Consider the following 72,089-nt stretch of genomic DNA (forward strand, 5'->3'; position numbering starts at 1 on the left):
CTGAAGGTAGGCCATATGCTTTCCTAACCTATGGCTGTAGGCCCAGAAATTGGAAAACAGAATATTATAGTTTGTGTTTATTGTCATTTTCTGCATTTTACAAGATAGTTTAAGAAAGAGATGAATTTAAGCAAAACTTGACTGATTTTAAGGGCATAAAAAAGGGGAATAAAGTCCAGAAATCTCTGACCTCATAAGGTTTGGAAAAGCTTAAGGCTCTGGACCTCAATTGGATGAGATAAGGTTGATAAAATCCATTAAGATTTCAGCTACACAGTTGAGCTCAATGTTTTAGTGAAGGTAAAAGAACTTTGTCATTATTGACTCATGGAATTCACTAGAATAAACAAATCAGGAACCTACTAACTTTGAAAGAACTGTATTGGCAAGGGAACTTTGAGCCAGAGTCTAATCAGAGGGCTCTATCATTTGGGGTAAGGGTCTTCACAATGCCCTCTTGGCAGGACTTCATTATTACTATGGACCAAGAATATCATGTGTTTCCCATTCTTCCCTTTTTCTCCTTGGGAATTTTTATGGTGATTATCCTGTCCTGCTCTAACACAGTATATTGAACGTCAGAGGTGTGGAAGGAAGACAACTTGCCTTTTAGTTCATCCATCTCCAGACTAAAAGTTGGCACATATGGATCTAATGGAAAGGATGGTGTCACGCTCACAGCTCCTAGATTTTAAGCTGGATGCTGTGACCGGTTGCTGTGACTGGACAGCCTAGGGTGGGGGTGGATGTTTTCTAGCAAGGAGGAAGAATGCATGATGATGTTCACATAGAATTTGTGTTATGACTTTTATACCTTCAAGTTACCACTAGAAGAGAGCTGTTCCACTAGGAACTACATTGTGCAAGCCCATTTATATCTCGATGGATTGTTTGATAAATTTTAACTGATGGAATATGTATGAAAGTAAAACTTGTCACCATTAGATTGTGCTTTTAAAATGTAGCTGAGGCTTTTCCAATCTATTTCCCTTTCTGCTGAATTGGAATAGAGGACTCAGAGCTCTAGAGAATAAATGGACCACAAAATGGAAACAACCTGTGTTCCTAAGTTACCATATTGAGAAAACTCACCCTCCAACTAGGAACACCTATATTGGGTAACATGAAATAAGTTTCTATATGTTAAGGCACTGAATTGGAGGGCTTATTAGTTATTACAGCCAGTATTGCCATAATTAATTCAATATATTGTGGATAATATGAGCATTACCTACTATGTGCTAGTTTACTAAGTGTGTCAGATATGCTAATTAATTCTCAAACAAGTCTTCAATTTAGGAATTATTATTTTAATTTTTAACTGAAGCTGTAGCTCACAAGGTTTAGTTATTTGCCCAAGGTCATCTAATTAGTAGATGGTAGAAAGAGGATTGAAACCCATGTTTGTTAGATTTCACTCTTGCTTTTAGCTACAGTAACAGTACATTGCCATTTTTCTGAAAGAAACAATTGACACATTGCTATGATTGAAGAATTATTTATTTATTTATTTATTTATTTTTGATTGAAGAATAATTTAAAGAGAGGTTAGTTATTGTGTTTTCTGGGCAAATTTGAATGGAAAATACCTGATAAGGCTTATATATTTCCATATGATTTGTTAATACAAAATGAGGATTACATAAGAATCTATTCACTATTTTTTTTTTTTGGTCTAGAATATTTAGTGATGTTAAGGTATTCCTTTATAATAATGAATTCCCCTGTTTTATTTTTATATGAATATTATATTATGAGTTTTTAACTGTCTCCTACTGAGATTGATCTCAGCAATAAATGGGCAGCTTGACTTTTAGAAATAAATCCTTACTGAAGAGTAGAAGTCCATGCTTCAAGATTTTTTTCTATCATACTTCCATAATAGGTGCCTGTTTCCATTTCAAACCTGAACACATTGCCTGAATTTTCTTTTAAGTCTTAAAAAACTGGATGTTTTATTGCATTCAGCCTCATAAATTTGACCTGAGCAACTGATTATCATCCTTTAAGTTTTGAGAGTAGAAACCAATATCTGAGCCTTTCAAGCTCACTCATGTGGGGTTAAGGCCTGAGCAACAGCATGCCTCTCCATCTCAGCATTGCAGACCTGTGTAAGTCAGTTGTACAGGCAGATTCTAACCAGAATCTTCTTTCCCAGTCATCCTTGGCTTTACCCGGTGACATGGTCTGCAGATAGGCTCACCAACACAAATAAATGACTCTCAAATCTAGACTTCTTGATTTCTGTTTGTGACAGCCCGTAGCCTTACTCTGATCATTCCATAGCTCCCAAAATATATTGATAAGAAAGTAATATCTCTTGGGGCACCTAGCTTCCTCAGTCAGTTAAGTGTCTGCCATCAGCTCAGGTAATGATCATGGGTCCCGGGATCGAGCCCCTTGTCAGGCTCGCTGCTCAGTAGGGGAGTTTGCTTCTTCTTCTCCCTCTGACCCACCTCCAGCTCACACTGTCTCTCTCGCTCACTCTCGCTCTCAAATTAATACATAAAAGCTTATATTTCTTAAAAAAAGTAAAATCCCTTCCTGTTGTCTCTGTGAGCACTCTCCTTGATGCTTAGGTTAGCCATGTTAACTGAAAGGATAGAAGTAGCATTCTTATTTTAAATGGTTGTACTGACCTGTCTTTCAACAATAAAGAGGTTTAGTTAGCTGTAAAATTCTGGTACCTTTGTATATGGAATATAATTTTGTTTCCTGATAATTATACTACTCCTACTTCTTGTACCTAACAACTAAAAGAGCTCTTTTTTTGCCTCTTTGTAATGTATAGAGCTTCATCCCTAGTGTCCATATCTGAAGCTCCAGGTGTGTTTAGAAGACAATATTTAGAATGTCTATCCTACACAAGGGTTCACTCAGTCCTTAATAATTCATTCTGTTAGTTGGTCTGGAAAGTAAAAAGAGTAAGAGCATTCCTATTATTGCAGAGCTCATTCTAATAGGGAGAAGATTGTATAACGTAGCCTTGAAGGAAAACAACAACAGCAACAACAACAATAAAACAGCACCTAAATGACATGTAAGAACCACTGGTTGATTTATTGAACTGTGATACATATACAGAGTGGGAAATGATTATATTCTGTCAATTAAATTGGAAGATCTCTTAGAGTAACTGGAACTTGTAGGATGAGAAGGAGTTCAATCAGTAGAGAATTAGAGAAGCAAGGTATTTCAGCAGAGGGACCTCTTAAAAACAGCTTGACTATAAACCTGAAGATGTTAAAATTCATAAGCTATTTGGGTAGAGGTAGGCCAGAGCATAGGGTAGGTGTAGTGGTTGAGGAATGTCAGGAAGTAAGACTAGAAAAGTAGATTAAAGCCATTTCATAAATTGTACGTAATGGATGGAAGCATGATGAAATGGAGAGCACAGAGTCCTGGATAGAAGAGCTTTTCTTTTTACATACTCCACTAACCTGTTGTTCAACATTTTATAAATAGTATGTTAATAACAGTAATAACTACACCAATATTTATTATATTTATTTGGCAGTTATTTTGATCAAATACTATATTTCATAAGCATACTCATGATGGCATTTAAGGCCAGGCCAGAGTAATAATCTCATCCCATGGTCTTAACATAATTACATATAAAAAATTATTTTCTCAAAAAAGGGATTTGGACTTGGCATCTTTGTGTGGCTGTTACTCAATCTACTCCAGTAAGTTCGATTAATTTTATAGATGAGGAAACGGAGATTCAGAGAGATTAATTTGCATTTATTTATTAAGAAATTATATAGTCACAGTTCAGACTACACTGACACTAAATTTCTTTATTCTATAATATATTATTTCCCTTCATAAGTAGCATGCGTTAAACTTCTGCTATCAATCTGGCATGTACTTTCATTTCAACCCTTACAACATACTGTAAGATATATATTCTTTAAAAGATTTATTTATTTGCTTGAGAGGGGATGGGCAGAGAGAGAGAGAGAGAGAGAGAGAGAAAGTCTTCAGCAGCCCTGAGTGTGGAGCCCCTCATGGGCCTTGATCTCATGACCCTGAGATCACAATCCTGAGCCAAAACCAAGAGTCAGAAGCTTAACTGACTGCCACCCAAACACCCCTCCTGAAGGATATTTTTAATTCATCTTTATTTTAAAAGGCTCAGAATGACTAATTAAATTGGAAATGTCCAATTTTCCTAGAGTCATAGTCCTGCAGAGCTGAGATTTGCACATAGATCTATCTGTTATGCCTCTTAATGTTTCTCAATATTTTGACTTAACTTTAAAATGAGAACCTGGAATAAGCTATATAAAGTCCTCTCTAGCTTTAAAAAAAACCCTCTGTTTCTTCTGTTGGTTTTAAATATTCCCCTTTATGTACAATATTTTTAATGAAATATATCTATAAAAGTTTTTATATGTATTGGATGGAAGTGATTTCTTTCTTTTTTGCCTTTTTCCCCCCTAGAGGTAAAGTATTCTTATATCCCAGAGTAATGTGTAAATAAAATCACTGAATCTTGAGGCCTCTTCTGTTATAAAATATTTATCATAAAAACCTAGATATACTTTTTGGCAGTCATTTATTTTTCATTGGATGATTACATTTTTACATTTTGCTACAGATGTTTGGGTGATGGATATTTTTTTTTCCCATTCATCCCTTTTATACTTACATTCTTAGCTCAGTAACTATTGAATCTATAGTAGATCACAAACATTTAGGATACAGACAATAAGATGCTCTTGTGCACTTTAAAAATCTCATAGTCTAGTTGAACAGTCAGACAAATAAGTAAATCATTACATAATCTGGTAAAGGCAGTGATAGAGAGGTGTACACCATACTACAGAGCTCAGAGGGAGGATTTACCTCAGCCAGAGGAAGGATCACCACAAACATTTTGTTTACTGACTGAAAGTGACTTCATATTATTTTCTTAAATTCCTTTGTTGTGAGTGCTCCATAAATACTTATAAATTAGATAATCTTAATTTTTTCATGTTAAATAATACTAAACACCAAGCCAGATATGATTTGATCTATAGATTCTGATGAAGTATGAAAGAGTACACTAGTGATCCATAGTAACAACTCGATTTTATGATGTTTCTTGCTAGGAAATTCTTGTATGTAACCCAAATCTCTCGTGTCAATTTCCAAGTCAATTTCCTTTCCTTCAGGCTTTTGCAGATGGAGTTTGCCAGGATGAAAAAAACTCCCTATATTTTCTTCCTTTCTGATCTTTATTCCTTGAGATTTCAGTGTGACTCAGTGTTTTCAAAAATACCCTTTTTATTTATGGAGGATAGTTTAGTAGGCCATTTCATACTTGCCTCTCCACTAAATCTTGAAGTCATTGTAACTTCAAATTAAGTCTGATACTTTCTAAGATTGAGCAATATAATTTAGCATATAAATAAAATATCTGAAATGTATCATTGGTAAACTGCACCTGGTTTTACAGATACTTTGCTTAACTGATTTAGAATGACCCACTGATTTTCAAAAAACAGAAGAAAGATCTATCAAAGGATTTATATAAAAAATCCTTCTATTGGAATTATGACATTATTGTTCAAAACCTAACTTTCACTATATCAGACTACTGTATATTGTCTCATATGGCAAATAACAGATTTACTCAGCTAAAATATAAAATGACACGGGATAAAGTAATTCTTCACAATGACTTGCATATACTGTTTAAAAACTTAGTTTCTGAAATAAAAGAAACAGTCAACTATATATTATGTTCTCCTGAAATTCTTTGGAAATGATCACCCTTCCAGAATTCCATTGACTTTTCCCTAAGACTTTTATTTAAAATTGATGAGATGTTCTAAAGGTGGCTGTAGATTTTAACCTCAACGATACACCTAAGACTATGTATGCCTTTTCTTCCTTCTTGTTTTCATACTTAAAATCATTTATTAAGCCTTGATGTTGTTTTATGCATTTGGAGGCTCCAGGGATAAAACAAACCATTCCAATAGACATAGGAGCTTACAAACTCAGATTAATAATATTAAAAATAAGTTACATATTGACATAGTTGCTGTAGACACATTACATGACTAGATTTGCTTTGTTAGGAGAAACAGTTGAGGGTCTCTGTGTTACAGGTGCCATCCAAAAATAGAATGTCCTTAGTTTTTCTTTTAAGGCTAAGAAAAAGGGGTGCCTGGGTGGCTCAGTGGGTTAAGTGTCAGCCTTCAGCTCAGGTCATGATCCCAGGGTCACTGGATCAAGCCTCACGTCAGGATCCCTGCGCAGCGGGGGTTCTTCTTCTCCCTCTCTCTGCCCTTGATTTGTGCTTGCTTTCTCTCTCAAATAAATGGATAAAATATTAAAAAAAATAAAGCTAAGGAAAAGACACTGCTTAAATATATGTTATTCTAAGCTGAATAATGTTAAGGGTAATAAAGCTATCATTTGTTAAATTCCCACTGTGTTTTTAATCTACACCTGTGTATCTCACACATGCTATATCGATCTTAAAACAATGATGCCTTATTAAAAAAATGGTAGTTTTTTAATCCTTTGCTTTTTCCTACCAGGTAGAAAGATCCTTTCGACTTTCCCGAGACTTGCCTACTTTGATGCAAGGTTCTCCATTCTTGTATGGTATTTGTGAGATGAAAATTATTTCCGTGAAAATTTCAGCCACTGAACATGGCTTATATTTATATTATGGTGTATTTTTTGTGAGAGTCTATGTTAATGTTTTTACCTTTTAAAAATTATTATTATTGTTTTAAAGTAGCCATGCAATGGGGCCATTAGCAGAGTGGTCTCACAAGGGTTTTCCCTGTTTTTCTCAGCTTTTTTAAAAAAAATATTTTATTTATTTAGTCGAGAGATAGAGAGAGAGAGAGAGAGAGAGAGGCAGAGACACAGGCAGAGGGAGAAGCAGGCTCCATGCAGGGAGCCTGACGTGGGACTCAATCCCGGGACTCCAGGATCATGCCCTGGGCTGAAGGCAGGCACCAAACTGCTGAGCCACCCAGGCATCCCCTTTTCTCAGCTTTTATAGGAAGTTCCACCTCACAGGATCAACACCCCACATATATTCTGAGAATTGTATATCACTGATTTTTAAAATTGCCATTTCCTCTAGGACATGTACTATCTTTGTTCTCAAAAATTTTCCTGATGCTCTAATAAGTATGGTTTTAAAAAATGAGGGTGATCTGGGTTGAGCTTGGTTTAACACCATGGATACCAATGATAAAATGTGTGGGAGAGGTCCTGTCTTTGTCGTTGATATATATTACAGCACTGGAGTTACTCTGTTTATGGCAAACTTGTATTTTGTTTGGTGCAGGTTGAGAGAAAAGCAGGAGAAAAATGTTTCCAAAACGAATGGTTTTTGGCAGGCACATGATCTGAATATTGTTACTTGGAAGGGAAAACTTACTCTATTATGCTGCTTTTTTTAAGAGTCTCCTTCCTAGTCATCTTTTGTACGTGTGGAAGTAGTCTCGTCTGAGACATCGAGTGGAAACTTTGGGTCATAAAAAACAAAAAGGTCCTTCCTTCACTTATTAGATTTGTTTATGAAGTAAAATTATTTGGTGGGCTGCTAGTTTTCATTACATATAACATATAACAGCTAAATTGAGACATGACCTTAAAAAGCACTTGGGTGATTGCCAGATGTGAGGAATCCTTTGGGATTAAGAGTGGATGATACTTAATTCATAATAAACTTTTGTTAACTAAGAGGGGCACTTAATTCCTTGGGATGTGTTCCTAAGCCTGTTTAGTAACTACTCTGACCTGTTAAAAAACAAACCTCAACATATTCAGAGGTTAGGCTTGGAAAACAACTCTCAAATTTAGCACTCTTATCGTAATATGATCTAATCTTTTCTAGATTTGTCTGAAGCAATAATTTCTGTTTCTTCCCGTTAATACTTCCAAAAATTATTGAAGTTCCTTAAGATAGAACATATTGAGGCATAAATGTAGCTTTCTTGTCAATTCTGCCCTTGTTCAAAAGTGAATGAGATTTGAATGATAGTGGGGATAGAATTCATCCAGAAAGCAAGTCCCTACTGAGTTTCTCAGCAAATGTGATTATCACTGATTTATATTATTGTGTGCCTTATGTATCTTTATTCCTAAAGACAATCTGTGCTCTTTTTAAAGTGGCTAATTTGATTTCATGTCATTTCTCTTGGTAATTTTTCTTTTTCTTGGAACCAAAATAAAAGAAGAACATACTAAAAGATTGTGTTTTGTCAAATCCAATATTATTTTGTTTCTGCAACATCCATTGGGGATCAATCTCCTGGGAACATAGCTCCTTTTTGGTAAAACATCTGTATAAAAAAATGTGTGGTGGTAGTCAGGAAAGCTATATATGAGTTTAGGTGTAGGGGAAACTCAGAGGTCAGCCTTAGGAGAAGAAACTTAGGAGAAGAAACAGAGTTGGCAACGTTCTAGCAGATAGTACAGTAAGTAGCCGGTGTGGTGACAGTAGCACAGACTCAGCTGAGAAGGTAAGAGTGAAACAGAAGCAGCTGAGGCCTAGTAGGGTTGGAACACAAAATGGTAGGAGAATATGACGATACTATAGCAATGCTTGTAGCTGAAAAGCTTCAGATTACTACTCAGAGAAAAACAATGCTTCTGCTGTAAACCTACTACGCTTTTGATATTTCCTTTAAAGAAATCTCTCAATGACTTGGGTCACCACTGAAGTCTACTGCAGGAAGCCAATCACAGAAATAATCTTAGGGAAAACAGTAATAGTTTCCACTTGCCCTCAAGAAAATTCCATTTATTGTGCAGGGGTAAATCTTCCTCTTCAGGGAGATTTGAGGAATGCTTGATCCATTAAAAAAACCCCTTCTTTCTGTCCTTAATAGGCCAATTCCCTTTAAGACTAGATGAGACCATAGGGGCTGAGATGAACAAGATAAGCCTTGGGCTTCTTTGGAAGAATTATGCAGAAAGATCTGATACATAGCTTTCTTCTCTGGGAAATATCCCTGGTGATTCAGACCAAGCCCTGTGCTTTTGAGGGAGTATCTGAAGACTGCCTTTCCTTGCTCCCTTCTACTTCTATTTGTCCCTCAGAGTTGTGTTGTTTCATTTTCAACATTTGCACATTTGATCATTTTTTTTTAGCTTAGCTCACCACCTTTGGCTAGCTGAGACTTGATTACCAAATCAATGTTCACTCAGTGTAGGTAGATTGCAACATCCTTCACTTTGTGAAAATGAGAAAACAGTCTGTTGATTGCTTACTGTACCAATGATTATATTTAAACATTTCAAATTGGTTTTAAAGAAAAACAGTCCTTCTCCAAACATTATATGGTCTCATTCATTTGGGGAATATAAAAAATAGTGAAATAGAATAAAGGGGAAAGGAGAAAAAAATGAGTGGGAAATATCAGAAAGGGAGACAGAACATGAAAGATTCCTAACTCTGGGAAACGAACTAGGGGTGGTGGAAGGGGAGGTGGGCGGGGGGTGGGGGTGACTGGGTGACAGGCACTGAGGTGGGCACTTGACGGGATGAGCACTGGGTGTTATTCTATATGTTGACAAATTGAACACCAATAAAAAACAAATTTATAGAAAAAAGAAAAACAGCCAAGGCAAATAAATTTTGAATCTAAATATGGTTTTAATATTGAATTTTAATCATATTACAGCCAATTTAGTGGTATAGATATGTTTTGAGTATCAAAATAATCATTAGACTCAGAATCTCAGAGCTAGTCATAGGGTTTCAAGATCGCCCATTGCATTTTTAGAAAGCTTTATTTTTAGAAGACCCTTATTTCTTTTGAGCCTAAATCTATCTTTTTCAAACCTCAGACATGTACTCTGGAATATGTGGCATTTATTCATCGCATGATTATTGTTCAATATTTGAAGTTTTCATGTTCCCCAGCATTATTTTTTCTATTTTTTCTATTTCTTTTAAACCATCTTGTTTACTTCAGCCATTTATCACATGACATGTTTTTCAGAAACCTTATCTGTAGTCACTCCTAGAAACATCCTAGTCTGTTATTTTCTCTAAATATATGTCAACAGAACTGAATGCCACACTTCAGTCAGTGTAATATCACATCCCTTGTTCTGAATATTCCATTTCTATTAATACATCCTAATGTTACAATCATTTTTGTTGGTTTGGTTTGGTTTTGGTTTTGGCTTTCAAGAGTAATATTACTATTTGGCTCATGTTGAACTTATACTGAATTTTGCCTTTTAAACAACATATTTGCTCAGTTGGATTTTCTTCATCTTAAAGAGATGTTATTGTGGTTTTTAAAATAGAAGTTCAGAACTGTCTTCTTAATAATTTATTTACTCTTCATTCATTCATTCATTCATTCATATCATAGGATATAAAAAATTACACCAGAAAGGCAGTGCATTCTTTACTTCATGAATAATTTATATTAAGGTAAGTTTTATTTTGTTAGGCTCACCTCATCAATCTAGCCCAGTACTAGAATTCAGGATGGTTTTGTTCCCAGGAAATATTTGGCAATATTTAGAGACATTTTTGGTTGTCAAAATTGGAATGGGGAGGCAGAGAAAGTTGCTATTAGCATCTACTCTGTAGAGGCCAGGAATCTTGCTAAAGATCTACAATGGGGCAGCCCGGGTGGCTCAGTGGTTTAGCGCTGCCTTCAGCTCAGGGCATGATCCTGGAGACCCAGGATCGAGTCCCACGTTGGGCTCCCTGCATGGGGCCTGCTTCTCCCTCTGCCTGTGTCTCTGCCTCTCTCTCTCTCTTCTCTCTGTGTATTCTCATGAATAAATAAATAAAATCTAAAAAAAAAAAAAGAAGAAGAAAAAGATACACAATGGTCAGGATAGCTGCTCCCCTACCCTCGAAGAATGAACTGGCCACAAATGTCAGTAGTGCCAAGTAATATACTCCTGAAGTATATCCCAGAAGATGTAATTTCTAATGTTTTATCAGTAAATATAATGAAACTGTCTTCTATGTCTTTTCTTAAGTAGTTATTAAAAATGCTCACCAGAAAACCCCACGCATAAAAATGCAGTGACACAACACTAGAAAATTCTTTCTCCTTATTGAGTTCTCTCCATTAACCAATAGTCATAGGGCACAGCCTGCAAATAATCCCCAATTTATTTAATGGTATTATAATCACCCTGGCCATATTTCTTCTTCTTGTCAATGATATCTTCAATGACTTAGTCAAACACTTTCCTAAAATCAAGCTATATAGGGCTTATCATCCTAAACAATAGCAAGAAACATGTGGTTTGCTATTGTCACTAGGAACCTATATACTTACAAAAGAAAGTTGAATACAAACTACATTTTATTCTTGCTATTTTTTAAGATGGTAATCTCCATATAGCTTGAGCAAACCTCATATGTTCCTGGCTCTGTGCTTGGCTTAAGACAGAGGTCATTAATACAGGTTTGCTTTCTCATCATCTGTTGTACAATCTTACATTTTAACAGCTGATGAAATAGAATAATTGCAAGTGCTGTAATACACATATAGGTTAACAATGGAAGTCTAGAGTTAGAAACTAAATTTCCTAGGGAATATCAAGCTAAGTTTCCTAGAGAAGGTAGTTGAGTAGGTCATTAAGTAAGAAGTAGATTTCATTAAGTGGAAAAGTTTTGGCATTTCAAGCATAGCAAATGCCAAAGAGAAAACTAGAAAGGCATGAAATTACAAAGTGTTTGGGGGAAGTAGACAGTCCAATATGGCTAGAGCACATGGATTGTGGAGATGGTGGGAAATGCTATTGTACTTGTGACATACACATGAATGGCCTTGATACCAAACCAGGAAGTTTGGGCTTCGTCCTTCAGCATGCGTTTTCATGTTATGATCAGTAAAAGGAGAAAGCCATTAGAATTTAATCAACATATCATTCGATTTCTCAAAGCAATACTTTTGAATAGTCTATAGATAGTGTTATTGGCTGAATGTTAGTGGCCTCCACTTCCCCCTTCCCCCAAATTCACACGTTGACACCTAATCACCAATGTGATTGTATTAGAAGTTCATTCAGTCATAATAGTGGGGGCCTCATGAATTGGACATAGTGTCATTATAAAAGAGACCCTGGAGAACTCTCTTACTCATTCCACACACTGAGGACTCAGTAAAAAGACAGCTACCTGTGAATGTGAAAGTGGGTCCTTACCCAACATACATCTTCCAGAATCTTGACCTTGGACTTCTCAGCCTCCAGAACTGAGAAATAAATGTTTAAGCCACTCAACTACGATATTTTTGTTATAACAGCCTAAATGAACCAAAGCATGTAGATAAAACAAGATTCAGTGAGATTTAGAGATTTTTTTTAAGTTCATATAAGGTTTACAGATTTTAAAACTAGGTTTATCTAATGAAATGCCTGCCAGTTTGGTCAGATTTTATTATAGGAAGATAAATTTTGTAGGGATGATTAGATAAGCTGTGAAAATGTTTAGGAGTGAGTGGGAAAAGACCATATTCTTATTTTTAATACAAAAACATTCAACACTGAAAGAATGCTTGAATGTAGATGCTCATTTCTTAAATATTTGAATAGCTTAGTTGGAGAGAATTGATCCAGAATATGCTTATTGGAAATAGTTTGGATTCTATTTTGGAGAAAATACCAGATAGAGTTTAGAATAGCAGTAACAAAATTCATTGCTCTCCCTTTTTCCAACACCAGTACAACCCTCAGTTGGTAAAAATTCAAATATAACACTTTTAAAAAATATTATAAAGACTCCGACACCCAGAGGATTCACCTGATGGAAAGAAATTTGGCAAAGGAGTATTTCTTTAATTTTGACATAAACTCCTATATTGAAATGTTGGCATTTCTGTAAAGTAACTGAATTATTTAGTCAGGGTTCTCTAGAGAAACGCAATCAATTATCTTGTATATAGATATATATGAGGAGATTTATTATAAGATTTGGCTCATGTGATTATGGAGATCTAGAAATCCCATAGATCTAGAAATACCATCCACAAGCTGGAGAACCAGGAAAGCTAGTGGTAGAATTCAGTTCAGGTCTGAAGGCCTGAAAATCAGGGAACTGCTGATGTGAATCCTGGAGTTTGTATGCTTGAGAACCTGGAGCTCTGAAGTTTGAGGCAAGAAATGATAGACATAATAGATAAGGAAGAGAGAGAGAGAACTTGTCCTTTCTCTACCTGTTTGATCCATTCAGGCCCTCAGTGGGTTGGATGATGGCCACCCCCATACTGGTAAATTTTATTCAGTCTATTGAATCAAATTTTAATCTCTTCCAGAAACACCCTCACAAACACACCTAGAAATAATGTTTTACTAGCTGTCTGACATCACTTACCCCAGTCAAATTGACATATAAAATTTACGATCTTGGCAACATTCTGTCTTAAATGGTGCAATAACTCTTGAGTTTAGGAAAGAAGATTCTAAATAAACAGTGAAAATCAGAAAAAAGGTCCCTGGAGAAAGATTATGTTTTGTGGAATTTGCTTTGATACCTGTATAGGTAATACATTGGAAGACATGATCAGATAAATACTGCCTAGAACTGCTTCATGTGTATTTATTTATAAATGCATTTGAATGGTAATTTGATGTGTAATGGACTAACATAAGCTTGAATTTATTCCCATCACTACTACTTAAGGCATTCCTTCTTTATACATGTCCACTGGTGTGGTAGCCAGCCTTCAAGTGGCCCACAGTGATTCTGAATACTTTCTGATATTCACACCCTTGTGTTGTCTCGCACCCCATGAATTATGGCTGACCTGTGTAACCAAAAGGATATTAAAGAAATAGAAGATGAGATGAATGATTTTTGAGGCTACTCAGCCAAGACATTAGGGCTCTGTTTTCTCCTTTTGGGTCACTTGCTTTGAGTAAAGCCACTGGCATGTCACATGGACCCTCAAGAAGCCCTGTGGAGAGGTATATATGGCGAGGTATATTTGGTGGAAGTGAGGCCTTCCACCAAAGACCAGCACTAACTTGCTTGAGTGAACCACCTTGGAATAGACCCCTAGCCTCAGTCAGAGATTCAGAGGACTGCAGCCACTACAGATTTGTGGTCTCAGAATAAGAAACACTGGCCAGAAACACCCAAGTAAGTCATTCCCAGATTTCTGACACACAGAAACTGAACTAATAAAAGTTTCTTATTTTTAAGCTGCTAAGTTTTAGGGTAATTTGTTATGAAGCAATAATTAACAAATACAACTGGTCTAACTCTTCGGGTTAGAATCTGGCACAGAAATATTCACTTTCCATCGAAAAGTTTTAGTCATATTAAATTAACGTTGATCCCGGCCTCCAAGTTTACATTTTACATAGAAAATGTCTCAGGTCAGCCAACAGTCTCCTAACTGCTTCAATCTGTTTCTCAATAACAATAATAATGCCACTTGCTAAGGTGTTATTATTGCTTAAAATTTCATTATATTTTATGTGATGATAGATTTAAAGCAAAAATATTACTCTTATGTTTAGAAAAATGTGGTCACCGTTTTCATGTTATTCTAACCATTATATCATGAATATTTCAATATAAGCCTTAAACAGACACTGAATGCCTTCTTCACTCTAATGGGTCCTTCATGACTTATAAATTATTTTACCTTTCTTTTTCTTGGGATAGACCCAGGCCATGGTATGTACTATATATTAGAAAAATGGGGATGATTTTCTTTGCACTACATCCAGTGGAACATATGTAATGCTTTTGAATGGATCATTACTTTAGAATTGTTCTAAAAACAAAACATATCCCCCCCTCCAAAAGAACCATATATATATCACTAGAGCCTCAATTTTTAGTTTTTGAAATAATCAGCACTTGAGTCCATATATTATTTCTACTGAGGTATATGTTAATTCCAAAAAAATGCCAAGAAGGTAACTGAAACAATCACGAGTAAATAATATGGGTAGCATGCTAACAGTTATTTGAAAGAACATTTTATTTTTTTTAATGATTTTATTTATTCATGAGAGACACACAGAGAAGGTAGAGACACAGGCAGAGGGAGAAACAGGCTCCCCCACAGGCAGCCCGAAGCAGGACTTGATCCCCAGAACCGAGGATCATGCCCTGAGCCAGAAGGCAGACCCTCAACTGCTGAACCACCCAGGCATCCCTGAAAGAACATTTTAATAATCCATAATTAAGACATTAGTTTGATTGGGAGAAAAGATTTGGTGTGGTTTGAAATGAAAATTTCAATCTCTCTGCAATTTTTGATTGCCATTTTGGCTGAGCAGGATGTGGGAAGGGATGGTTTGGGTAAGTCAGGTATTTCATACAGCAATCATGAATATTGGTGCCAAAGCACCCACACTGTGCAATATGGGAAAGAGCTGAAAAGCTGCAAATGTTTATATCTCTTGCTCCAGGAACTGTGCCCCTGGGTTGACTCCTGGGGCATTCTACTCACAGTGTTGCAGTGGTTTTATTCCAGTCTGCATTGGAAGTGGATCCATGGTGCAGCACCAGCTCCCATTCTTGACTTATTACTGCTAATGTAAGACTAAAAAAAAAATAGAATAAGAAATGACAGAACAGCAGTCTAAGTAATGAGATGAAGATTAAGGACTGTTCAACTGTGCTAGACCATTAAATTATGATGCTTGCTCCAATCAGACAACAAAAATAAATAAAAGGCATTCAAATTGGCAAGGAAGAAGTCAAACTCTCCCTCTTCAAAGATGACATGATACTGTACATAGAAAACCCAAAAGACTCTACCTCAAGATCGCTAGAACTCATACAGCAATTCGGCAGTGTGGCAGGATACAAAATCACTGCCCAGAAATCAGTGGCATTTCTATACACTAACAATGAGGCTGAAGAAAGAGAAATTAAGGAGTCAAGCCCATTTACAATTGCACCCCAAACCATAAAATACCTAGGAATAAACCTAATCAAAGAGGTAAAGGATCTATACCCTAAAAACTACAGAAAGCTTCTGAAAGAAATTGAGGAGGACACAAAGATATGAAAAACATTCCTTTCTCATGGATTGGAAGAATTAATGTTATGAAAATGTCAATGCTACCCAGGGCCATTGACACATTCAATGCAATCCCTATCAAAACTCTAACTCTTCACAGAGTTAGAACAAATCATTTTAAGATTTGTGTAGAATAAGAAAAGACCCCGAATAGCCGGGGGAATATTGAAAAAGAAAACCAGAGCTGGGGGCATCAGAATGCCGGATTTCAGGTTGTGATCATCAAGATCATCAAGGCACAAAAACAGACACATAGATCAATGGAACAGAATAGAGAACCCAGAAATGGGCCCTCAGTTCTGTGGTCAACCAATATTCAACAAAGCAGGAAAGGCTATACACTGGAAAAAGGACAGCCTCTTCAATAAATGGTGCTGGGAAAATTGGACAGCCACGTGCAGAAGAATGAAACTGGACCATTCTCCTACACTAGACACAAAGATAAACTCAAAATGGATGAAGGATCTAAATGTGAGACAAGAATCCATCAAAATCCTAGAGGAGAACACAGGCAACACCCTTTTTGAACTTGGCCACAGCAACTTCTTGCAAGATACATCCATGAAGGCAAGGGAAACAGAAGCAAAAATGAACTATTGGGACTTCATCAAGATAAAAAGCTTCTGCACAGCAAAAGAAACAGTCAACAAAACTAAAAGACAACCTACAGAATGGGAGAAGATATTTGCAAATGACGTATCAGATAAAGGGCTAGTTTCCAAGATCTATAAAGAACTTATTAAACTCAACACCAAAGAAGCAAACAACCCAATCATGAAATGGGCAAAAGACATGAAGAGAAATCTCACAGAGGAAGACATAGACACGTCCAACATGCACATGAGAAAATGTTCCGCATCACTTGCCATCAGGGAAATACAAATCAAAACCACAATGAGATCCCACCTCACACCAGTGAGAATGGGGAACATTAAGAAGACAGGAAACAACAAATGTTGGAGAGGATGTGGAGAAAGGGGAACCCTCCTGTACTGTTGGTGGGAATGTGAACTGGTGCAGCCACTCTGGAAAGCTGTGGAGGTTCCTCAAAGAGTTAAAAATTATGACCTTACGACCCAGCAATTGCACTGCTGGGGATTTACTCAAAGATGCAGATGCAGTGAAACGGCAGGACACCTGCACCCCAATGTCTATAGCAGCAATGTCCACAGTAGCCGAAATGTGGGAGGAGCCTCGGTGTCCATTGAAAGATGAATGGATAAAGAAGATGTGGTGAGAGGTTGATATGCTCTGTTATTCTTAGGCAATTTATGAAATCTAAGAATGATCTGCACATCTGTTTTTCTGGGAAGTGAGGTGTTTGTAGCCCTGTCAATAGCAGCCCCATAGTAAACCATGATTAATAGCAGTAAAAAATCTACTTTCCCCATTTGCTCCACTGCATACATCCCACTGTCTTTTTCTTTCAATTCAGTAATGACGGGATCCCTGGGTGGTGCAGCGGTTTAGCGCCTGCCTTTGGCCCGGGGCGCGATCTTGGAGACTCGGGATCGAATCCCACGTCGGGCTTCCGGTGCATGGAGCCTGCTTCTCCCTCTGCCTGTGTCTCTGCCTCTCTCTCTCACTGTGTGCCTATCATAAATAAATAAAAATAAAAAAATAAAGTTGTCAATTCAGTCATGACTTGTCATATTGTTGGTTGACGTGTTCCTAAAATAACATTGACTCTTGTACAGATGTAAAAACAGATTTCTCCCTTAACATTCTTACTTCTTCACCGTGGGCCTGAGTTGGGGTGGAGGTGAGGGGAGAAAAGCAAGGCCTGTCTATTTTCTCCTGTATCATGAGCAGGAGATGAGAGGAATACTCATCATTCCCATGAGCAACTTAGTGCTAAGTGAGGTGGAGATTATTTTGTCACTCAACGAATATGTATTGAGTCTCCATAATATGTCAGGTGCTGAAGATATAGTGTAAAAAAGATACATACAGACCTTACATTTTTTTTTTTTTAGTTTCAAGGTAATGGAAGAGTCATATTACAATAATAAGTGTTATCTATATGGAAAATTTTAGGATGCTATGAAGGTAGATGTCAAGGGACAAAACAGGCCAGGAGATTTCAGTTTATCAATATTATTAAGTCAACAGCTATCTCTTTTTTTTGCTATCTTTTATTTTTGGTTTTACATATGCATGGAAATCATAATGAAATAGTGAGGTGTTGAACAGGACTATGCCAATTGACATGGTTTATATAGAACTGTAATGACAAAAAATATCGTCATCTGTTTAGAAATGTTTACCCAAAACAAGAGGTAGTGCAACATGCTAACAGTAACAGTTTTAGTAGTGATTCTCCATCTTGGCTGCACATTAGAGTTACCTGGGGAACTTTTAAAAATCCTGATGCATTGGCCGCCCCCAAAAGAAATTAAATCAGAATCTCTGAGGGTAAGACCAGACACCACTGCTCTTTAAAAGTCCCCAGGTCATTTCAGTGTGTAGTCAATGTAAGAACCACTGAGTTTTAGGCTTCCTACGCATTCCAAAATTCCCCACAAGGACCCATGGTTGCCAATTTTACCACTTTTGGAGAAGGAAATCGCCAGATGCAAGAAGCTCCTTTTGCCATCCTAAAGTTTTAACTTGATTTAAAAAATAAGATACAATTACACAGTAAAATGCATAGATCTTGCATTTTTCAGTTCAATGGGTTTTGACAAAATATATGTTAATGTAGCCAACAAACCAATCATAATATAGAGTATTGCCATCTCCTTAAATATTCCATCTCCTTAAAATAAACTAGGAATATTATTTGCCTTCTCATTATTTGCCTCTCCCAACTAGAAACAAAAATTATTCCAATTTCTATTAGAGTAGTACACAAAACTACTTTATTAGAATAATAATCTAATGCACAGATTAGTTTTGGCCATTCTTGGACTTCATAAAAAGAGAATACAGTAGGTCCTCCTTTGTTCTGGCTTCTTTCTCTTAGCATAATGTTTTTGAGATTCATCCATTATCAGCAGGGTTTTTTTTTTTCCCTCTTTATTGCTGAGTAGTATTCCATTGTACAGATATACCACAATTTTTCTATTCTCCTATTGATCAACATTTGATTTTTCTCCAATTTTTGTTAATATAAATACATCTCAGTGAACATTCTAGTACCTGTGTGTTGACATTACGTTTTTAAATTTTATTTTCACTTTTCATAGCTAAGAGTGAAATTGTTAGGTTATGGAGTAGTTGTACATTTAACTTTAAAAAATACCATCTTTTCTTTTTTTTTAAGATTTTATTTATGTATTCATGAGAGACACAGAAAGAGGCAGAGACATGGGCAGAGGGAAAAGCAGGCTCCTTCTGGGGAGCCCAATGCAGAACTCGATCCCAGGAGTCCGGGATCACACCCTGAGCTGAAGGCAGACACTCAACTGCTAAGCCACCCAAGCGTCCCAAAAATACCAATTTTCCACAGTGGTCATACCATTTTAATGTTCCTCACAGAAATTAATGAGAGATTCAGCTACTCTATAGCTTCTCCAATATTTGGTGCTGCAAATTTATTTTAACTATGATTTTATTTGCAGTTCCCTAGAGACTAACAATGTTGACATCTTAATTTGTGTTTCTTGGCCATTTGTATATCCTTTTTCTTAAGTGTCTAAAACTTTTCTCCATCTTGGTATTTGGTTGCTTGTTTTTTTTATTATTATTAATTTGTATGAGTTCTTTCTATACTCTTGATATGAATCATTTTTCAGAATGCATATCATGAATTTTTTTCTGTACTTATACTTACTTTTCCACCTTCTTCCTGGTGTTTTTTGCACTTCATAATGTTGATAAACTTTAGTTTGCAGTTTTTCATTTTGGTTATGGATATTTGTGTCTGTCTGGGAAATCTTTGCTTATCTCCAGGATATAAAGATATTTTCATGTTTTTTTTTTAGAAGTTTAAATTTTTTAGCTTTTAGAGTTAAGTCTGTAAACAATGTAGAATTTTACGGTGTTAGGTATGAACCAAATTTCCATTTTTTCTTTGTCTAGTTTTCAAGATTCTGTAGTCCAGTGCCACTCACTCAAAAGATTCTTCTTTCTCTATTGAATTACATAGGAAGCTTTGTTAAAAAAAAATTCCTATCACTGTATATCTATGCTGGTCCACTCACCCATTTATTTATTTATTATCTATCTTTATGTCACATTGTATTGATTACTAGAACTTTATAATTAGTCTTGAAATCAGGTAGCACAAGTACTTCAATGTTTTTAAAGATTGTTTTAACTACCTGAGATCATTAGATTTTTATATAAATTTTAGTATCAGCTTCACAGTATCTACAAATGAGTCTGTTGTGGAGTTTGATCTGAATTGCATTATGAATAGTTTCGGGAGAATTGGAATCTTTATAATATTGAATATTTATTATATGTAATAATAAAATATCTATTGTATTTGTATAACTATTTTATTTATTAGATATTAATATTTAATGTTTATAATATTAAATCTTCCAATAATGTTGAATCTTTCAACATTGCTTTGCACTTTTATATCTTTTGCTAAATTAGTCCCTAGATGTTCTATTTATCTTTAATGCTATTTTAAATCGAATTAATTTTTAATTATATGTTTCATTTGTTTATTATTTGTATATAGAGATATTACATATTTTTGTATTAGACCACATATTCTGAAACTTTGATGAATTCACTTACTGGGTCTCATGGAAATTTTGTTGTCCAGATTCCTTTGGATTTTGTATACATACAACTATATCATCTACAAAAATAGTTTTTCTTCTTTTTATCTGATATTTATGTCTTTTTCCCCTTTGGCCTTATTTTCTTGAGTGGACCCTTACATGCAATGTTGAATGGAAATGGAGTGAGTGCTTTTCTTGCATTGTTCCCAATTTTAGAGTAAATATTTCAAAATTTCACCATTAAATATAATGTTAATTGCAGGTTTTTCAGATTATGTTCCATTTATTTCTATTTGAGATGAGAGTATTTTTTTAAGATTTTATTTATTTATTTATTTATGAGAGAGACAGAGAGAGAAGCAGAGACATAGATAGAGGGAGAAGCAGGCTCCCTAGGGAGCCTGATGTGGGTGGGACTCAATCCCAGGACCCCAGGATCATAACCTGAACCAAGGGCAGATGCTCAACCACTGAGCCACCCAAGTGCTTGACAGTTGCATTTTATTAGCAAAACTGTTTATGCAAGGAAATTACTGGAAGATATGTATTCTTTTTATATCATGGGCTTCATAGTAAGAAGTAGAAACCCTCATACTGATAATTGTGGAGAAAGTATAAAATGAAGCTGAGTGTTCATCAGCTGGCTTCTTGATCTGATGCTTTGCTTTTCATCACTTAACTTACCAAAACTGCATCGTTATTGGTTCCTACTTATTGTTAAACTGTGTTTGATATAATGCTTTGAAAGATATTTTCTGGAAGCACTTAAAAATCTTTAAATGAATCTTTGGTAAAAATATTTTGAAGGTATATAGTATTTATTTTCTCACCTTGTTTACTATGATAATTTTATTTATTATATTTTAGATATAGTTTTTTTTTAAGATTTTATTTATTTATTCATGAGAGACACAGAGAGAGAGAGAGAGAAAGAGAGAGGCAGAAACACAGGCAGAGGGAGAAGCAGGCTCTATGCAGGGAGCCTGATGCAGGACTTGATCCCAGGTCTCCAGGATCAGGCCCTGTGCCAAAGGCAGCGCTAAACCGCTGAGCCACCCAGGCTGCCCCATAGATATAATTTTTATTATAATCCTAGAAATACTGTAAGATATCATCCAAAGATTTTCACAACGTGCTTAGAAAGATTGATTTACAAATATAAGGCCAATTTTTGAGGGTTTTTTTTTTTTTTTGCTTTGACTTTGTCTCAGAATCTAAGCTTTACTCCATCTCCAAAAGATCTCTTGTATTTCTTGTTTTATATCAAGAGAGATAAAGATATTAGGTGGTTTTTCTATATTCTTAATCTGATCCTGAACCCGAAGGATAGAGAATAGAGTATGAAACAAGAGTTTAAAAACATACCTGTTAAGGAAAAATTTATCCTGAAGGGCAAATGGATAAGTCAGAAAATGAGACCTAATAAACTATTTTGTATTTCAAGTTCTTCTAAGCAGCAACATTAAAAATTAGCAATTGCTATTAAAGTGTCTTTGGATCAGAAACTAAAGGTTATTGAAACAAAAACAGCCAGAGACAGTGGTAACAATGATGGGGCCACTGCCTGCCTGAGGTATTAGGCTATTTTTTGGTATTTACTAATTATTGTTTCATTTACTATTAGTCTATGACGAGGACTCTCTTTTGAAGAAACAAAAACATATCAATGTTCAAAATGTGCAAATAGATCAGTAATAACTGACCTCCTTTTAACCTTTGGTTCTTGAGTTTAATGTGTCAATAAAGCTAGAGAGAAACAGGATCTTTAGTATTTTGGTAACAGAGGATTCCTTTTTCAGACTGAGTTGCATGTTGTTTCACTAATGGGTGGATGAAATGCCATACATGCAAGAGGGAAACAATAACAAGCTTACCTAGGTTTTATAACTCTACAGTAGCTGTCTTTAGGTTAAATAACATAATGGAAGAAAAACCAATTTGGAGACGTGTAAGCATAATATCAATATAAGGTATAATTTCCAGGCTTAAGTTATGGGTGATATTTGTAGAGATATCCTAAGGTTAAAGATGTATACTTCCAAAGCAAATACCATAGTCTCTATGTAGCCCATTTTATCCATCCAGAAGGAAACATTGTTAATCTGGCCACAAAAATAAGAAAAATAAACTTCCCACAAAAAGAACCAGGAATAAATAAATGATATGCCAGTATTAAAATAGGTATTCATAACCAATTGGCGTTGAATTGTGTTCAAGAGTTCAAAGCCATCATCAAAGGTAGAGTGGAAACTTCAATGCTACTAAAGAGATTCAGGATAGTTGTTCTTTACTTGCTTAACTTGCTCAAATGATGGAAGAAATTCAATTCTATGAACTTTTTATCAAGTCATGGAGTCCATACAATATCCATTTTGGACTTAGAGTCCATACAATATCCATTTCCACCAACTGCTTTTGCTGTCTGTTTCTGCTAAATAATAAATGCAACATCATTTACTGACATGTGAGAGAATTTATGCTCTGATGACCACCAAGAGAGAGTCTTGTTAGTGTCAGAGGTCAAATACTTATGTCAGAAAGATTTTATTCAGTAGCAATAAAAAATAACTAGGCCAGTAAAGCCCTGTGGAGCCATATAAGAACTGTGGGTTTTCCAGTTGATGTGTATGTAGAGTGATCATTTACTTTTCATGTAGGCATTGAGCTATTACAGTCAGTAGTTTTCTCTCCAGTATCTTTCTTATGCTATCTTCTCCAAGAAAAAAAACATAGTGGTTTCTGCTTAATTATTTACATATAATCCAGAAAGTATCAAAACATAGAAGTTTTCTTTTTTCTTAAAAAGAAAATAGATTCTGAACAAAAAGAATGTATATATATCATCAAGTTGCAATGGGCTGAGGGAATACCATTAGGTAGCTATCTAGGGACACTTCACACTAAAGGACTGTAGTAATTCAGCTAGAGTGGTGTGTAAATTATATGAAGTTTTAAAAACGTTAGGTGAGGTATTTTTACTTAAAATCAATAAACATTAATTGATACTACTATATTAGTAGTTTAAGTCAGAAAAATCCTTATATGAAGTTAATCATGGTTATAAGGTAGGATCCAGAGACCAACATCATCAAAATCGTCTGGGAGATTGTTAGAAATGCAAAAAGGAAGGAAGGAAGAAGGGGAAAGAAGAAAAGAGGAGAGAGAGAGAAAAGAAAGAAAGAAAAGAGAAAAAGAAAGAAAGAAAGAAAGAAAGAAAGAAAGAAAGAAAGAAAGAAAGAAAGAAAGAAAGAAAGAAAGGAGGTAGGCAGCCCTATTGACTTAGCAGTTTAGCGCCCAGTCAGTCCAGGGCATGATCCTGGAGAACTGGGATCGAGTACCACATTGAGCTCCCTGCAGGGAGCCTACTTCTCCTTCTGCCTGTCTCTGTCTCTCTGTCTCTCTCTGTGTCTCTCATGAATAAATAAATAAAATCTTAAAAAAAAAAAAAGGAAGGAAGGAAGGAAGATCTCAGATCTATTGAATCAGAATCTGCATTTTAACAAGATCTTTAGGTGATTATTATGCACTAAAATTTGAAAAGTAAGACTTTCAACTTTATTTGCATTTGAGGAGATATTCAAGCTTTCAACTCAACTTTCAAACCCTCTTTATCAACTCAGTTTGTGGCAAAATTTAGAGTCTTAAAATTTTATTTATTTATTTATTTATTTATTTATTTATTTATTTATTTATTTATTTATTTAGCTTGCCCTATTTCAAAAGGGAAATGAGACATTAGAGAGTAATGAGCTTTTATTTTGTAGAAAAGCAAGGGTTCACCAACAGAGCAGAAGTAGTAGGGACCCCAAGGTCAGAAAAAATTTGTGCTCACTTCCCAACCCAATTCTCAGTCACACAATCCATCATTTGGATCAAGAGCACATTCGTGCCCACTGTCATAATTCAAGGAATTTCTAGTCAAGAACCGATTGTGGTCCAAATGATCACTTGTAAACTGGTGATTTGAAACTTTAAATGTATTTTCCTATAGAAACGGTGTTATACTCAGTGGGTAGATTTCTAGGCAGCCTGCAAAGACCTACTTAACATACAGTGTACTGAGAAAGTAAAATGTTGGGAGGCACTAGGGAAAAGCAAGCATATTCGAAAAGCACGTAGCCCTTGGACTCTACCACTCTCCAACTCTATCTTCAGCGAGGTATTTGACCTACTTATCGTCTGTAAAATATACATAGTAATAATTCTCAAAATCTTTGGAAAAGCCACAATGTGTGTTAAGTCACTTCTCGCTGAATTGATAACTTGCATGATTGGTCACATAGTAAGAGGCCACGTGATACTGGTGACTAAGGATTAGGACACCTGGTCCATGGAGAAAGAGAGTGAGGATCTCAGGGAAGACTCGCTTCCAGAAAATTATACCTTGAAAAGTGAGGGAGTCCAGATGGAGTTAGGTAGACACCGAGGAGCCCGTGCTGGGCAGAAGACATAACCTAGCATTACAAGATGTTTCTGTGGCAGGTGGGGAAATGCGGTAGGGGCGCAGAATAACAGGTGGGTGTCCAATCGATTTGAGATAGAGACTCTATGAAAAGAACCATCTGGCATGTGCCTTTCTTTCCTTTCTCCCTCGCCTCTGTCTATCTTGATATTGCCAATTGACACCAAACACACTGTAAGATCAATACAAAGCAGAGGCCAAATCTGGCTGGGCAGCATCACAGTCTTCCTTACGGTCCCCAGCAACAAGGAAGGAAGGAAGTGGGCAGAGGGAAGATAACTGTCAAGGGTAGAATAAGGAGGGGAGACCAATGCCTGTGGTCTCTATACCACAGTGAACATCATCGTGTCCAATACAGTACCTTAGACGACAAAGCTTTAAGACTGACAGAGGGGGATGCCTGGGTGGCTCAATGGTTAAGTGTCTGCCTCTGGCTCAGGGCGTGATCCTGCAGTCCTGGGATCGAGTCCCACATCGGGCTCCCTGTGTGGAGGCTGCTTCTCCCTCTACGTCTCTGCCTCTCTCTCTCTCTCTCTCTAACCTCTTTCTCTCTCTCTCTCTCTCTGTCTTTCATGAGTAAATAAATAAAATCTAAAAAAAAAAAAAAAAAAAAAAAAGACTGACAGAGGTAATTGATGTGCCACCTCCTGGAAAGCAGCTGTGCCTCCACTATACCGCCAACGCCCTGCTGCCTTCTCAATATCAGGTCTCATTTTATAATGAAGAGTTAATCTAACATTCCTCTTCATTCTGAAACATAGGTGACTGTGAGTCGGGGATTATTTTTCATTTTATCTTGATTTTTGATGGTCAGATTTGATTTTGGCATCTTTGTGGTTATTTTTTGTTGATGATGCCATTTTGACAAACCCAAATTGTGCCTTCACTGACAAAACCAAGTGGAGGGTTGAGGCAACTATCTTTATAATCTGTAGTCTTGCAGTCAGGACTTTTGATAAAATAGAGTGTTTTACTCTGTGATCCTGGGTCTCCAGGATCAGGCCCTGGGCTGACGGTGTCGCTTAAACCGCTGAGCCACCACAATGTACGGGCTGCCCCAACGTACATTGTTATTATGTGATATGTTATTACCCTGTGAGCTAGGTTGGATGGGTAGCATTGTCTTCTTTTTCTCTATGAGGAGAACTTAGAAAGGTTTGGTGACTTGCCTAAGGTCACAGAGCTGCTCAGTGGCAGGCTGACAATTCAGATTTTGTTTCCAAGCCTCATACTCTTTCTATACTTCCTTTCAATGTTCCTACCTTGTTTTCTGGGGACCCCCACGGTGTGACCCATTGATACCTCACTACCTGCAGTCTCAGCTTTACCCCAATACCCTGACCCATGTGATAAAGACAGGGCATAGATACATTGCCTCAGTTCCACTTGCTAAGGGACTTAGTTACAACAGCTGGACATTCTTTTTTTTTTTTTTTTTTTTAAGATTTTGTTTATTTATGAGAGAGAGAGAGAGAAAAAGAGAGAGAGAGAGGCAGAGACACAGGCAGAGGGAGAAGCAGGCTCCATGCGGGGAGCCCGATGTGGGACTTGATCCCGGGTCTCCAGGATCACACCCTGGGCTGAAGGTGGTGCTAGACCGCTGAGCCCCCCAGGGTGCCCTGGACATTCTTGTGGCTTCCATCATCTCTTTGCTGCCCCTCCCGTCCTTAGTACACAACTTATGTACTTTTATTTCTCTGTTCCCATGCGATGGCTCCATTTTTGGGAATAGGATACCATCCTGATTTCTGTTTCTAGGTATTGACCAGGAATTCCTATTCTATCTCTGGATTGAAGTTATTTTGGGGGCTCAAAATTATTGATTATAACCAGTCCTTTTTCCTAGGGGACCTGGAGACTGTTCAAATAAATGTGAATTCTAGAAAAACAAGATAAGCTCTTGGGAAATATGAATGAATTTACTTTTTAACTAAGTCAAGTATGTGAAAGAAACCAGGTGTATCTAATGCATTTTATAAAAGTCTGCCTTTTCAGGTACAATATTTGGATAAAAGGTACAGAAATAACAAAAGTCATAGTTGACTGGTTAGACCATTTTCAGCTCCTAATCATAACAATTGACAATTTCTCATTTCCATTTTATTTCATGCTGTCCGACTGATTCCATTTTTAGTCTTTGTAGTCTGCCTACTTTCAGAAATATCCAGTATCTTTTAATTACTACCAGCTGACCTTGTAAGACTTAATAATGAAAATTAAACTAAAAGATCTACAAGATGTACTACACCGTATATTCTCCTTTCCAATTTCTAAAATAATTAGGGGGAAAATTTTAATTCTATTTTCAAAAACTTGTTTTAAATAAAACCTTTTGAATGATGTAATAGTCATTACTTTTAAATTAACTGTAAAATTGTGTGAGTCCACTGAATTAATTACATTTCGTGACTAAGCTTTCTTCCATATCCTGCATGTAGACTTAAGGGTAGGGAGTTGTCTTGTCAGAGCCAAAGTCAACTGAAACAGCTCTTAATTGGTCATTACTCTTAATAAAAATGATTAAGGAAGAATTTAAGCCCAAAGATCTGTGAGTTTAAGGGAAGAAACCATTCATTAAGTCATTATATTATTACACATTTACTCTTGTTTTTTGCTAGGCAGTGGGCTAATGTGTTTAAATAAATTAAAGAAATAAAAAGATTAATTGGAGGGGAAAAATAACTTCCTTCAAGAACATTAAAATATAACAGAAGTAATTAAACAATGCATTTGAATGACTATAATTATAAATATAAGGCTAGCAAAAGAACTATAATATAGAGTAAAATGCTTAGTTAGCTGAAGATGTGCTCTGACCTCATTTTTGGCCACAATCTGTTATTTGGTTCTGCTAAACTATATTAACATCATGTTTACCATCACTGATCCTGTATATTAGTAATAATAGAGTGGTTTTGACATCTAACTAGCATGACATCTAACTAGCATATCAATGCAGTAATATGAATAAACTTTATCATTCAAATCAATTTTTAATTATCGAATAATTACTTTAAAAATAAATTTATTTATTTATCTATTATCTATCTATCTATCTATCTATCTATCTATCTATCTATCATCTATCTATCTATCTATCATCTATGAGAGACAGAGAGTGAGAGAGACAAAGACACAGGCAGAGGGAGAAGCAGGCTCCATGCAGGGAGCCCGACGTGGGACTCCATCCGGGGTCTCCAGGATCACGCCCTGGGCTGAAGGCAGCACGAAACCGCTGAGCCACCTGGGCTGCCCGAATAATAACTTTTATGTACAAGTACAGATTCTATACCTAATTTGGAATGTAATTTTTTTTGTGGTAAGAATATTTAACTTGAAGTTTACTCTCTTAAAATTTCTAAATATAGCATTGTTAATTATAGGCACAATGTCATGCAGCAGATCTTTATAAATTATTCATCTTGCATAACTGAAAATGTATACTCATTTAATGGCAACTCTCCATTTCCCCCTCCCCAGTGTCCTTACCATTCTGCATTTAGCTCAATGAATTCGATTGTTTTAGATACCTCATGTAAGTAGAAACATGTGATAATTTTCCTTTTGTGACTAGCTTATTTCACTTAGCATAATATCCTCAAGATTCGTCCCTGTTGTTGCATATCACAGGATTTTCTTCTTTTTTTAAGACTAAATAATATTCCATTGTATATATCACATTGTTCTTATCCATTCTTCTGTTGATAGACATTTAGGTTGTTTCCAGATTTTGGCTATCATGAAAAATGCTGTAATAAAGATGAGAGTGCAATATCTCTTTAAGATCCTCATGTCAGTTCTTTCAGGCAAATACCCAGAAGTGGAATTGCTGATCATATGTTAAGGTATATGTTTAACTTTTTGGAGAAACCTCCATACTTAGCTGTGCCATTTACATTCCCACCAACAGTGCACAAGGGCTCCAGTTTATCTACACCTCTGCCAATATTTATCCTTTGCCTTCTGATAATAGCTATTCTAACAGGTGATATCTCATTGTGATTTTGATTTGTACTTCCCTCATGATTAGTGACATTGAGCATTTTTCCATATATCTATTGGCCATGTCCTGTATGTTTTCTTTAGAGAAATATCTACTCAAGTCCTCTGCCCATTTTTAAATTGGATTATTTGTTATTTTGTTATTGAGTTTAGAAATTACTCATATATTTTGGATATTGCCCTTATCAGACAGACTATTTGCATATTTTCTCTCATTTGAAGGTTGGCCTTGACTCTGTTGTTTCCTTTGCTGTACTGCAGGAGCTTTTTAGTTTGATGTAGTCCTACTTGTCTAACTTTGTTGTGTGTTTGGTCATATCCAAGAAATCATTGCTAAGAGCAAGACCCTGTGAATATTTTGGAGCTTTTTCCTTATGTTTTTGTGAAGGGGATTTATTTTCAGGTTTTAAATTTAAGGCCTTAATCCATTTTTAGTTAATTTTTGTGATTGATGTGAGAAAAAGGTTCAAGTTTCATTCTTCATGTGGATATCCAGCTTTGTCAATTCATTTCCTGAAGAGACGACATTGTGTATTCTTGGAATTTTGTCTCAGATTGATTATATATGCATTGTTATATTTCTGGGATCTCTATTCTGTTCCACTAGTTTATATATCTGTCTTTATACCACTACCATACTGTTTTTATTATTGTGACTTTGCAATAGACCTTAAACTAGGGAGGTAAGACATCTTGAGCTTTGTTTTTCTTTCTCACATTTGCTTTGGTTATTTAGAGTCCTTTGTTGTTTCCATATGAATTTTGGGATTTTTTTTTTCTATTTCTGAAAAAATGCTATTGTATTTTGATAGGAATCGCATTAAATTTGTAGATCAGTAGTTTAGATATTTTAATAATATTAATTCTTCCTATCCATGAACACAAGATATCTTTCATTTTTTGTACCTTCTTTAATTTCTTCATCAGTATTTTGTAGTTTTCCATGTACAGATCTTTCACTTTCTTAGTTAAGTTTATTTCTAAGTATTTTATTATTTTTGATGCTATTCTGAATGTCAGTTTTCTTAGTTTCTTCTACAGAAAATTTATTATAGTATGAGAGATGCATCTGATTTTTGCATGTTATTTTGTATTATGCAACTACTGACTTCATTTATTATTTCAAACAGTTTTTTTGGTGTAGTCTTCAGCGTTTTCTATATATGATATAATGTATCTGCAAATAATGATAGTTTTACTTCTTCCTTTCTCTATTTAGATAATTTTTATTTCTTTTTCTCACCTAACTGTTCTGACTAGACCTTCCAATACTATGTTGAATAGAAGTGGGGAAAGAAGGAGTTCTTGGGGATGCCTGGGTGGCTCAGTGGTTTGACGCCTGGGGCGGTGATCCTGGAGTCCCGGGATTGGGTCCCACATCGGGCTCCCTGCATGGAGCCTGCTTCTCCCTCTGTCTGTGTCTCTGCCTCTCTCTCTTTCTTTCTCTCTCTCTCATGAATAAATAAAATAAAATCTTAATAAAAAAAGGAGTTCTTGCTTTGTTCCTGATCCTAGAGTAAAAGCTTTCAGCTTTTCACCATTAAGTATGATACTAGTTGTGGGCTTTTCATATACAACCTTTATTATGTTGATTTAATTTCTTTTTATTTCTGCTTTGTTAAGAATTTTTGCCATAAAAGAGAGTTGAGTTGAGTTTTGTCAAGTGCTTTTCTGCATCTATTGAAACGATCATATGATTTTTATTTATCATTCTGTTAATGTCACTTATCATATTTATTGATTCACATGTGTTGAACCATCCTTGCATTCCAGGATAACTCACACTTGGTTGTGTATGAGTCTTTTAATGTGCTGTTGAATTCTGTTTGCTAGTGGAGGAATTTTGCATCTGTGTCATCAAGGATATTGGCATGTAGTTTTCCTTAATTATGATGTCTTTGCCTGGCATGGGTACCAGGGTAATATTGGCTTCACAAAATGAGTTAGAAGTGTTCCCTTCTGTACAATTTTTTCGAGAAGGATTGGGATGAATTATTTAAATGTTTGGTAGAATTTGCCAATGAAACCATCTGAGATTTTCTTTCTTGTGAGGTTTTTGATACTGATTAGATCTCCTTCTTTGCTATTGGTCATTTAAGATATTCTTTTTGATTCAGTTTTAGTAGGTTGTATGTTTCTAGAAATGCATCCATTTCTTCTAGCTTATACAATCTGTTCATGTATTACTGTTTATAGTAGTTTCTTATGATCTTTTTTATTTCTTTGATATCAGTTGGAATGTCTTTTCTCTTGTTTCTGATTTTATTTATTTGAATCTTTTTCTTTGTCTAGTTAAGGTTTGTCAATTTGTTGACTTTTTCAAAAGACCAACTGTTAGCTTTATTGATTAGTTTTTATTTTTCTTTTCTCTATTTTATTTATTTTTGCTCTAATCATTATTATATCCTTTCCCCCCCCAAATTTGGTCTTAGTTTGTTCTTCTTTTTCTAGCTTCTTGAGTTGTAAAGTTATATTATTTATTTGAGATCATTTTTAAAAAGTAAGCATTTTATTACTATGAATGTCCTTCTTATATTGCTTTTTGCTGTAGCCCATAAATTTTGATATGTGGTATTTCCATTTTCATTTGTCTCAATATATTTTTTGGATTTTCTTTTGATTTCTTATTTGACTCATTAGTAGCTTAGGAGTCTGTGATTTGATTTACACATATTTGTGAATTTTCCAATTTTCCTTCCACTATTAATTTCAGTTTTGCTCCATTGCGGTTAGAAAAGATATGATTTCAATCTCCCTAAAATATTAGCTTATTTGTGACCTAACATGAGATGTGTCCCAGAGAATGTTTTGTGTGTGCTTGAGAAGAATGCTTGTTCTCTTCCAGCTCAGTGGAATGTTCTGTATGTGTGTATTAGGTCCATCTGGTGTATAGTGTTCAGCTCCACTGTTTCCTTACCAGTTTTCTGTCTGGATGTTCTATCCATTATCTAAAGTGAGGTATTACATTCTCTTATGGGTTTTTTATTGTCTATTATTTTTCCTTTCAGTTTCACTTAACCAACTGAACTATCCAGGTGCCTGCTTAGGGTGTTCTTGAACAAAACTTGGGCTCATTTGCATCTCTTCAATTATCATACTCAACATTTCACATTAGCGTCTACATACATAGTATAATTTAAGAACTGAGGGCTGCTGCTTTCTCCTAACTCCTAGCTGTGGCTGGGATAGTGATGTCATCCTCGCTGCTGAAAAGTACATAGTGGGTAGCCTCAGGACCAACTGCATTTTTGCCACAATACTTGGTGATCTCAGATTGTTCTGAATTTCCCTCATTATCATGTTTATTTTTCCATATTTTAAGCTTATGCTTCAACCTTTTTGTTTTTAACCACAAACCCATGTTCCTTGGTTGTAAATGTTATATAAATATAAATATATATATAATCTTTATATATACACATATATAAATACATGTAAATATGTATACACACACCCATATATATAAAATCTTTAGGCAACTGGAAAGTGTAAGAACATGAAAAAACTGATTCTTTTTGTTATTTGGGGTTATTCTGGAACTTACTGTGGTAAGAAATAGAATTGAATGCATTATCATATTTGTAAATAAAACATGGAGAACAGGAAGTTGTGGTAATTTGTGGGAGCCATTTTTTTCCCTAACAAAAAATTAAACAAAAATAAGTAGTATCCATAACGCAGCCTTTTCTTTTCCTTTATTTCTTTTTTCCTCCCTTCCCTTCTTCCCCCTTTCCCTTCTCTCTGCCTCCTGCTTCTGAAAGAAACCATAATGTATATTTTTCTAATTTAGGGACACTGCTGGTAATCCTACAGCCTAGCAAGGATCCAGCACAAGGAGTAAGTGCTATTCCTATTTATTGGGCTGTAACTCTAAGAAGGAGAGCTTAGTTTATATCTCAGTGTATCAAGTACAGAAATTATATTTTTCTCAGGAAGTTTTCTGGTCTTTCATATGGAAACACAAAATTGAACATCATAGAATATAGGAACCTATTGTCTTTGCCTTGAAATTTCTGTGGCAAAAAACATGAGCTTAAAAATTGAATTCTTCCAATTCTTTTGTGAAAATTGAAAGCCTATGAAGAGACCCCATATTTATAGTTTATGCAGTGCTTGACACATTTCTGTAGTTCTCTAGAGTTACACACACATTGATAAAGCAGGACTTAATTAATAATGTTGGCTTTCAAAATCTACTTTAAAAGTATTTATTTCAAGGTTAAACTGAGGCAGAGTGGCAAAATAATTAAAAACATGGGCCTCAGAATCAGAGAGCTTTAGGTAAAGCACATTAAATCCTGAATGTGTCATTTCAACTGTGGATCCTTCAAAAGTTACTTATTCTGTCTGTTTTTTAATTAATTTATTTGTAAAATAAGAAGTATATAACCGATTTCTGAATTTGTTATATGCATTGATTAACTAAAATTCTATTGCTTATTTCATTATTTATCAGGTATTGTACATGCTAAATAAATGGTGTTTCAGATTTGTCCAGACTGTCTTCTTGACTTGAATTCTCTTTTTATTTTTTTGTACTTTATTTTGTTCTCTTGATTCATAGCTTTTAGTCACAGCTGCTTGAAAAACTAATTATTTTATTTCCTTAAAGCATGTATTGTGTTTTCCCCCTTAGATTTTGTGATGAAGCCTAAAATCACTGGAAATTGCTTCAATTAATCAGGCTACTGGTAACAGCAATAGATAAAATCAAATAAAGCATGTATATGATTAAAAAAAAAGGGGTACATGGTATTTCTGTGCTTAACTGGAAAAAAAAATTAGCTGGTAAATTACTTTTTATTCACCTTAGAATATATCCAGAAGAGGAAAACTATAGTTTTCACTCATAATTTTTCCATTTAAACTCATTACTTTTAAATATAGTGTTTTGGAATTTCAACTGATTCATTATATGGTAAATTTTAATAATTTCCCAAGTGTGTGGTTAAGGACACTTATTCACTCTTTTTTAGTGCTTTTTACTGACTTTCTTCTCTCTGACCTCTTCCTTTTGCAGTGCCCTAGTCTCAGTCCTTTTACCTCCTCTCTCTTCTGTCTTCATTTTATCTCTGTAAACTCGTCCAGTCCCTTGGCATGTTTTTTTTTTTTTTTTTTTTTTTTTTTACAATTTTATTTATTTATTCATGAGAAACACACAGAGGCAGAGACATAGGCAGAGGAAGAAGCAGACTCCCTACAGGGAGCCTGATGTGGGAGTTGATCCCAGGACCCTGGGATCATGACCTGAGCCAAAGGCAGATACTCAACCACTGAGCCACCCAAGTACCCCAGTCCCATTTACATACTAACAAATCCTGATATTTTATCCCCATCATAGTCTCTGTCCCAAACTCTGGATTTCACTCTCATCTGCCCATTTGTATTCTCTACTGGATTTTAACACACATTTCAGAAACAGTACTGAGCTTCCGAACTTCCTCAAAAACCTGCTTCACTCAGTGGTCTTTCCTTTTTTAGTAAGTGGTAACTCAAGCCTTCCAATTACAGGCCAAATTCTTTAGGACTCATTCTTGATTGCTCTCCCTCTCAGACTTCATATTCTATCCACTAACAAGTACATTTAGCTCTACATTCTAAACGTAATCTAGTGACTTCTTATCACTTTCACAATTTCCATCCTGGTCCAAGTCACGTCTTACCTGAATACTGTCACAACCTCTAAGTAGATCTCCTTGCTTACACTCTTGCCCTTCAACTGTATATGATCAATACAGGAGTTTAAAAAGAGTAAGTCTTTTAAAACTCCAGTCATATAATATCCTATAATTGCCAAATGGTTCCCCCTTTCTATAAAGTTCTTAAAATGGCCTACCAAACCTTTAGCCATATGAATTCATCTTTTGACCTTCCTTCTGCTCATTCTGCTTCCTCCCCACCAGTCTTCTTCCTTTAACATGTTACTCTCTCTCTCCTGCATCAGAACTTTTGCTTTTGCTGTTTCTTCAGCCTAGAATCCTCTTCCCTCTTGACATCATTTTCACTCTTTGTCTTACCTCTTTCAAATCTTACCTGCTTAGTAAGGCCTACTTTCCCCATACTATTGCATACCTCCTCCTGATCTCATGCCTGGCTTCAGCACCTTCCAACATACTATATAATTTACTTAGTTTTTTTTTTTATTTATATTGTTGATTGTCAGACTCCTTCTATTAGAATATAAGTTCTATGAGGGCAGGGATCTTTGTCTATTTTTTTTGTCCCCTGATATATCAAAATCCTCAAATATTGACTGGAATCTAGTAGTAGGCAATCAATGAATACTTGGTGGCTGAATGAATGAAAGATTGCAAATGTTCTTCCTTTCTTTTCTTTAAGATTTTATTTATTTATTCATGAGACAGAGACAGAAAGAGAGAGAGAGACAGACAGACAGACAGAGGGGGAATTAGGTTTGATTCCAGAACCCCAGGATCATGACCCAAGCTGAAGGCAGATGTTCAACTACTGAGCCACCCAGGCCCCCTGTTCTTCCTTTCTCATAGAAAAATCCTGACACTGTACATGTCAAAAATACCAATGAGAAATTGAACCCATGGTTTTGCAGTATAAATATGAACCAATATTTTTGCAATAAAACTTTTTTACTAAATACTATTTGTGTTATCATTTTTCCTGTGTTCTTAGATACCATTTCCCTTATATAGGCTCATACTATGACATCAATTAAAGTGGCAATGATGTTTCACAAACACCTGGTATTTATAAATTTGATCAGTAAATCCATCATAAATAACATGTTTAGAGGCAAAAACTACCTACAAATGGACATATTCCATTGATCATTGGTGGAAATCACCTATACTTATATCTGTATCTTTACCTGTATCTCTATCACCTATCATCTATTTCATCTAATATATATATATATATATATATATCCCTATCTCTGTTTGTTTTGACAAACAAAATCTGTCATATATATATCTGTATATCTATATATCTTTCTACCTTGTCTATTTACCTTTTTATCTGAGGATGGACCCAATCTAATGAATTTAGAAAACTAATGAAATAATCATTCTCTTTCTCACTGTTACCTAAAAATGTCAATCAGAACCATGCTGCTCTGAGTAAAACCAGTGTCCAGAATTGTTTCTGGGGCACTCTTATCTCACTTTCTTTGAGTCTTTGTATTATATGTCTTTGCTCTGCTACACTATTTTAAGATGTTTTCCATGCTGATTGATTGTAATAGCAAATTAGAAGTTTTTGTAACAGCTGACTATAGTTTGAAATAATAGATTGAATTTTATATGGTTTTATAAAAACTTACAAATCTATAAAAATTTAGTTGAAAATCACAGGAGACGGAGTTTAAGATAACTTAGTACTTATGTGATAAACGAAGAGGGAAAATGTATTGAAATGTGGTATGTGGCTGAAGACATATGTGCCCAAATACCCCTCAGCGTGGGCAAGATGGAAAGAGAAATCTAATTTTTTAAATATAAAAACTAGACTGATTAAAATTTTATGTGAACAAATGTATATTAGTTTTATTACTCAGTTCTTTCATTCTAAATTCTATGCTGTTTATGGCAGCTATTTAAAAAAGGAAGTGTATTTCTTTCCTCAGGCTTTGCCTGTTTATATAATTTAACCTGGATAAGCAATCCCTTTTCCTTTTTCCTTTTGTCTAAATTACCTATATAAATAGAAGAAAGACTGATTTATACCTTCTGAATTGCTCAGAATATGTAGAAGATTTTAAATTCACTGAAATTATTCTCACCTCCACTTTTGCTGGCATACCTTTTCACTTTGTAATATTAATTAGATAAGACAATATGAATCATTAAGAGCCTCTTTTTTAAAAAAAATCTTTCTTTCTTTCTTTCTTTCTTTCTTTCTTTCTTTCTTTCTTTCTTTCTTTCTTTTTTTCTTTCTTTTAGTGTGAGGATCAGAGGGAGAGGGAAAGAGAGAATCTCAAGCACACTCCATGCTGAGCACAGGGCCCAACGTAGGGGTCCATCCCACACCCTGAGATCACAACCATGAGATCACAACCTGAGTGAAACCCAGAGTCCCACTCTTAACTGACTGAGCAACCCAGGCACCCACATTAAGAGCCTCTTAAAAACCTTCTAATAATTCTATAATGCAAGGATCATTTTCCTTTTAATGTTTTCTAAGTTAAAAGGGCTTCCCTTAGAAATAGAAGTAACTCCTAATTCTCTCTTATCTTAAATAGTACTTGAAGTCCTTAAATTAATGCACTAAAGATTGGTTGATTGTCTTTTCATACTACACTATTTATCCTTAGCTTTTAGCTCAGATTTTGTGATGTGGCAAGCCATCCTGCTGTCTGTTCCCTGTTCACAAAACAATTCCCTGCAGCACTTAAATTTATGTAAGTGCTCCCCACTGCATTTAGAGTAAAATCCAAGCCCATGCTCTGATTGCACAGCTCCACAGAATCCAGCTCCTGCGAACTGTCATGCTCAGCTTATACCAGCCTTCTTCCTGGCTATTCAGGCCTTTCTGTTCCCCAAATCTGCCAAACTCATGATCTCCTTTGGTCTCTTTGCCTGGTGATCACTCTCTGACAATAATAACAGGTCATTTATTTAACACTACGTGCCATGTACTCATAAATTTTGTATATGTGTCAATTTGTTTAAACTTCTAGCGGGCTGGATAGCTGGATATTATTCTGATTTTACAGATGAAAAGAAAATAAACTGAGCCATACATAGATAAGTATCTTTCCAAAGATATACGTTTGCTACAGAGTTAGAATAGAAGTCAAGCAGCTGTGTCCAGCTTGAGTTTAACCAACATACTATGTCATATTCACGTATCTAGAAAGAATTATTTGCATCTCAGTTTAAAAATGATTTCCCCTAGACTTTCATCAGCATCTAGTCATTTTATATCTTATTAAATTTTAGTTCCTATATAACAGTTATTATTATTTAGTAATGTTTTTATTTGTTTATTCTTTGTACCACTTTCATGAACACATCAAAACTACAAACACCACAAAAACATCTACTTTATTTCCAGAATCATACTTGGCATATAATTGGAACCCAATAAGCATTTGCTGAATAGGTGAATTAATAAACCTTCCTGGTACAGTCTTTCTCACCAGATGATGATATATATTAAAGAAATGGGATTGATTTTTGGGGGGGTTTGAGGCGAGATGATAAGGTGTATTTCCTTTTTTTTTCTTTTTAAAGATTTTTATTTATTTATTCATGAAAGACACAGATAGAGGCAGAGACACAGGCAGAGGGAGAAGCAGGCTCCATGCGGGGAGCCCTAAGTGGGACTCAAACCTGGGTTTCCAGGATCAGGCCCTGGGCTGAAGGCAGCGCTAAACCACTGAGCCACCCGGGCTGCCCGATAAGGTGTATTTCCTAAAGCATCCTGTGTCTTGACACATTCTTGATTGTCATAAAATAAAAGGTTTTTATTAAACAAACCTATTTAGTACATTTCCACTCCACTATTTTGACTCAGTATTACAGAGATTTTTTTTACTTCATATTAAGGAGTATAAATTAAAATGTCAATTAGAATTATATTAATACCAATAAATTTTGTTGCAAAGGTTCTTTCTGGGACTAATTTTATTAAGCTTATAAATTTCTTGAGTACTTTAGGAGTGAAAAGTTTTATGCTTTTTTTTTTAAGTTTTATGTTTTTATCATTTGTAGTTCACCACTATTTTTAATGGTATCAATAATTTAAAAATGTAAATTCTATTTTGTTGTTGTTCATGTCAATTTTCCTTAATCCTAGTTTCTGACGCTAGGAGCATTTTAAAAAGTTGTTTCTATGAAATTCACTTTTCCTTGGATTAAATTTGACAGATCTAAATTTTACTTCATTATACCTTTCATTTGGTCAATAATAATGCTATCTTGAAACTTTTTAGCCATTGTCAATTTTATTTTTGTATTAAATTATATTTTGTATAAAATTATTCCTTTCAGTAATACCTATTTAGGATTTAATATAAATTCTAACCATGAGCAAAGAGTCTTGACAAAGCAACCCAAGAAAAGCTGAAGGGATGATAAGATCAACATATCAGGCTAATTTGACAATATTAAAAATGCACTTTCATCTAATATCAACTAATTTTTCAAAATAAACATGGAAAGTTGTGAAGTTTTTAGCAATTACTTTACTCATTAGCACAATTTTATATTAATTAATATTTTGAACTTTAGTCAACTGCCTTTTTCCTTCCAAACTAGTTTAATTTCATTTATGAACCCGCAGAAATACACTTAACAATTTAAAGTTTTTTTCCCTTCAAATTACTTGGATGCATTGTATCTGTTCCTATTTTATGTAAGTATAGTTTGATAAAGTGATTCCATATTATAATAAAGACATTAATAAGAACAATAAGAAAATTCCATGGAGTTTTAGAAAAGCATTAATGAAAATATATGTGATCTATTACTGAAAATACAGGAGAAGGAATTCAATGATTTTTTTTGGGGGGGGGAATTCAATGATTAAAGAATCAATTTCATGTGAAGTAACATGAAATACAAATGGAACCACATCCTGGGCTTTTGATTTCACTGTTTTCTTTATTAGGGCTTCTTTTATTAAAAGTTTTAAGGAAAACAAACTTTGACTTTAGTCAAAAATCCATTATATAAATTTGAATGTAGAGGAGCAACGTTTTGGGGTGCCTGGGTGGCACAGTCGGTTGGGCATGAGCCTCTTGGCTTCAGCTCAGGTCATGATCTCAGGGTTGTGGAATCGGCCCTGGTGGGGCTGAGATTGGTCCCTCCCTCCACCTTTCCCCCCTCCCACTCATACTCTCTCTCAAATAAATAAATAAATGTTTTTTAAGAAAGAAGAACAAATTTTTTGGAGTATAATTAAATTTTACTCCTCAAGTAAAGTAACCATTCTATTGAACCACCTAAACTTGAGGGCGCAAACATGAAGCAGTGTTCTCTTCTCTCCAGTTTTTACCATTGAGCACGACAGAACAAATCTTTTCCTATCTCTCAATGATATCTTCAGTGGATCCTGTAGCTTTCTGATCATTTTAAAGTAAAAAACAAAACAAAACAAAACAACAACAAAAACTAGTTCTATTGCAGTTTAGTCCAGCTTAAAATTTCAAATTCATATTTTTTCTTCTCTAAATTTGAATGTGACTTTGGTCGAGGACTAGCAGTGGTAGCAGTAGGAGCTATTCTTCCCCTGTCCTTACCTCCCTCTTCTCGGTCCAATTTTATCCATGCAGATAGAGGAATCAGTTTAGAGAAAAAAGGACACTCCCTCGTTGTTGATTCTCCTGCCTCTTCTTCTAAGGTGTCTTTATGGCAGGCATTTAAATGGTGGTCTCTTAAGTGTCTAATGAGTTGGTTCTTTGGAGGCACCATTGGGAAATTCTTCAGTTAGTTATTCACATATAAGGGAAATTACTTTCTGACTTGATCTTTTCTGAACAATTTCTGGGATAGTCTCACTTCTGACCCTTTATTCCTAAACTCTTGCCAGGCTTTCTTGGTGAAATACCGAACGAATATCTAAATTCTAGTTACTTTCTATATTGTTCATTTGACCATCAGGAGGCTCGCATTTACTGCCTCTCAGAGAAGTAGGGTGCTTCATTGCATTTCTTTCTTTATATTGCCCTTTCTTGTGCTCTGCCATATACTCAAATTCTCTACTCTCCCTACACTTCTCCCCCACTTCAAGTGAATGGATGCAGACTAGCAGCTCTATTGCATAAATGTGTACTTAATTGGGAAATTAGATAATTGTTTTTATTGTAGCTCGGTTATGTATGTCTGTAGCTCTAAGGAATCTCCTCAAGTATCCCTGTTCTTTTGTTTATGTGAAGTAGTGAGGAATAAAGAGTAGCAGGGATTTCTGCTACTACTTAGTAGATCTTGTCCAAAATATCTAGTAACTTTTATTAATCTGACCCAAATCCATAGTTTTGTGTTTTTTTGTTTTGTTTTGTTTTGTTTTTGGTGGTTACAAAATTTTGGAATTAATTTATTTTTTATAATATCCCATTGCCCGGGCTCCTAAACTTTCTGCTACAGAGGGTGGTCAGATTGTCCTTATATTTGTTTCTTTCCTAAAAGAGAGAAGTGTCAAGTTTACTTAAATTTGAACTTTTTCACCTGAACAATGAGAGAAGAATTCCATTCAATTATTCAATTAATTTTTATTTCTTTATTAGTATCAGGATGGGCCTTGGAGTTTTTGTTTTTGTTTTGGTCCTTTTCCCTGTTGATAAAGAGCTTTTTCTTTTCTTTTTTATTTATTTATTTATTTATTTTTTTATTTGCTCTTTCTTTCCCCTCTAGCGCACAGACAACAACTCTCTTTCAAGATTGGCTTTTTTCTATTTAACACCTCTTACTCTGTCTAAACAACTTATTTTCACAGTACTCTCAAAACAAACTAGGAACATTCCTTGTTTTCCTTCTCAGATGACAGTCTGTGATGGCTTGCAGATGTTACTTATGATCAATACTTTAGAAAGCAAAAAGAGTTTGAAGTGAGCTCTAGCCAATTAACAGAGAAGGAAACATTCATATTGCTTTCAAAATCATCAAATTCTTTTGAAAAAGTTGACACTTAAAAAATCTAAAATAAGAAAAAACTGAAGATTTTTGATTGTCTTTTCATTCTTAAAATTATATATTCTTTATTTGTTTACTAAGATGACAAAAGTGATTTTTGCAAAAGTTATGACTTATGTTGAGTAAAATGTTACCTAATGTTTAAATATAAGCATGCACATTATTTATATCATATTTGGTACAAGCTTTAAGTTATGCATCTGATTGGGAATGAAAGTAGAAATGATTTCCCAATCACTCATATATTTATATAAGAGTTAGTGAAGTCTTACATATTGTGCAAGTCTAGGAAGCTAGGAAGTTTTCAGACATTAAAACTACAATATCTATTTAGATCCAAAGTTTGAGGAAGAGATAATATAAACATGATCATGAAAAATATACCGAACTCAAAATAATAATCTATTAACACTTTTGAATGTGAAGTGCAACTGATTTTCCTGAAAAGTATGAAAAGAACTGGGAAATCTGAATAGAGGCACTTTTGTCAAAAAATATGGGTACATTTTTGACAGCAAGATGGAGCTGACCTTCAGTTTTTGCAACAAAACATGAATGTCTCTTTTGTAAGAAATACTTAGGGATTTCTTATTAACAAATTTGACATCATTTTTTAAAGATTTTATCTATTCATTCATGAGACACAGAGAGAAAAGCAGAGACAACAGGCAGAGGGAGAAGCAGGCTCCCTGGGGGAGCCCCATGCGGGACTCGATCCCAAGACCCTGGGATCACAGCCTAAGCTCAAGGCAGACGCTCAACTGCTAAGCCACCCAGGCATCCCAGACATCATTTTTTTTTCTAAGTAGAAAAACAGCTTACATTTTAGTGGAGTACTTCATAAAATGGGATTTGAAATACTGGGATCCCTGGGTGGCGCAGCGGTTTGGCGCCTGCCTTTGGCCCAGGGCGCGATCCTGGAGACCCGGGATCGAATCCCACGTCGGGCTCCCGGTGCATGGAGCCTGTTTCTCCCTCTGCCTATGTCTCTGCCTCTCTCTCTCTCTCTCTCTCTCTCTCTATGTGACTATCATAAATAAATTAAAAAAATAAAATAAAATATTAAAAAAAAAATAAAAGTTGAAATATTGTCATGATCTACTGATGCAGAGTAAAAACAGTAAAGCAAATCAGGCAAGTACTGGGTGCTTTCCATATGCTATCTCATTTAATCCATTAATCATCTGCCTAAATCTACGTGGAACACGTAAGTAAGTTGTCCAAAGTCACAGAGCTATTATGTAGCGAGGCCAATATTAAATCCCAATCTGTCTGTCTTCCAAGACAGTACATTTCCCAAGAGGCCACATGGTCTCTCGGGAAGTCAAAAAATACTACTTATGGAATAGGACAAAAGCAAATCCTGAGAGAAGACTGGCTCGAGGCCTCATGCAGACATGTCTCAGAACCTCATAGAATGGGCCTTTCGGAGGCAGAGGCCAGGGAAAGATCACTGGAAAAATATTTCAGGATTCAATGTGTTTGCTACCTTTGTCAGTTACTTCCATATGAGTCTCCATTAAAGTCTAAAAAAATGATTGAAAATGAACCATTTTAAGGGAATTCAGGACAAAATCTTCAGCAAGATAAATCAGAAACAGCAGCAAAGATTCAACATAGTATTAGCCTTATTTGTACTATAGAGTCAATTGAGTGATATATCATTTTCTGTAATTTCTGTAAAACTTTACCTAATATGCATAAAGAGTTTCTAGTCTTATGTATTTGATTCTACAGATTTAAAGAAACAACAAATAATTATGTGTGTGTTTATACCTCATTTATATATAAATGTTGAAGTCTTAAAAGAGTATTTCTTTTAAGTATTTTACTGTGTTGAGTCATCTTTCTCCATTCTTAGTACTATTTACATGACCTAGGAGACTGGTACATCTCCTTTAGTAATTTACTACCAAATAGACAACATCTTAAAACACATAAATAGACATTTAAAAATATAAAATATGACTTATATTGTTTCCTAAATAGAAATTGCTTTCTTGTCATTGGAAGATTTGTGCATTGATATTTTAAAATTTTCTGTTAGTTTGTAGGATGTCTACCCATATACTCATTTGACAAAATAGAAATCATATAGATATTGAATATGATGGCTGTGTTAATATAGTCACATAATGAGTAATAGAGAAGTAGCCCAAGTATCTGTATTTAAAAGTAGGAAGGGTGGGGAAAGGAACACCACCGTAATAGTACATTGAATTTTAACTCAGGATAATTCACACTTTAGTGATATACTAGTAATACATGTAACAAGATTCAATACAAGAGACACAAGATGGGCCTTTATAATCTCTAATTTTATCCTTTTAGTTTTAAAGATTTTCTATTGTATGATATAGTCCTCTATAATCTTGGAAAATATGTTAGGATTTTTTTGTATTTCAAATTAAAATATGCAACTAAATTACCCCCCCCCCCAAAAAAAAAACTATTCTCTTTTTAATTTTCAACCCCTTTAAGTCTAATCACTTAGAAGTCCCAGGGATTTTTTTTCTTTTCCAAATACATCCTTTATTTTTTTTCTCTCTGCCTTTTTCATTGTGTGTATGTCAACATGCTTCCAACAACCACTTCATTCAGTCAAGTCAGTGAAAAAAGGAATCAGTCAAGGCAGTTGCTAGGTTCCCTGTAGACAAAACTTACAGCTGACTGACTAGATGTTTCACTTATCAACTGTTTGCTTTGGCATTATTTAGACATAGTCTTTGTCTCTTTCTTTTCTCCCTTTATTGAGTCTGTTTAATTGCTTTTGTATTATCTTTTTTGGCATTCTTCTAGTTTCTTCCTTCCACTTTTGATTGTTTAGACAGTTCTATTTACAAATGCATTCTTCGATTGATCTGTATGATATGTGTTCTAAGTGGTTTAGCACAAAGTATATGGGCTGTTTATCTTGATATTCAAAGTCTGTGCTCAAATAACTTGAGTCCAAGTTTGATTTGGAATAAGATTCAAGGCCATGTGTACTAACTTATTTTTTTTTAAATATCTGAGCCAGCTTTCTAGTATTTTTAGAAAATACATGTGTGATAGCAGAGAGAAAATAAAGTCAATTATTAAATAATCAGATACTGATACTCTGCTCCTTTATAATTTCACTTTTATCCTACTTCTCTTAGATTCCACAGTCCAGACATTATATTCATCTGACAAAACCTGGTACCAATGAAACTCTTCTTTCTATTTACTTTCTAAGTATACATAACTAACAAAACCTGGCCAAAGAAAAGCACTCAGTGCTCAAACTGGATTTAATTTAAATCTAGAGACACTTCAACACTCCAGAATATCACTACACTTTTCGTATACGTTTACCTTTCAATTTTTTCTCCTCGGATCCTTAATAAAGTTTTCCCTTTTAACATTCACATGATGACATCTCAAAACATTCACAGAGAAAACATATGTAGTCTGATAAAGAATATCACATTTCCACCACCACTTATGAAAACTTGCCTTGGTCTGCACCTACTTGGCTTTCTATCCTGTTATGAAAAAGAAAGTGTCTCTGTTCCTCAGGCCAGCTCCTCTCTTTGGCCTTGGACCTCATCCCCTTTCTCCTCAAGTGCTTTGTTCCTATAATTATATTACTCACCCCTCTTTCACCTGTATCACCAATTTCTCCCTATCCACAGAACTTAGCCCACAGATGTCACTCATTTAAAAAAAAAATGAAAACAAACAAAAACTTATTTTTGACCCCATTTCTCTTCCAGCTATGCTCTGGTATTCTCTAACAGCAAAACTCCTCAAAAAGTAAACCTGTTGTTGCTCTCTGCACTTTCTTGGTTTCCATTCTCTTTTTAACCCATTCCAATGAGACTTTTTTTTTTTTTTTTCTGGCTATTTGTTGGTTCTGGCCAGACATTTGATGGAAAAAAAAAAAAGCAGTTTCAATGGTATTCAAAATACTTTTTAAAAGATATATAGTGTAGTACAAGACTTCATTAACTAAATTGTGCTGTGACCTTTTTTTTTTTTTTTGTAAACTTTCCTTCCCCTAAACTTTTAGAATTGGTTCTTAAGCACTAGAGCTTATTTTTCTTCTAAGTCCATCTTGTGTTACTGAAAAATTGCACAAAGGCATTAGAAAGCTGTTTCTTTGAGATACAGATTTCCTTTCTATTCTTGTTGGAAATAGATTGCTGCACTAAGTTGTGTGCAGTTTTCATTGATATCATCATGCCGCTGCAAAGTTTCATTGAACACCTGTCTCTGGTTTTAACCTTCTTAATCAGAAGTATCCATGCTGTCAACCAACCAGAAGGAGTGAATCCAGAATGATCTCCCTCAGGTTCAGAGAAGAAAAGTTTGGAAAAGGCAGAGATGCCCTGCTCTTCTTGTCTTCCAGCATTTATTGTGAGATGGCACCTGAAAATCAAAGCCATGCTAAAATTCTTCAGGTCCAGATGTCCAAGAAGGTGGCTGTCCATTTCTTCCTTCCTGTTCTGAATCTCCCTCTCTAGGAGGCCGATGGTGTTTTCTATTTCATGCATCTGAGCCTCCCTAGACTTAGTTCTTTTAAGCCAGCTACTTTGCAAGTAATGGACTGAACTTGTCTCCAGGAACTCTTTTGACTACTGATTGACCTGGTACAGGGCATCATTGCCCTAGTGTAGTTGGCAACCGCATTTCATTCTGGGACAGCGGCTGTGAAGCCAGGCTTGGAGACGTCCATACCACTTTGCCTGTGCTGCTCCTGAATGTGGACCTGTAGCTCATGGATTTCATCACTGTGCTGTTCTTTCAAATTCAACCTTTTCTAGAAGGAGCCCATGTTATGTTCAAGGTCAAGGATTGCCAAAGAATCATTGTCAACATCCTGTCTGAAAGTTTCTAGGGTGCTCTGAGCTTCTTTTCTCTGAAGCATTGCCTCTTGCAGCTTCTCCTAGAGTTGCATCATGTCCTTGGCCGGGTTGTGGCATTGCACCTCCATGTGGACCTTTCTCTGGGTATACAGGTCCACTTAAGGCACAGCTCCTGTATCTCTTTCTTGCAGAGGTCCCCAGGCATGACTTACTTGGCCCTTGCACTTGGACGGCATGATCTTGTTCTGTTGCTCGAGGGAGTGCCCCTTGGAGCTGTAGTTTAGGCGATACTGTCATTCAGCTCCTACCCCATTTTCCCATTGGTGTGGGTATTTTTGAACGCAGAGTTGATGGCACATGGCCAAGGAAGGTGTGGTGTACTGCAGCTTCCATACAGTGAAATATGGTCACCGCACTCTGGCTGGAGCTGAATCTGCTCTCAGTGCTGGGGTCACTGAGAGCCCAAAGTAGGACAGGGAACCTGATCTGCGGAACGTGGCTGCAGAGGGCGGCAGCGCTGACTGGCTCCGGCAGGAGAGGGACTAGCAAGAGTTAGAGGAGTGTGGGCAGTGGGATCACTGGTATAATTTCTGGCACAGAGATATCAAAGCGAGAGTGGCAGAGCTCCAGCAAAGCTTTTGTTCCCGTTGCTTTCCTGAAATAGCTCTCATCAAGGTGACAGCCTACTTATATTTTGCTAAAGCCAGTATATATACATATATTTTTGGTTGTTATCACCCTTCACTTCCTGGAAGCCCCAGAAAAGACTGACCACTGAAAATGCCTGCCTCTCTAGGCGCCTGACATTCTTAGGTACCCCCCTCACAGCCCTCCTCACCGCTGTGTCTAACCTTGCTCTTGAAGTTGGAGTGTTGGGGAGCTCCACCATGTAGCTTCTCTGCTTCTCAGTATAATCTTCCTCTTTTCTGTGTCTTCAATTACTAATCTACATATTGATTCAAAGTTATTTTTTGTTTTGTTTTTGTTTTTTAAATCCAGAATCTAAGTCTCTTCTTTGAGCCCTAAAATCACCCACTAAATTGCCTCCCTTCAATCTCTCCTTGGTCTCCAGATTCCTGACTCACCCTGGAGATCTTGGGATTTGCCCACCTCCATAACTGCATTACCCAATATCTGATAAGAAGTCTCTCTCTCTCTCTCTCTCTCTCTCTCTCTCTCTCAGGGCACCTGGGTGGCTAGTGGTTGAGCGTCTGCCTTTGGCTCAAGGCGTGATCCCAGGGTCCTGGGATTGAGTCCCGCATCGGGCTCCCTGCATGGAGCCTGCTTCTCCCTCTGCCTGTGTTTCTGCCTCTCTGTGTCTCTCATGAATAAATAAATATAAACTTTCTCACACACATATAAATTTTTTATTGGTTGTTTCTCCAGAAAATCCTAAGATATACCCCAAGAAATTTCTTTGAATTCAAATAAAAGCAACATTATATTCCATTTTGTGTGTGTGTGTGTGTGTGTGTGTGTGTGTGTGTGGCTGTTTTAATAGAAAGCAGTATTTTAAAATAATTACCATCAAGAAAATATTTTCTACTATATTAATTGGTAATGAATCAGAGTCTTTCTTCATTGAATCTATTGTCTTCAGAAATTTAAGTCCAATTAAAGAGAGTTGGCACACCATTTCAGGTTCAACATTGAATAAGTTCTATTTGCTTCTTGATGTTGGTGTCACAATATATTGAGAACACAGTTTTTCATATAAATATGTAGATTCACATGGAAATTTATTTTTTCTGTTTTCCATGCCATGTGGAACATTTTCTATCTTAAATAGAATTGTTGATACAGGTGTCTTTTCCCCCAGAGGCTCAGTGGTTGCATGATATTGTAAATTGATAGGGACTCGAGGAAAAGACAATTTTATGGTGGTTAATGATGTTCTTTCTTTTACCCATAATACTGTGGTTTTCATCTCATGTATTGAGGTAAATTTCAAACCACTTATTCTCATGATCAACTCTGTATCCAATGCTCACATTCCGGTACCTTTAGCATATTTTGTAATGCACAGAGAAATGTAAAACATTCACAATTTTACCATGTAGTTTTTATTATTTTTGTCTCGATAGAATATCTGCTAAGTAAGCCAAGTATGTGTTATATTTTATTATTGAGGTAAAAAAGGAGTTTAGTCTTCTTTAATAAAAGATAAATGCAATGTCCAAATTATAAGTTTGCCATTATTTTCCTTAACTCTAAGATAAAGAACCAAGTAATGGAGTGGCATGTAAGTATATTAAAATATTTGACACTGCCATCCAAACAGTACACCTATCTGAGCATGAGGTTTCTTTTAGATTTCATTTCCTAGATTTGGTTTCATTTCCTAGATTATCAGTGCTTTTCCTATTGTGGAAATGTTATTTTCCTAATTTTAAAGCTGGTGTCTATGAAGCATCAAGCAATTGGAAATTAATTACTGGTTTGAGTATCCTTTTTATTGGGTTGTCTTTAACAAAGACTTTTCTCTTTAATTGTGAAAAATTACTTAAAATGCCCATGACGAGATTTTAAATGTGGTTGTCAGTGATGAGTTCTTAAAGACATTGCTCAACTTTATTCAGTTAATAGTTACGCATTGTAAATAAAATCTGTATATGATGCTTCTTAGGTTGGCTGCTCACTAAAGACTCCCTGGTTGTGGTAGGTGGTTGCTGTCCTCTTCACCATTACATTCATCGTGGGGAGTTTCAATAACAACTCTTTTTTGTTGCAAAGATCAAAGATTTTAGATTTTTAATGTTTTTTCTGTCTTTTGTGTTTTTTGTATTTATTTCAAACTTATGCAGCAAGCTTTTAGTTTTTATCTAACATGCACATGTTCTATTCTAAGTATGGTTTTTAAATTAATATGCCATAAAGTGTTATAGCAATGGCAAGAAAAAGGTTATTTATTTATTTATTTATTTATTTATTTATTTATTTATTTACCTTTTGTATTATCAGGGAACTTGCTTTTGTAGGAGGGGGAAGTTATCAAATTTAAAATTGGATTATTAAATTAAGTTGACTAATAAGAGTTGTTTTTAAAAATATACCTAAAATAACAAGTTTAGACACTTATTCATAAGATGACATATCAGTTTAAAGATATAGTAGTGTGAGTCTCTGACTCATGGACAAAGCAGGTTGGTTAGCAATAGCCATGTGGGCAAAAGACTTTGACATAATCTGATCTTACTACACTCTGTGCATACTCATGTAACTATAGCTGTAACAAAAACAGGCTTCACCTTAGCATAAAAACATCAAGTATTCTTTTATAATACGTTGTGTACTTTTCTTTTTAAAAAATGGATATCTCTTAGGGAAAAAAATTGCTATTTAAAGCAAAAGTAATGTCCACATTATACTATGTCTTTATAAGTAAAAATAGGAATGGAAATATCTAAGTATCAAAAGCTCCCCGGGATCCCTGGGTGGCGCAGCGGTTTGGCGCCTGCCTTTGGCCCAGGGCGCGATCCTGGAGACCCGGGATGGAATCCCACGTCGGGCTCCCGGTGCATGGAGCCTGCTTCTCCCTCGGCCTATGTCTCTGCCTCTCTCTCTCTGTGTGACTATCATGGAATAAATAAATCTAATTAAAAAAAAAAAAAAAAAGCTCCCCAAGATGGTTCTGTTGAACTTTATTTTAACTTTACAAATACTACCAATGATTTTAACTGCATATCTTAATTAATGGCAGTTTGAAAAATCATAAGGAATATGGCAAAATAGCTACTAGAACAAAATACTTTAGGTGTGCCTAAATCAAATCCAGCTTTCATTTTGCTGCTGGTATTTACCTGTATTTTATAATATTTATAAATGCTGTGCCCATGTAAGTCATCTATTTTTGGCAAATTAAAAATGGCCACTGTGACATAATTTGCTATGCAAAACCACTATTTCTCTTGGGCTTATTATTTGGCCCTGTGTGATGTGATTACACGTGATATGATGTAACTTGAAAGGTCAAAATAGAATATTAACATTTCTGTATGAACTTCCCAATCAGAAAGATCCTCTTCTAACAAAGGAGATGGAATGCAACCCTCCCATTTCCGTATCCTGGCAGAGAACAGACAATCAGGGCTGATGTCCCTGGTCATAGAGAGAAAAATTAGTAATTTTTAGTGCCTAAAGAAGGAGGTTAGAGTCCATGAAAGTCAAGTGATAAAGCTGTACTTAAGATGAACTTTGAACAAGTTCACAAACCAGAACTGAGCTGAAGGCTTGATATAAAGCAGTGACTGTCCAGCTACAATATCATGTGGTACGTAGAAGGTTAGCTGTTTCTTGGGAAAGAGAAATACAACCTGGACCAGAAGAGAGATTCTGGTAAAAATTTTTCACCAGGTTTATAGTGAAAATTAACTATATGTAAGCATATGTCAGATCTTCACTGTATACCTGCCAGGGGTTATTTTATATGTTTGTCCCTAAATATTACAGTAACTTGTATATTTTCTTGATTTCATAATTTAGTTTCAGTCATTCTCAATAATTCCTTTGATTTTATTGATAAGGTCTCAAGGTAAGAGTCACCATCATTCCTAGAATGCTGGACTGAGTGCTTTCTACCTTTCTACCATTCAGTCAAGTTTTTAGTATACAAAGTGGGCAAAACCACATTGGAGTTGGTCCTTAAGCAATATTTATTTCTGACCTCATGTGTGTATTAAAACACGTATCTGTGCATGCACACGTGCGCGTGCACACACACACACACACACATTGACTAACAGGGTTGATTACCATTACATTCAGTCGAGTCATCTTAGATCATAGTAGAGATCCCATCAATATCACCACCCTTACTGTTGTGTTACATTTTGGGACCTTTTCTAGCACTAAAGACAAACCAGGTATGGAAGGCACCAAAAATACCAGTTGCTAATCATATGAAGTTTCAGTTTATATTATCAAAAGTTTTTGGTGTTCTGAATCTTTTCATAAGGCCTTGGGTTATATTCAGTGAAATTCCTAAAACGGGCCAACCCGTAGGGGAGAGTGGCAAATGCAAGGTTGATTTTCAGAAACCCCATTCATGGCAGCACGACTTTTTGCACTCCTTTTTTACAGACTGCCCCAAGCCAGCAACTCCCACTGAGAGTGGTGAATCTGTGAGCAACAGAGAATTTTTTCTAGTGGCGTAGAGGTCGGATACAGTGCAGTCCACACCATTAACAATAAATAAACGTGACTCCACTGTGGGATAAATTCAGCTACCATGTACGAACAGTATGAAAATCTCTTTCTTATAAACTTTGTGTCATGGCTGTTTTAAAGAAAGCAGCTTTCCTGCTGTATACAGCTCAGCTTTCAAGAAAGTGAAACCTTTACTTTCCCTCTCAAACAAATAAACAGAGTTTGTGGCTAAGAATGTCTGTCAGTTGACAGTCAAATTTGCTTTAATAAAATGAGTCGTTTAATTTCAAGATGCTTTTACTGGCTGCCTTCTGAGAGTCCTTATGATCTATACCTGCGAAAGGAAGGAACAAAACAAATTCCAAATCCCATCTTCCTCTCTATATGGTAGTTTTGCAGTAATGTGCAAATAATCTCTGGGGAATAAAAAAACAAACAAACAAAAACCAACAAAGCCATAAAATCTCTGGGATGTCTAGTAATGGAATTTTCATTCTGTGAAGCTTACTAAAGAAAAGATCAAGGCTATTTAAACAAAAGATTATTGGGCAGCCCAGGTGCCTTAACCGTTTAGTGCTGCCTTCAGCTCAGGGCGTGATCCTGGAGTCCCAGGATAGAGTCCCACATTGGGATCCCTGCATGGAGCCTGCTTCCCCGTCTGCCTGTCTCTCTCTCTCTCTCTCTCTCTCTGTGTGTGTCTCTCTCTGTGTGTCTCTCATGAATAAATAAAATCTTTTAAAAAAATTATGTGATTTTTGGGTATAGAACTTCCAAATAGAATATTTGTCTTTTAATTTCAAGTATAACACCACCATGGCTCTCATCTAGAAGAATGTGAAGAGTAGTGAAGTCACATCTAAAACATTTCCAAAGTATTATTCCATGTAAGTGTAATGGAGCTTCCGATATCTGCAATATTAATTGATCTATAAATGTCTTTGACACACATGCTGTTATGAATATATGTTCAGATTATTTTTAGTGTCTAAATTAAATCTGTGCTTCGGTATGTAAATTAGAAAGTGAATGAGGGTCCTTCAAATTCTAAGTTACACTTGCAGTTGGTTATACTTTTTTGAACTAGCTATAATTAATGATGAGTTAGAAACAAAGAATATTTATTGGTGTTTATTTTACTGTCTTACATTAGAGAAGTTTAGGCTAGTAAATCTTTTGTAATTATAAAATGTCTAAGAGTATAACTGAGCCAAATTTATGCACCACATTTGACAGTCATAATCTTCCCATGAGGTTCTCCAGGTGACCTGTTCAGCAATAACCCTTTTAGCTTAATCCACTTCCCACCACTACCACTCCTACTTGCAGCTCCTCCACACCCCCACAACCGTCACCAAGAGACTCTTAGAAATACCTGCTGTAGAATGCAGCTTGCTAGCATTGCTAGCTGTCTCTGGTATTAGTCTTGGCAATCAGGTTTGATTTCTTGAAAAACTACATAACGGGATATGTAGAATGAACATTAGATCCGGGAATGCTAAAATTTCTGCCAAAAATGTTTATTTCTTACAGGCTGCACTCTATGCCTATACCTAGAATGTGTTGGCACTGGCAAGAAAACCAAACTGAATTGGGATGTGAGAGGAGTGGAGGGTGGTGTTCATCATCCTCAAAGCTAGAAATGTAGTATTCTTGATTGTAGTCAGTGTCGACCAAGTCCACTCCTGGGGCTTGCTAGGCCCTGTGTTAACCACCTGACTATTATTGACATACTTCCTGATTATAATGGTTCTCCTATCAAGGCACCACTCAAATCCCCAGACTGTACTATTTTTCCTCCTTCCTCTGAAAACAAGTTTCTCAGGGTGCCCTCATGTTGGGGAAGAGGATGGTCAGGAAGAGTGATTTGAGTTCTTTGAGGAGTTTCAGCCTCAGTTTGTATCCCTCCTATGGCAGTTCTTCCTAATTCTATCCTCATTCCCCACTCTGCTTTGTCTCCCATGCTACCCCATTCCCCCCTCCATTTGAGTTTGTATGTTGTGCAATAGAGTTCATATGCCTTTAGTTTCTTTCAGTTGACACTTTTATAAGCATTACACAAATGGGGTCCCTCAGGTTACTTGTTTAGCAATATCTCTTTTAGCCTAATGCCTTTTATGGCACTACAAAAATTTAAATAGTTTTGAAAGTGGTTACCATATCATCATATATCCTGCAGCAGTGCAGATTTCCCAATGGATACTCTAAATCAGGACATGATATTCACCTTTATTTATATTAGCTATTTCTAGCCTAAGGCAAGTAACAGAATTTTAAAAATAATGTGGCATAATTTCGAGCAATGTATAAACAAATATTAATGAAAACATATTTGTGATAGATCAAACATTACAATCCCTGTAATACAACAACACTGCCACAATACTTGAACTGGTTTGGTTTCTTTGCAGGTCACATTTAAAAATTCCTTTGCTCAATACATATTGTATACTCCCATTTATAATATATTCAAGGAACAACATATGTATTATAGGCTAACAAAAATCAGAAGAGTTGTTTATGAGGAATTGAGGTTGACTTCAAGGGGACAAGAAGAGACTTCTTGGGATGATAGGAATGCTCAGTGTCTTGATTAGTTACATGGATGTAAACATTTGTTAAAACATATTGAATTATTGGGTTGCCTGGATGGCTCAGCAGTTGAGTGTCTGCCTTTGGCTCAGGGCATGATCCCAGAGTCCCAGGATCAAGTCCCACATCAGGCTCCCTGCATGGAGCTTGCTTCTCCCTCTGCCTGTGTCTCTGCCTCTGTCTCTCTGTGTGTCTCTCATAAATAAATAAATAAAATGTTATAAAAAAACATATTGAATTATATACCTAAGATATTTAAATTTCACTGTTTTACACTATTAAAATGTGAAAATTACTTGTTTAACTGTAATATTAATTCATTAAAGCATCAGTAGAGTATCCTTTTCATCATGCTATGTCTTTTTACCTGCATTAAGCATTTGCACAACATTGGAAGATTTTCTTGAATTTTCTCTTCTTTATTTGGGTTTGAAACAATTTAACTGGATGCAACACTTTCTCACTAGCTCTTAATTTTATTTAAAATAATAAATTAATGTAACTGTTATATATCACTTAATAAATATTCCAAGTGCCACACTTGGCTTTTCTAATAGGACTTTGTTTCCACCTGTCACTTTTTGGTTAAGCAGATTCATATCTGCTTTATTCCTTTAACCTTCCTTCCATACAGAAAATGTGTTCTGTGAGTTAGACAGCCAAATACTTAGTCCTAAATACTAATAATACAGTCCCAGGCAGACAGTAGGCCTTGGAGTAAATGATTTGACATTTTTTCTAAGCTGTGAGACATTTAACCAAGACCTTCCTGAATTTCTTTTGGAGAGGCATCTGGAAAAATTATATTCTGAATTCATGCTTAGAAAACATTATTGTATAAGAGGTACATAGAAGATGATAGACATAGAAGACACTATTTTTAAAACCACTACAGAGTAAAGACAGAGCAGTAGATACCTTATGATTTTGTGATGCTGATAATAATGATGATGATGGTGGTCGTGGTGATTAATGCTAACTCTAGGTTATTCACTCTGCTGGACTCTTTTAAATATGTTATTGTATTAATCTTCTTATCTGCTAAGGAAGATAAGCATTATCACATAGGAAATTGAATCTTGGAAAAGTTAATCAGGGTAGCTTGTTCTTACATAGCTCTTTACGTAATGCTTTCAGTTAGACTGAAAACTCTCTAAGGAATTCTCCTGAAAAATAGACCCAATGTCCTTAGAAAGTAAAGTCCCACCCACCTCATCCTAATGACTGATTCTTACTGTCTTTCTGTTTGATCAAATGAACGCAAACAGCAAAGCAACTCCAAAAAAATAAGCGTGGGGTCAGTTGTTTCAGGGAAAGGGAAGGCATTGAGATTCCAGAAAGAGACAAGAAAATTATGTTTGAAAAACCTGAATGTGTTGAGAGGCTGTTTACCATTCTTTCCTAATGAGTCACATAGACTTTTTCTTAGCAGAGCCTGGATGGTCAGCAGTGTGTGTGATGCTTTGTGAGAAACAATGAAGAACCTAATACCGTCTTGCTTATAGGACCTTATAATTAAGTTGGAGAAGAGAATCTCACTAGTAAGAAAAAGAGACTAATACTCATAATAGAAATGAATTTTGGGTTAGTATCACAAAAATCAGAGATTTTCAGGAATGCAGAAGAGAGGAAATAACTTTTGGGTGGGCAGTCCACGCAGGGTTGGATTTTAAAGGAAGATGTAAGATACAGACATGAGGACAAGATTATAGGTATAAAGTTGTTGGGAATAGGGAGAAAGAATATGCAGGGGAAAATAGAGGAAGATATGAGATTAAAGCACCTGTTTTCCTAGAGACTTTATGAGTCACCACTGGGTAGCAGTAACAGAAAATGTTCCTTTTCCTAAGATCTGGGAATGTGATTGTTGCTTTAATTTTGCTCAGGGGAATTAGCATGTGTTTGTAAAGTTTATTAGAGGTGCATGTGTGTGGGGAAAACAAAATGAAACACTGTGTTGACAAGAGCTGTCTGTAAATGTCTAGATTTGGACCAGCTCCATTGCTCTTGGCTTCATACTTCTGGCACATACAACACAGGTCAGAAAATGTTACTGAAAGGTTTCAAGTGTTTCAAGTAATAGTGTTTAATTGAAAAACTACAAATATATTTCATTGAGTAAAATTCTAAAAGCTTTACTTTCAAATATGTGGGTAGCTTCCTTTTTTACTGTTTGCATAGTATCATTAAAAGACTTTATATATATATATATTTTAATAATAAATTTATTTTTTATTGGTGTTCAATTTGCCAACATACAGAATAACACCCAGTGCTCATCCCATCAAGTGCCCCCCTCAGTGCCCGTCACCCAGTCACCCCCACCCCCCACCCACCTCTCCTTCCACCACCCCTAGTTTGTTTCCCAGAGTTAGGAGTCTTCATGGTATGTCTCCCTTTCTGATATTTCCTACCCATTTCTTCTCCCTTCCCTTCTATTCCCTTACACTATTATTTATATTCCCCAAATGAATGAGACCATATAATGTTTGTCCTTCTCCGATTGACTTATTTCACTCAGCATAATACCCTCCAGCTCCATCCACGTTGAAGCAAATGGTGGGTATTTCTCATTTCTAATGGCTGAGGAATATACTTTTTACATTTTCATATTTAAAAATGTTTAGGTTTTCATTTGAAATATACTGTGGAACGGTGATAAACTGGAAAAAAAACAATCACCCACAACATTGCTCTTCAAACACAACTTCCGTTAAGGTTTTCTTGAATTTCTCTCCGGTCTTTTATTTTTTCCTCAAGAAGAGAAATTTGGAGAAGCAAAATGAGAAAACATTTATTTTTGGAATCCATGTGTCTGTCAGAATAGAGTAGCTTGTACACAAGGAAAGCATAGAAACTATTTGAAATTTTTCATAATTCTGATATACAGGAACTACATAAGCATCTATATCATCATGCATAGAAAATTCTTTGGAGAGGTTCATACCAAACTATGAACAATGATTCTCCACACAAAGAAAGAGTTTGGAGTAGGGAGAAAGGAAATATGTGCATGAGCATGCACAGACACACACACACACACACACACACACACACACACACACCACTTGTGGGAAGCAGCACATACTACTTCTGAAATTAAAAAAAAAAAAATCAAAAGCCAGCCCAACACCTGAGGTCTTGACTATGCATTCATTTTTTTTAATTATCAGTTTAACATGCAAATAAAATCAATAACTATTTCCATAGTCTCTAAATATGTCAAAAATCATGTCTATTCAAATAGATAACTAAAAGCTAGTTAGCATGCATGGAAAATATCCTGTAGTATAGTTAAGCTCATCTTTACATCCTTGCCTCTCTGTATTGCAAGATTAGCCTCTATGAATCCAGGCAAGGTGATTAATTCAAACAAATTGGGGACAAGATCATTTTGGATTAGTAGAAATATGCAATGTGGCTAAAAAATTAAAGTTTTTTTTTAATAATGTCAAATAGATGTATAAGCTACTAATTAAATTCTTTCAAATAAATGTATTATAAACTGTTACAGTTTATAGGTGTTTTTAGGTAGAGAGATGATAAGGATAAAATGACTCTTAATCAGGGATGATTTGGCCCTCCCAAGGACATGGGTAATGTCAGGAGACATTTTTTGGTTGTCACAACTCAGGGAGGGTGCTACTGGCATCTAGTGGGTAGACGTTAGAGATGCTGCTAAACATCTTATAATGCACAGGCAGCCCCCTATACGAAAGAATTATGTGTTCATAAGGCATTATCCCCCTGTAAACCCAGTTGCCAATAACTGTATTTCATTATCCTGATTTTTACATGTTTCTTGTATTTTCTTTTAAATTTAAATTTAGTTTCAGTTTGTAGTTATTTTAAAAATTTCAGGATTTCAAATGTGTATTTTAAATTAGTAATACCCAGAATATGGGCATGAGTGTGATAAATGGGAACTGATCTATGCTATAAACTAGGCTGTAAATTAGCACAATGGTATAAATGTGTATAGGGAGCTTTAAAATATACATTCCTTTAACTCAGATTTTATCCATTTTTAAATGTTAATACCTCATCATATCATAAAATTTATTATATATCTTTTATCGCAGGACCTCTCTTTCCAGATGTCTCTGTTGACTTGCTACAATCTGGATGGGATACTGTTTAGGACTGACATAGTCGTCATCCTGGGATTTTTCTTGATGGCTTTTCTAGGCTGAATTTATTGTTCTCTGAATAACTATGCCATTCTCTTTTTTAGTTAACCTTTCCATTCTGATGGTATATTTCTTTAAGAAACTTCTTAAGAAATGGTGGTAAATTTTCTGATTCCTTATTTGTCCAAAGAAGTTTTTACAGTAACTTACTTATTGATCAATACCATTTTTCCATTCCTCATAACCATTTGTGCACATCATAATATAAATATTACTTCTTTCTATGGATATAATGTTATCCTAAGTTAAGGAATTTTGTATTCCAGGATCATTTTTTTTTATGCTTTTTGTCCTAGGTTTTCTCAGAATTTTTATTATGCTTTTTACCTCTTCATTTTTTTTAAGAGTGAGATTTTTAAAACTATTTATGAGCTCCATATATGTTACTAGACATTTTAGCTGGTGGGCTTTGCTTTGACATGATTGAGTGGGGTGCTGGCTATGTGGGTAATCCCTCTATGACATAACAGATGTCTGTTCTCTCAGGTCATTTGCCAGAAGTAAAAAAATATAACTTTTGTGGTCTTCCTGAAAAAAGAGTGGACAAGGAGTGTATTTCTTATTTTCCTCTCCTCTTTGGGAGAAAAGCCAAGACAGCCATGCTACAGTTAGCTCCAAAGACCAATCATTACCCAAAATGTGACTTCAACTTTCTTTTTCAACTCTCTTCAACTCACTGGTATATGGATGTTCTTGGTCTCCTGACATACCCAATATCTGAAACACTCTTACACCTGCTTCAACCTGAGTTCACTGTACTTGATGTTCTCCTCTGATCCAGTTTCAGAAGAGGGTTAATCTTTAAGAAGGAGAATTTTAAAATGTTGATATAATATAATGAATAGTTTTTAAAAGAGCCAGAGGAGGCAAACCTAAAGGCAATAAAGGAATATGTTTTTTTTTAATTTTTATTTATTTATGATAGTTACAGAGAGAGAGAGAGGCAGAGACACAGGCAGAGGGAGAAGCAGGCTCCATGCACCGGGAGCCCGATGTGGGATTCGATCCCGGGTCTCCAGGATCGCGCCCTGGGCCAAAGGCAGGCGCCAAACCGCTGCGCCACCCAGGGATCCCTGTTTTTTTTTTTTTTTTTTAAGAGGAACATAACATCAATGGTCAAATTCATGGAGAAATTATTTACTGATGATGAAACAGAAAAAAAAAAATCAAGAGCCATGTGGCAATGGGAGTTTTTCTTATCCTTGTAAACTTGCTCATGCTTCTCACATTTTCCTGGTAGGCACATGTGAACAACGAATAGGTGACTGTTTGCATTGAGAATGGCAGCCATTATTAAGGTGTTTGTTTTAGATAACCAGCTAGGGAATCAGGCCATGGGGGGGGGGGGCGTGGATAAGGTGGATAAATGAAAGGTTATAGGGACAAGTAGTAGGCAAGTAAGCAAAAAGATTAGGGAAAACCTCCTTAAACATAGTTCAGAAAATTAGTTGGTTGGCTTTTTAACTCAATAGTATGTAGAATAGCTATGAATATGAAAGTACTAATTGGAATTTGAGGAGCTGAGGTGGAACAACAGAGGTTATGTTCTTAGAGACCCCTTGGCTCTGGTCCTTCGGTTCAGACACAGCTTCAACCCAGGACCCTGGATAGCTCCCAGGGCCAGCAGGAGCCCGAAAGCCTCAGATCTTACTGAAGTCACCATTGGTTCCTTCCAGTTGATGGCATTCTCTATGCATGCTCCGCTTAGTCACCAAGAAGTAAATTACCATTCCCATTTCACTCATTTTTTTTCCTATAGAATTTGTTTTTCTCATCAAATTTGGAGAGCTGGATCTTCAGAATTGATCTTGAGCTTGACAATGTCTTGCCTCCAAAGAACGTAGCAGATTTGTTTGGGGAGAGAGTATTTTCTCCAAATAATGGGATGGTTTATCTTCTATCTTATTATTTTGTATTTTTTTGTTATTGGAACACATGCTCAACCTTACCTCAAATTAAAGAAATGTGAATTAAAGCTAGATTTTTGTTGTTCTTGTTATCTCTTTGGGAGACAGATATCTATCGATTGATGTTGGGGCTCTGGGGAAACAGTAAAGATATTAATGCAGTAAAGATGTTAATTTCAATTGCTAAGAGGCAATTTGGAAATTCATATGTAAAGACCATTTAAATTAGTAACTACAGTACTCCATGTTAACAAAATGATCGGAGAAGTATACAAAAATATATAAACATGAACATTAATTACAGGCTTGTTGATTATATCCCCAAATTTAATTCTTCCCAGATGAATAGTAAAAAAATATATATTATGGCATATTCAAAAGACATTAAATTGGCAATATAAATGTATATAAGTGTATATTTATATACATATAGACATAGAAAGATACAACATGTTAAGCTGCTTATATAGATTCATAGTATATTTTAAAACATAATATACTGTGTAAAAATCATCTAATCTGTATATGTACCCATATTATCTATTTGTAAATACGAAGAAGTATTAACAGATTTAGGTAATATAGAAGCATATATTTTGTTTGTATTCCATCTTACCCTTAAAATATCACAAATCTGAGCATGTAGTTAAAATGTTACATGGACACAAAGGAGCAAAATGAATGGCTGTTACTATTTAAATATGCTCCTTCCAAGCTATCCAGAGGAAGAGTAATTATAATAGCCAAAATAAAAAGGTTAAGTTTATTTGGTTATTTTGTTCATTTACAACAGCCATGGAAGAAGTCAACATTATTGTCATCATCATCATCAACAAGAAGAGACCAAAATACTGAATCAAAGCCATTTGCTGAGCATTTTTCTCTTCCTTTCTCTCTCTCTCTCTTTCTCTCTCTCCCTTTCCCTCCCTTACTCCCCTTGCCTGGTGTTCATTACATCACGTGCCCTCCTTCATGCTCACCATCTAGTTAATCCATCCCCCATCACCTCCCCTCCAACAACCCTCAGTTTGTTTACCACAATTAAAAGTATCTTATGGTTTGTCTCCCTCTCTGATTTCTTCTTATTTTATTTTTCCTTCCTTTCCCTTATGATCCTCTGTTCTGGTTCTTAAATTCCACATATGAGTGAAATCATATGATAGTTGTCTTTCTCTGATTGACCTATTTTGCTTAGTATAATCAGGTATTAATATCTTAACTTCTTAGATTCTTCACAGATTTAGAATGTAGTCTCTTTGAAGATTTAGGTAAAGTTTTTCTATCTAGCTTTGTCTCAGAAGATACAACTCTTGCAGAATTGACATCAGTTTTTCTTCTATACTCATGTAATCTCCTTCCAGTGTTCCACTATCCATATTTGTCCCAAGATTAGCTTCAGGGTAGTTTGGGAAGCAGATCTTCCTTTAGGTATGATGCTTTGATGTTCTCACCCGTATCTGTTTCATCGACACTTTTAAAAAAGTGACAGGGAATTCTGGAGACATGGCAGTTATTCATGCTCAATCATTTGAACTCTCATCTCTGGAGTGATGAGTTGCACTACCAAGAAAAGGAGGAGAGTTATTGTTAATTACTATTCTCAGCATCTAAGCAACTCCAAGTTAAGACATGAGATTCTTAACACCATTGTCTTGTACCATAGTGGCTGTATCCAAAAAGCTAATTCTCAACATTTGAAGAATTTATGGAACTTAGATGAATATTATAAAACACCTACTGAGGGAATTTTTTGGTTCTTTACCTAAAGTTTTTTTTTCCTCTCTGTCTTCCATCATTACAAACTTACCTTTTGCTCTTTGTGAGAACTATATTCACTCTACATACTGGGGAGCAAATGGAGGTGGTTGTTTCAAGAGAGCATTCTATCTGATGTTCTGGATAGTAACGAAGGCTAAGTTCACTGTATTTTGCTGCATGATGGAGTGACAGTGATTGTAAAATTCATCAGAGAAAGCATAATCCATTTGAGGGCCTATAGCATTGTTTTAAAATGGATATAATTAAAATTACCTCTGGGCTGTGGAGCCCTGCAATGTCTCGTGGAGCTTATTCTCTGTCCAAGGTTCCTGGGCTGAGGATGACAATGGGGACTGAATACAGCCTGTATTCCTCTAGCCATGGCTCTGAGGAGGGTCTGCATCTGCCCGGAGTCAGTGGGTGGTCTTGCAGGCCAGAAGATATCTTGGACATCTCCCAGCTTGTTGGCAGAGGTATTCTACTAGGGATCTCAAATGAAGATTGATGACAATTTTGAGCAGTTGGTACAGCTAGCTTGCTGGAGACTATCCCAGTGGAGGGGAACAAAAGTATCCCAGGAGAAAATACCAAGATTTAGTGAAGTGAAGAGGAAAGATATGAGACATAGTGTAGAACTCTCTATAGCACTGGCTTACTAGAAGCACAGTGAGACCGTCATGGCTTAGACAAGGAGTCTGGGGGCTTGTGTAGCTTCATACCCTTTAATCTTTACCCTTTACTCTTCTTCATTCATCTCAAAAATTCTACAAGCTTAACCAGAAAGGAGGTGGAGGTGGCAACCCTTGACTCTCTCAGCTACTGATAATTCAAATACTTAACTTTGCTTTTCCATTCTCTAATTCCACATTCCTTAACTAAGTGAGACAAGCACTTCTTCCAGATACCCCAAGCCTACAGAAAGAGGTGAATGGCACTGCCTGCTACTTTTTAATAATGTTCTAACTGCCGATGTGAATCTTAATTATAATATAAAATGTACAAAATTGTCCAGACTTGAGTTTGATGGGGATCTTGGTTGATTAGCAAGTGAAAAAAGGGCAATGTAGTGATTATTCATAGTATTATTTGTATCTGACTCATATGCTTAGCTATTACCCTGTCACAGTATTGAGGGGGCCCTTTTGAAGTAGGGTGGTAAATTTTAGAAAAATTAAGATAAAACTTTACTTAATGATTTTAATTCCTGTAAAACTCACTTACTTCTTTCTTTTCCTCAACAATTCTTTAGCTGTTGAGCTATGATAGCAATAGAATATAGAATTCACATCCTATGCTGCAGCATGAAATGAGAAAATCATAGGAAGATTCAAAATCAGAGTTCTCTGAGACACTAGCTAGATTGGAATTGGAAACAGGCCTTGGTCTTATCCTTCATTTTGTGCCAAACTTAAATAGGGTAAACTATGCTATAAACATAAATCATACATGAATGATTAGTACTCAGATGGTTAAAACCAGGGTTTATGATTCAAAACTATACTATAAATAAAAGGAATCTTCATGTTATACACAAGAACATTGTGATTGCTGGACCTTCATTTGTAGAGGTAATAGGTCACAAGATAGATATCTTACCCCTAGTTTTCTAGCTGTCATATGATATGTTTGTGTGCTGGAAGCGGGAGACAGTGCTTTAAAAGAAGGCATGAAAGTTCAATGTAAGTAGTTTTAACTTGAGCTTTCTGGAAGTTGCATGAAAAAATTCAACTTGAATAAAAAATGTAAACCTCTGAAATTTAAGTTTGTTCATTGTTATTGCTTGAGGGTGCCCTTATTATATCTGGCTAAGCTTAAAATAACTATAAGAGGAAAGGGAGTAGGAGTATACTTTTGATCTTAATATAAGGAAGGGAAAGGAAGAAAAAAATCTGTGTTCCTAAACTGCCCATAATAGGCAAAATATCATTAGTCTTTTCAGAAAGATAATCTTACTAAGCTTATTTGTCTGATTTTTTTTCTGGTTGATTTTTAGCTGCTATTTCTTATTTTATTTCTTATGTGATATTCCTGTTTTGACTGTAAATTACTCCAGAGCATATTTCTCAAACTATGCAGATATGAGTATGGCATGGCTATGTTACACAAGAATATGATTTAATCATGTCATGATATAACTTCATTATCTGAACTTTTGCTAAGAATATGTGCTAGGGCACCTGGATGACTCAGTCAGTTAGGCACCTGGCTCTTGATTTTAGCTCAGGTCATAATCTCAGGGTCAAGAGATTAAGCCATGCCTCAGTGTCTGTGCTCAGTGCAGAGTCCGCTTCAGACTCTTTCTCCCTATTCCTCCATGCCTTCCTCTGCTCACGCTCTCTCTCCAAACAAAGAAAATATTTTAAAAATAAAACAAAGAATGTGTTCTTATAGACATCCATGATGTATAATAATCACCTTATATTACAGCATAATAATTTATATTTTGAACACTTTGGATTTTAAAAGGAACTCGTCAGTTCTGTAGCATGGAAAATTCTCCAGCCATATATTAGGAATGAGATCTGATGATGATTTTAGGGACATTTTCATCCAGCAGAGCACAAGTGATTTATCATCCATGGCTTGATCAATTTACACTTTCATCCATTAAATATTAAATGTTTTATAAAGGAGAGAGAAATAAGTAAGACACTTTCTCTATAGTCCAGGAATTGACAATCAGTGAAAATTGGTGATGGTGATGATTGAGGGGAGGAAGAGAAGAGGAGAAGAAGGATAGAGGGAGAAGAAGAGATAACAATATGCCAATCACTGTAGTAGATACTCCATAGACATATGATTTTTCCCATTTAATACTGATATTAGGGAGACTCTTATTTTCCTTTTACAGATGAGGAAACTGAGGGCCCAAAGATTAAGTTTCTCAGTGCTACAAAATTGGCAGTCTGACAAAATTGGCAGCTTAGATTTAGATTCATAGTACATAATGCCCCTATCTTTCACACGATGACACAGTGATGAAGAGAACAGAGACCATAGGGTAAGAACCTATGCTCAACTGCCGACAGATTGGGGAGACCTAGTTTCTATTTTAAAGTTCTATCACTACCTTACCTCATACGTGTTTGCTAGTTTATTTCAAAATCTTTCCATACCATTTAAGCAATAACAATTTTTATATTTCATTCATGATCCATGAAACATTGGAGAAAATTGAGTTAAAATAAGAAAAGAAAAAAAAAAGATGTTCATTTTTGGCAGTTGTCCTGTTCTTGCTTCAGTTTAATAAGATAGACGTTGTTACTTGTGCATGGGCCCTTTACTGGAAGCCTTTATTCAGTCACTGTGCTCTCTAAATTTTCTTAAAAGCTGTAGTTTTGGACACACCATGTGCTAAAATTTATTAAGCAAAAAACATGGCTCTTGGTGTTGAAAGCTATATTGGGACAGCCAAGCAGGTCCTTGTATGTTCTAGTCATGCCAATAAATCCAGCCAGAAAATTCTGTTTAATACTTGCATGAGTAGTTGGTATTTTAAGAAGACACCCACACAGAGGGGAGAGGTACAGGGAAAAATCAGATTTTCAAGGGCTCAATAGGGGAGTTTGCTTATTCTGTTAAACTCCACCTGCAGTCTAAGCAAGGGTTTGGTGCCGAGTCTGCAATAGCACTGCGTGCTTCCTTTATGTATTGTGTGGGATCTGATAAATTTTTCAGGATCCAGTCCAGCTGTGCTCTCATCACATTGATTTAATGGCCCTTAAGAGAAACCATAAAAGTGCTTTCTGGTTAGTGGGGCCCAGCTGTTTCTCATAGTATTGCATAAGACAGCGAGCTGAGTTAGTTATAGATTAATGATATTAAAAATTCAACTTTTTCCATATCATTTTCTTTTCATACTCAAAAAGACTTAGTGCAAATACGTGATTTGTTAAGTTAGGTTATAAAACCCAAAGGGAAAAGACCCAAAGAGATTATCTGATTTGATCCAAATAAGCTAATTGAGGCCCCCAAATAAACACTGAGTCATATTAAAGTATGTAGTATGTGTATGAATGTGAGTGTGTGTGTGTGTGAGTGTTCCCAAAGGGTGATGTGAAGGCTGATGGATGGAAGGAGGGTTCTGTTTTCATTACCAGGCAACAGTGCAAGAAGCCAGCAAAATTATTTGAGGATTATCAGACTCTCTGATGAGGTTAAGAACACTGAAAGTCCATATGAAATGAATAGCTGTGTAGATTTACAGTGTCATTCATGTCATTTGAGCCCTTTGGTTTTTCTGCAAGCAAAGGGGCGACTGCACCACCAGGCAATCTGTTAAGTATTAAGCCTGGGTATGAAACAGACTGTATTGAAATGTTTCTATGCAGAGGCAGACATGAAACACTTAGAGCTTTTTCACTTCAGGTACTTTCAGGCACTTTCAGGCAACAAAGCACTCAGAAGTAGAGTAAAACATTTACTCACTCCTGCTTAAATAAGGAGAGACACGGGGATGAGGAAAGTTAGAAGAGAAAAACACTAATTCTCAAACCATGATTTTTAAATATTTCACCAAATTACAGTTCAGGGAGTACGGCATGGAGTCATTGAAATTAGAAGTCGTAGAAACAAATGGTTGCAGAATTAAAATTATTATATGACTAATTTTTGGTGACCAACACTCTGATTGCAATAGCTTCTTTGAATATGACCACATGGAAGCAATTCAGGTTTTGTGATTATAGGATCACAGAAGGTGAAAAATTGTTTGTATCAAACTGTTGCAAATTTGAAATACTTGTAGTTTAGATGGGAAATAATTACCTTTCTAGTATCAATGAGAAAATATTTTGCTAAATGGGATGTCTGGGTGGCTCAATAGATTAAACATCTGATTCTTGATTTTTGGCTCAGGGCCTAATGTCTGGGTCCTGAGATCCAGCCATGCATTGGGCTCTGCCCTGGGCATGGAGCCTACTTAAGATTCCGTCTTTCTCTCCCTCCCCCCACACCCCCGACTTGTATGCTCTCTCTCTCTCTAAAAAAAATTGCTAAGCCAAAATAGTTTTAGAAGGAGCTCAATTTAGAAGCATCCATTTAGGGGATCCCTGGGTGGCTCAGCGGTTTGGCCCCTGCCTTTGGCTCAGGGCATGATCCTGGAGTCTCGGGATTTAGTCCCACATTGGACTGCTTGCATGGAGCCTGCTTCTCCCTCTGTCTGTCTCTGCCTCTATCTCTGTGTGTCTCTCCTGAATAAATAAATAAAATCTTTAACAAAGAATAAAAAAATAGAAGCATCCATTTAAATGTAGAGCTTGATATAGTCTTATCTACTCATTAGTGTGGTTTCCTGTAATGACATTTTGATAGCTTATTTTAAACTTTGATTGATTTTAAAACATCTAAAAGTTGCACATTTCAAATTTAAGGATTATTTTTCTCCACAAGCTTAAACCCTAAAGACATTTATGTCTTTTTTAGAGGCTGTTCAGGGCTTAGGTGAATAAGCCCTTCTGAATATCTATGGAATATCCAATTGTAAGAAAATATGTGAAACTATTCTCTGGACGGATAGAGAGTGGCATATTAGTGTAAAACGAGGCAATGTTTTATGATCGTATATATCCATCAGTGCTTTTCCTCTGGGGCAACTGAACCAAGACTTTAGAGTTCTTAACAGAACCTAGAGACAGAACTGGAGCAAGAGAGATGCTGTTACTAGGGGTGTTTTAAGGTCAGTATTTCAGTAGCTGCTGTTTTTGATTAAGTATCATGTAGACCAGTTTCTCTCTACTGAATAACATTAGCTTGAAAAAAAAAAAAATCAAAGGCTTGGTGGCCTAAATAGACAATACTAACCAATATCTTAACTTTGCCAGAGACTTCTGTGGGAAATGCTAAGCCATGTCAGTATTTGCCATTGTTACACTTCTATCCAGTGCGCTGAAGGCAGAGTGGTGTTGGTCACCATGTGGGAGTGGTGAGGAGGAGGCAGCCCTCTGTTCTATTGTCTGCCAACAGGCGAGGTTTCTTTTGCCATCGAGAGCAGTGCAGTTGGGGCTCTCTGTAGTTCTCTGTGGTTTGTAGTCAGTCCTGAATGTAGAGACCAGGATAAGAAAGGCATTGGCAACCATCAGCATGCAAGTCAGAAAAATGCCAGGCTGATGTAATGCAGGCTTCTATTTCACTCCAGAATGAAAGTTTAGTGTTCCTTGAGAGTCTTTCACAGAGGAATTCATTATGGTTATCTCATGAGTGATGGTTCTGAAAAAATAATGTTTGCACTACATATTTCTGTGGCTATTTCAGAAAATACATTAAAAAGGCAAACAGCCAGCAACACGTATCATGCTTAAGACTAAGTTAGAAATAGATCTGGTTCAGCACAAACTGGGTTTTTGTTTATTTCTTCAGGTCAAAGGTAAAGGGCTGTGTAGTACAGAGCATGCACTTGGGGGGGGGGGCTGTTCTGTAAGGATATTTTTCCCTTCTCTTTTGCCCACTTGGAGCAGTTGAATTACTTTGAAGTTTTTCTTTTTCTTTATTTTATTATTATTATTATTTACTTTGAAATTTTTCTTTTCTTTATTTTTTAAAAGATTTTTTAAATAATAAATTTATTTTTTATTGGTGTTCAATTTGCCAACATACAGAAGAACACCCAGTGCTTATCCAGCCAAGTGCCCCCCTCAGTGCCCGTCACCCATTCACCCCCACGCCCCGCCCTCCTCCCCTTCCACCACCCCTAGTTCGTTTCCCAGAGTTAGGAGTCTTCATGTTCTGTCTCCCTTTCTGATATTTCCTACTTTGAAATTTTTCTAATTCATATTGTTCTATGTGCTCATTTTAGAAACTTGGAAAATGAAGAAAATCAAAAGAAAGAGGAAAAATATCAATCTGACCATACATATGCAACTATTAGCATGTTGATGTATCTCCTCCCAATAAAACCCTTTTGTCTACATAGGCTTTAAAAACACCTTATGATCATGGTGATATCAGATAAATATAAAAACATATGATCCTGGGATGCCGGGGGGCTCAGTGGTTGAGCCATCATCACCTCAGGTCATGATCCCGGGTCCTGGGATTGAGTCCCGCATGAGGCTCCCCGCAAGGAGCCTGCTTCTCCCTCTACCTGTGTCTTTGCCTCTCTCTGTGTGTCTCTCATGAATAAATAAATAAAATCTTTTTTAAAAAGCACATATATGATCCTTTTTTAGTATCAGATTCTTATTCAACACTAAGTTCCAAGCATTTTCATATTTAAAAGAAATAATTCCAGATTCTAATGTTAATACCCAAATATTAATAGCTCAGAATCTCAGGTTATTCGATTAGCAGGCTCCATTCCACAAGTATTTTTCAGATCCTGGGGGATTGCTCACATGTTGTCACATCCATCCCAATTGTCGATTGTCACCTTAATGCACTAGCACCATAGTTTGGGGCTGTTGCTCTCTCACCACTTTATAATCAATGCTTGTAGCATACATTAGTTCTGTCCTGACTGCCATCACTCCAGAATGCACACATGCTAAATTTTCCAAGTAAAAACTAATACCAAGCTATTAACAGGTAATAAAACTTTGTTAGAATCTGAGGGTTACTAGAAAATACAATGTAACAAGGAAAGAAAAATTAGAAATTTTTAAAAATTACTTAATATTCTTTTGAGGAAAATAACCTAGAATTTCTTAATTATGTGCCTGTCTTTAAGCATTTAGGTGGTTCCCAATGTTTGCTTTTTAAGATAATTCTCATATAGGTGCAAAATTTTTATAATTCTACTTTATATGCCATCCCTGTGCAGAAAATATTCTTATCTCTTATCCCAGAACATTTTATGGGAAAGAAATATTGGAGGAAAAATTTCAAGATTCATGTACTTTAGTGGTTAGAGGTAGTTTTTGTTTTTTATTTCCACTTCAGTCAATTTGATAAATTTTGTTTTTCTAGGAACTTAAGTCTTTTATCTAAGTTTCCAAATTTACTGCCATAATCTGTTTATAGTATTCTATTATCTGTTTCTCAGCTGTAATTACTATTTTTCATTTTGCTTCCAATATTGTATGTGTGTGCATGCACATACATGCACATCTGCGCATGTATCTTTTTACTTTCCTTGATTGGTTTTCCCTAGAGTTTTAATTTTACCATGGAAAAAATTATGGTTTTTATGTTTATGTTTTATTAACTTATTTTCTTATCTTTATTATTTACTTCCTTCTACTACTTTTAACTTTTTTTTTTTTTTTTACTTTAAACTTCTTTATTTGAATCCTTAATCTTCAGCCCTCATCCTTCTCTATTGGACACAAGACTACATATATTTGTCCTAAGCACTTCTTCAGCTGCATCCAGATGTTTTGATCTGTAGTGCTTTTAATATTCTATTTATTAATAAAATAGCTTCAGATAGTTTCTAATTTCCATGAAAATTTATAATTTCTTCTGTCCTCTTTCTTACTTAGAAATGTTTTGCTCAATTTCCAAATTTAAGATTTTCTAGTCTGTGCTTTATTATTATTTTCTACTTAATTACACAATATGTATATATTATAGTAGTATGTATTATATAATATATATTATAAAATACATATATGATATATAATATTATATATTCTATAGTATATATTATACCTATCCTTTGAAAATAATTGAAAGTGGACTTGTGGCCTGTTTTGTGCTCAACTTTTTTTTTAATATTGTATTTATTTATTCATGAAAGACACAGGTAGAGAGAGGCAGAGACACAGGCAGTGGGAGAAGCAGGCTCCATGCAGGGAACCCGACGTGGGACTCGATCCTGGGTCTCCAGGATCACACCCTGGGCTGAAGGCGGCGCTAAACCCCTGAGCCACCTGGGCTGCCCTTGCGCTCAACTTTTAAAAGTACTTTCATATATGGTTGAAAAAATACGAAATCTACAGTGGTGTGGTGCAGTATTTTAAATATATTTCCAGTGGATCAAGTTTATTAATTATGTTATTCAAATTTTCTGTTTCTTTAATGACTTTTTGTCTCCTTTACCGGTCATATACTGAAATGGTATGTTAAATCTTCAATATGATCATGAACTTATATATTTTCCTTATTCTGAAAATATATTTTATTTTAAGGCTATACTATTTAAGTATATTCAAGTATAGAATTGTCATAAATTCTTTAATTTATAATTGAAAGCTTTATCACTATGTGCTAAACCTCTTTATCTCTAGTAATAACTTTTTATTTCAAAAATATAAAAAAATACTAACAAAGCTCCATTAGTTTTTGTTTTTAGTATTTTCTTGATATGTCTTCTTCCTTTATTGTTTCTCTTTCCTTATTGTTTCTCTTTCTATCATGCTGTAGTTCCTACTTCAGAAATGTCACTTGTACACAGAGCACAAGTAGATTTTTAAAAGTTGAGATTAACTATCTTGTAACTTATCCTGTTTGATATTCATCAGTTTTCCTGAATTTCTGGATTCATTTGAATTCTAACTAGATGTATGTTGGATCTTCTCATTTTAATGCCATACCTCTTCAGTTTCCTATAATATTTTCCATATCTGTTTCTCTAAACTGCATTTCTGATATTTTCTTCAGATCAATGTACTAGCTCAAGAATCCTCTTCTGGGTTATATATATCTTCTGTTTGATACATAAAAGGTGTCCTTAATTTCAGTTATATTATTTATATTTTTATTCCTAAGTTTCTCAGTCCTAAAAGCATCCTACCACAAGTTTGTTCTAACTGACCCCAACAGAGTCCTACTGCTCCATGGTTTTATAAATTACCAATCTTTGCTTATAGAAGACTCCTAAAGCCCTAACATGCAAACTCAAAAGGATATTGGGAAATGTGGCCTACCTAATGCTACATTTTCATAACTTATAAGTGAATTTTAAATTCGCTGTTCTCAATAATCTGTTTGACTTTTTTTTTGCCAAGATAAACAAAAATGTTTTAAATTAAAATAAAACAAAAGA

The sequence above is a fragment of the Canis lupus genome, chromosome 1, assembly GCF_048164855.1.
Source record: "Canis lupus baileyi chromosome 1, mCanLup2.hap1, whole genome shotgun sequence".
Lineage (NCBI taxonomy): Eukaryota > Metazoa > Chordata > Mammalia > Carnivora > Canidae > Canis > Canis lupus.